This window comes from Calliphora vicina, chromosome 3, assembly GCF_958450345.1.
Source record: "Calliphora vicina chromosome 3, idCalVici1.1, whole genome shotgun sequence".
Lineage (NCBI taxonomy): Eukaryota > Metazoa > Arthropoda > Insecta > Diptera > Calliphoridae > Calliphora > Calliphora vicina.
The window spans coordinates 121,700,439-121,772,527 of record NC_088782.1 but is presented as its reverse complement, the minus strand read 5'-3'; the positions used below and the strand labels follow the sequence as shown (position 1 = coordinate 121,772,527).

Sequence of the window (72,089 nt, the reverse complement as noted above, 5' to 3'; positions counted from 1 at the left end):
AGACCTACGATTAAAGCTAATAATTAACTTTATGAAGATCTACGATTGAAGCTAGAATTTAAATAAATAAAGTCCTACAATTGAAGTTAAACTTGAACTACATAAATACTTGATATTGAAGCTAAAATTGGTCTTCAGTAAGACCTACGTTTGATGCCAAAATTGAACTTCATAAACATCTACAATTGAAGCTTAAATTCAAATTTATAAAGACCTATTATTGAAGCTGAAACTGAAAAACATAAAGACCTACGATTGAAGCTAAAAATTAACTATATATGAAGATCTACAATTGAAGCTAAAATTTAAATAAATAAAGTCCTATAATTGAAGTTAAAATTTAAGTATATAAATACACGTGATTAAAGATTAAATTGAACTTTATAAAGACCTCCTATTGAAGCTAAAATTAAACGACATAAACATCTACTATTGAGGCTAGTATTTAGCAACATATTGATCCACGATTAAAGCTTAAACAGAACTGCATAAAAACTTACGATTGAAGCTAAAGTTGAAATTCAAAAAGACCTATGATCGAAGATAAAACTGAACTGCATAAAGACCTATTATTGAAGCTAAAAATTGGCTATATTAAGACCTACAATTGAAGCTGATACTAAACTACATAAAGATCTTCGATTAGAGATAAAATACGACTGACGCTAAATGTGGACTATTATTATAAAGCACATCAAATACAAAATTTAAAATTTATGATGTAGTTGAGGTTTTTCTGATTTTACTCTTGTGCACACCCTTTGTCTTCTCAATTACAAATGCAATCATCTCAAAAAGGTTCTAAAATAAATTCTCAAATAAAAAACTCATTAAAAACATGAAATTTAATCTAAAGTTTAGACAATTATAATAAAAAAAATAAAGAACCAAGCAAGTAAACTAAAGGGTCTTCTCTAAAAGCAATACACAACTAAAGATTAAAACTTAAAAACTTGTTTCCCTTTATTGAGCACTTCAGTTTTAAACAAAAAAAGGGTTTAATGTTTTTTTCACTTTTTTATGATTCTTTTGTATATTGTTTAAGTCGTGTTGATTGATTAATCTGACTTTTTTATAATGTTTTTTTTAAGGTTCTTTATTTTGTTAAAGAGTTTTCCAAAACACAAGTGTTAAACTGGTTTCTTTATTTTGGTTTCTTTTTAGTTTTTTTTTATGGTTTAGAAAAAGATCTTTTCTTTGGTTTTATCTTTGTTTTTAAAAAAACAAACCCTTTGGATTTAAGACAAGCAATGATAATTCAGTTATAATTTGTTAAGATTTGAAATGGGGTTTGGTTTGTTCTTTTATAGAGCAGCTCAAATTACCTTTGATTTGTATTGAAACCCTCATAAAAAGCAAGAAAATTTGTTTAAATTATTGAAATTAATGTGCAGTAATTGTAGGTATAAATTAAGAAAGGGTTTTGTTTATAGAGATAAAGACAAAGTAATTTTATACTTTGTTTAATTATATCTAAACTAACTACAATAAGAGCTTATGAATAAAATTCTAAATGTTTGAATAAAATAGTTTTAAAGAAAAACAAGTAAGAAATTATGGTCGGTCAAGCCCGACCATATAATACCCTACACTAAGTAAAAGGCAAAAACGTTTTTCTTTTAAAATTTCAATAATTTATATTTTTGAGTGGTTTTCGGAAGTTGGTCTTATATGGGGGCTATGACCAATTATGGACCGATCACCATGAAATTAGGTCGTGTGATTTGTGTCTATATGAAAGTTTACTATGTTGAATTTTGTGAGTATACCAACATTTTTAAGCGATTTATGCACGTTAAAGTGATTTTCGGAAGCGGGTCTATATGGGAGCTATGACTAATTATGGACCGATCGTAACAAAATTTGATGACATGAATTTTGTATATATAAAACTTATTTGGAGCTCAATTTGTGGAGATACATATATAAATTAAACATTTATGACCGATAAAGTCCAATTTCGGAGGGACATTTGTATGGGGGCTAGGTGAAATAATGGACCGATTTCAGCCAGTTTCAATAAGCTTGGTCCTTGGGCCGAGAAAATAATATGTACTAAATTTGATCGAAATATCTTCAAAATTGCGACCTGTACTCTGCGCACAAGGTTTACATGGACAGCCAGCCAGCCGACCAGACGGACGGGCGGACGGACATCGTTTAATCGACTCAGAAAGTGATTCTAAGTCGATCGGTATAATTTAAGGTGGGCGTTAGACTAATATTTTTGGGCGTTACAAACATATGCACAAACGCATTATAACCTCCCCACTATGGTGGTGTAGGGTATAACAACGAGTAAATAATTGAAGGATTTAATTCTAGTTGTAGAACTCAGATTTCAAACAATCGTCTATACCTTAAATTGAACTTTAATTATATTAATACCATTTATTATTTGGCTCTATAAAGTTTTATTGCTTTTACTTAATTTATTATTTCAATAATATATCACTAACGCCATCTAGTGCTGCAGTTAAACCTTAAATTACAAATTCTTATTAGATTGATAATTCTTATTGAAAATTCCCATTGGAATAAGTCTGCAATAGTTCTAAATTAGAACTTCTAATAGCAAATATTGTGTGAGAAAATTCCTGTTAAACAATTTCAGTTTTTTATTTATTTAGGATTTCTTTCTTTCTATATTCTTAGTTTAATAGTTTAATTAACAAGTTTTATACAAAAAAATAATGTATTTAGTTAAACAAAATTCTTAAAGTGTTAATTAGTATTCTATATAGAAACTCTAAAGAGAGAAATGTTGTGGAAAATCCAAGTTTACATAAACATTTACCAAAATTGGGGAAAAAAGTTGACAGGAAAGGAAAGGTTCTTAAGAAAAGAAAATTACGTGACTAGATTATGTGACAACAATTTAACGGTTTTAATTAACAACATTTTGTTTGTTTTTTTTAATAACTAAATAAAATGTTTGTATGTATTATATGTAAAGCTAAATGCTAAAACTGTATTTTAGAAAAAGTAGTATTTTTACTGCTTTATTGTAAACCTGTTGGTAGTCATAGTTTAATAAATAAATAACTTAATTAAAACTTGTAAAAAAATGTTTGTTCATCTTAAGTGATTTTGTTAAATGACTGAAAATTATCAACAAATTTAGTACTTTGGTACTTTTTTGAAATATTTATTTGTTTAAAGTGACTTTTATCAGATATGACTTTAAAATTCTAAAAATTAATTTTTTGAAAAAGTTGTATTTTTGGTACTTTTTGGTAAATTTAAAAGAATTAATTAAATTTAATAATAAAATATTTTTTTATAAAAATATACTAAATTATTCTTTTTAATAAAAATGTCCTTGTTTTTATGACAAAAGTATACGAAGTGATTTAACAAAATAGTAGTATTTTTGCCACATTATCCAAAATAGTTTAAATTCATATTATGAATGTAATTTCTAACATCAGAAACATGGAAATCCTAAAAACAATTTTTTTGAAAAGAAGTAGCATTTTTGGTACTTTTAGGAAAATTTAAAAATTTACTAAATTATTCTTTTTAATAAAGTTTTCCATATTTTTATGTGAATTTAAAAAAAAAATTAATATGAAGTGCTTTAACAAAAAAAGGTACCTTTTCCAAAATTGATGAAATTCATATTTTGAATCCAATTTCTAACATCTGAGACTTGGAAATGCTAAAAATATATTTGTTTTAAAAAAGTAGAATTTTTGTGGTTTTTGTTATGACGAAAAAGTAGTATTTTTGGTACTTTTTTCCAAAATTGATCAAATTTATATTCTGAGTGTAATTTTTAACATCAGAGACTTGGAAATGCTAAAAATGCATTTTCTTTAATAGTTTTGGGTGTACGACTTAAAAACGTGGAATTTTTTTAATTTTTTAGCTTTGATTTTGAATAATATTTTTGACCTTTTTCCATCTATGACATTTTTCCATTTGGCATCATATGGAATCTGAGAAAAAAGAAGTCCAATTTTCAGCCAATGCTCGCTTCAAACGAATCTGTTTCGTTCGGTACAGGTTCCTGTGATGGTCTGGTCAGATTTCAGTAGATAATATTCCCTTTTGCCCCCTTAGCTCCATGAATATTTAGCTTTGGTGTTGTTGTTGTTGTAGCAGCAGTGTTTGCTGAGTTGACAGCCCTTGGCCGAGTGAACTCGGGTCATTCCGGTGCGTAGAACCGGCTGTCGTGGGAATGTAGCTTTGGTAGCTTTGTAGCTTTGGTGTCGATACGGCTGGTTGGCCAGGCTACATATACTATCTCTTACGCTTCGGGTTATTGTAAATGATCCATTCATCTTACAAGGTATCTCGGCTTCAATTCGTGTGGTACCCAGTTTTCCTGCTGATGGATGAATCATGCTGCTCGCAAACGTTTTGAAATTGATTTTGTTTTACAACCATCTTTATAGATTAATGCCTCCAATTCTTAGTCTTAAAATTTTTTTGGTTTGCTTGGCCGATCTGTGTCTTCCGTGTCAAAATCACCACTTCTGAACAGAAAAAAAAATCTCTCGCATGTTGAAACCGATGAAGCATATTCACCATAAGATTTGTTGAGCAGTCGCTGTACTTCAGCGGTGTACTGAAGCTAAACTTGAAACACATCAAGACCTACAATCGAAGCTACAACTGAACCATATAATGACAAAAGATTGGTGCTTAGATTTTACTAAATGAACCTACAATTGAAGCTAAAAATTAACTAAATAAAGACCTACTATTTAAGCTAAAATTTATCTACATAAAGAACTTCGATTAAAGCAACAATTGTTCTACAGAAAGACCTGAGATTGAAGCCAAAACTCAACTACACAAAGGGCTTCGATCGGAACTGAAATTGTTCCACAAAAAGACCTCTGTTTGGAGCTAAAATTTAAGTACATAAAGGCTTTCGATTGGAGCTAAAATTGTTCTATATAAAGACCATCGATCGATGCTAAAATCGATCTACATAAAGACCCGGTTGAAGCTAAAATTTGACTACATCACGACCTACGATTGATGCTAAAATTGAAATACATAAATACCTACAATTAAAGCTAAAATTGACCTACGTAAACACCTTCGACTGAAGCAAACATTTTTGTTTGATTGATGCTAAAATTTAATAACACAAAAACCTACGATTGAAGATAAAATGGGATAAAGACATGAGACTGAAATTAAAATTGAACTATATTAAGACCTGCCATTGAAGCTAAAATTGAACTAGATTGAAACTGAAATTTCGATTGAAGCTAAAATGAACTTCTTAAAAGCAATCGTAGGTCTTTAGGGAGCAAATTGAACTTAATAAACACCTAAAAGTGAACTATATTAAGACGTGCGATTAAAGCTAAAATTAAACTTGATAAAGGTTTTCCATTGAAGCTAAATTGAACTTTACAAAGACCTGCGACTGAGGCTAAAATTAAACTATATTAAAACCTGTTCTTTAAGCAACAATTAAGCTACAAAGAGAACTACGATTGAAGCTAAAATTAAATTAATTAAAACCTACAACTGAATCTAAAATTTAACTTCATAAAGACTTGCGAATAAAGCTAATTTTTAACTATATTTTGACCTGCAATTGAAGCTAAGATTAAACTTGATAAAGACCTACGATTGAAGCGAAAATTGAACTTGATAAAGACCAGCGACTGCAGCTAAAACTGGGCTTGATAAAGATCTGAGACTGCGGCTGAAATTGAACTATATTAAGATCGCGATTGAAACTAAAATTGAGCTATATTAGGACCAGCGATTGAAGCTTTATAAAAACCGGCGACTGAAGCTAAAATTGGTCTTGATGAAAACCTGCACTTCAAGCTAAAATTTAACTATATTAATACTTGTCATTGAAGCTTAAATTGAGCTTCATAATGACCTATGATTGAAGATAAAATTGAACTATATAAAATTCTACGATTGAAGATAAATTGAACTATAGAAAGACTTGCAATCGAAGCCAACATTGAACTAATAAAGACCTAAAATTGAACTATAGAAAGACCTATGATTGAAGCTTAAATTGAACTACTTAAAGACCTATGATTGAAGCTAAAAGTAAACTACTTAAAGACTTACGATTGAAGCTAAAATTTAACTTTATAAAGACCTATGATTGAAGCTAAAATTTAACTTTATAAAGACCTATGATTGAAGCTAAAATAGAACTTTATAAAGACCTATGATTGAAGCTAAAATTGAACTTTATAAAGACCTACGATTGAAGCTAAAATTGAACTTTATAAAGACCTAAGATTAAAGCTAAAATTGAACTTTATAAAGACCAAAGATTGAAGCTAAAATTGAACTTTATAAAGGCCTATGATTGAAGCTAAAATTGAACTATATAAAGACCTGAGATTGAAGCTAAAATTGAATTATAGAAAGACCTACGATTGAAGCTAAAATTGAAGTACATAAAGACCTACGATTGAAGCTAAAATTGAACTACATAAAGACCTACGATTGAAGCTAAAATTTAACTATATATAGACCTACGATTGAAGCTAAAATTTAACTATATAAAGACTACGATTGAAGCTAAAATTTAACTTTATAAAGACCTAAGATTGAAGCTAAAATTGAAATATATAAGGACCTAAGATTGAAGCTAAAATTTAACTATATAAGGACCTAAGTTTGAAGCTAAAATTTAACTATATGTAGACCTACGATTGAAGCTAAAATTTAACTATATAAGGACCTAAGATTGAAGCTAAAATTTAACTATATATAGACCTACGATTCAAGCTAAAATTTAACTATATAAAGACCTAAGATTGAAGCTAAAATTGAACTACATAAAGACCTACGATTGAAGCTAAAATTGAACTACATAAAGTCCTACGATTGAAGCTAAAATTTAACTATATAAAGACCTGAGATTGAAGCTAAAATTTAACTTTATTAAGACCTAAGATTGAAGCTAAAATTGAACTATATAAAGACCTTTATGAAAACCTACGATTGAAGCAAAAATTGAACTTTGTAATACCCTACGAACTTTATTAGTACTACGAGTGCACGGTGGTAAATTCCGGTCAAAAATGTTTTATTTTGTTTTTTTAATTTTTATAAAATTTTAGTTTTAAATTTTTCTTAACACTATATGGCTATAAAGTAGCTATATGGTTAGTTATAGTGCTGTAAAGTCAATGGGTTTTTTCTTGTCATTTTAATATTAGAAAAATGTGATTTTTATACTTTTGAATCGGAGTAGCCTGTGCTTTTTCTTTAAAGTTCTTTTTGCAAATTAGCACATGTTTTATAAAATAGTTAGCAGTTAACCATTCCACGTAGTTATTAAGGAGTTTTTGTATGTTCTTTTTATATAAAAGTGAGGTGATTAGAAACTGGTTTTAAATCTATAGAAACTAAATTAAAAAAAAGTTTGAAAGGCCAGAACAAATTAAAATGGGTTATTAGAGGGTAAGTGTAAATTGCATTGTAAATTGTTATTTTTAATTATAAAAATAATTGAAGGCATTTACAAAAATTACATACTTTTTTCGATACTTTTAAAACGTCCATGATTGTTTGACCAAACCCTGTATTTGTAAATTTTTTTAAAAAAAAAAGTACTATTTTTAATTCTATTTAGAAAAACCTATTTTATGTTTGTTTTTTTTTACATTTTTGGATAGTAGTATTAATTACTATTGTTTTGATTAAACCCAATATTATCTAGCCATTTTTATATTAAATGAGAAGAGAAGTATTTTTACTACTATTTTAAAATTCTAATAATAATAATGAATAAATACACAAAATATGTTTTTTTTTTGTAAAAATTGTTTTATTATTTTTCTAAATTTCTTAAAAAACTACAAAATGTTGGAAGACATTTTTGATTAAAGCTGTTGTTTAAATGAATTTTTTTGTTTGCTGCTGCTGCAATTACGGGTGTCACTTAAAACCCAGAGTCCGGTTTAAGGAGCTGCTACGGTTTAGCTCCTGGTCACAGTTTCAAAATGAATTAAAGCATTGGCTTAAGTTTTAGAGACTCCTAAAGCCATTGGTCACAAAGTGCTGAAGCACTTAAAGATGCTTAATCGCCCTAAGCGGGTGTTGTCTAGATGGCATTTTAAAATTATAGGCTTTGTTGAGCTTCTTTCAATTCATTTTCTTGATTTTCCAATTCTTCTTCGCTGGAGTAATCGGTTGCGACAGCATCATGAGCATAAATGGTTTCGTTGAGGAATTTCTGATGTTTGTTGGATTTCTTGAAGAGTTTGCGTACAGATTTCAAAGCCTTCTTGAATACCTTGGCTGGTGTGTATTGAGGTTTGTTGGCTGGCATGGTGATGGTAGAGTTGACTAAAGTTTCGTAGGCCATTTTAGTTGGATTTTTAAAAAATATTTAATGGATTTGAATGGAGATGTTGTTTACTTGACTGTTGAAGTGAGTATGATATTGTTTCCTCAATATTCTGGGCTATTTATACTGTTGAGTGCAAAACAACCCTTAAACGAACAACCAATCACAGCTCATTTCAAAGGCAGGTGACTTTAAATGTTAGTTAAAGATTTTTGTGTTGCATGCACACTCTTGAAAATATTCTCGTGCTCTGCACGATTTTGTTTAATTATTCGAGGCAGGTAAATTTTGGAAATTTTATGTTTAAAACTCTGCACGTGTGCAGGGAATTCTCTAAACCTTTAGTAATGTAAGGTTCTTTATATTCTACCTGTGTGTGTTGAGAGTAGAGGAATTAATCCTCAGAAAAAAATACAAAATTTCTTTAAAACCGTGGGAACGTTTGTGTAAAATAACATTTCAAATGTTATTTTATTATTGAATTATTTAAAAAGGATCGTTATATCAAACAAAGCCTAGCAAATACTACCAACAATTTTGAGTAATAGTTTTCAAATCCCTGTACTATTGTTTGTTTTATAATAATATAAAGAAATTTTTGCATTTTTTCTATACCCCGAGACCGTTAAAAATTTATTATCTTTTATGTTAAATCTATAATTTTGCTGTGGAAAGAAGTGTTAGACCCTTGTTAACCATATGTTGTCTGTTTTTGCTTGCAACTACTAAAATTTAATTTGATTTGTAAGCTATAATTTAACCTTGTCTGTTTAGTTTAGTTTTTACTTGGTTTTTCCTTTTTGACTTGTTTGAATTCTAAAGAACACAAGTGTTTTATGTTTTTTTTGCCGGCCAAAGAGACCTTGTAAATTGTATGGTTTATCAAATGAACATTAACACACAATAATTCGAAAATATTATGTTAATTATGGTGTTAATGTTTGCAAATAATTACATTAATGGCTAGAAAACTCAACTGGGGGGGCAGCCAAAACAAGGTCGTTTGTAGAAAATGACAAAAATTGGCGGGTAAATTGAAGGACATATTGAAAGACTATCTTAAATATTGAGCTGGAAATTTATTCATAAATGTTTTCTTTAAAGTTTCTATGCTTTCAATTAAATTAAAATGCACCGGTGCTAGATTTTAATTTAGTTATCCATTTCTCAGAAAGAATCGATTAGATTTGGACGCTAGACTAATTAGTTCAGTAGAACATTTGGTAGATTTCCGCTGAAATCTCCTTTACTATATAAAGCACGGCATATCCTTAACAGATTTGAGACAGGCTTTAGCTCTATATAGTTTAAGAATTTAAACAAATAAACCTTTTATTTATGTTGAAATTGCACAACAATTTAATTTCGAATTTTGTGACAAAAAAGCGTCATATGCGAGAAGTTTTGCTTTACTACTTTTATTTGAAAAAAGTCCCACTGAAGCACACCGATTGCTCACCGATGTTTATGGTGAATGTGTTTCATCGGTTTCAATGTCCTAGAGATGGTTTGTGCGGTTATGATTTTGACACCAAAGACAAAAATCATCAGGCCAGCGAAAAAGTTTGAAGACCAAGAATTGGAAACAGTACTCCATGAAGTTTGTTGTCAAACTCAATAAGAGCTTGCAAAATCATTAGGCGTTACTCAAACAGCAATTTCAAAACGTTTGTGAGCAGCAGGATTCATTAAAAATAAGGGAAGTTGGGTCCATACGAATTGGAGCTGAGGGACCTTGAAATACGAGTTTGCATGTCCGAAATGATGCTTGAACTCTATAAAAAGTTTGAATACCAAGAATTGGAGGCATTACTCCATGAAGATTGTTTTCAAACTCAAAAAGCTTGCAAGATTAATGGGAGCTACTCAAACAGCAATTTCAAAACGTTTGAGAGCAGCAGGATTCATTCAAAACAAAGGAAATTGGGTGCCATACGAATTAAAGATGAGGGACTCGAAATCATATTTTGCATGTCCCAAATGTTGCTTGAACTCTATAAAAAGTTTGAAGACCAAGATTTGGAGGCATTACTCCATGAAGTTTGTTGTCAAACTCAACAAGAGCTTGCAAGATCAATGGGAGCTACTCAAACAGCAATTTCAGAACGTTTGAGAGCAGCAGGATTCATTCAAAACAAAGGAAATTGTGTGCCATACGAATTGAAGAGAAGGGACTTGAAATCATATTTTGCATGTGGCAAATGGTGCTTGAACTTTATAAAATGTTTGAAGATCAAGAATTGGAGTCATTACTCCATGAAGATTGTTTTCAAACTCAAAGAGCTTGCAAGATTAATGGGAGCTACTCAAACAGCAATTTCAAAACGTTTGCAAGCAGCAGCATTCAACCAAAACAAGGGAAATTGGATACCATACAAATTGGAGCTGAAAGACCTTGAAATACGATTTTGCATGTCCGAAATGATGCTTGAACTCTATAAAAAGTTTGAAGATCAAGAATTAGAGCTTGCAAGATCAATGAGAGCAAGCAACAGGATTCATCCAAAAGCAGGGAAATTTCAGTACCACAAGAATTGAAGATCAAAGACCTTGAAAGAAGATTTTACATGTCCGAAATGAAGCTTGAACTCTATAAAAAGTTTGAAGATTAAAAATTGGAAGCAATATTCCATAAAGATTGTTGTCAAACTCAAAAAAAGTTGCAAAATAATTGGGAGCTACTCAAACGGCAATTTCAAAATGCTTGCAAGCAGCATCATTCATCCAAAACAAGGGAAATTGGGTAGCATACGAACTGGAGCTGAGAGTCCTTGAAATACGATTGAACTCTATAACAAGTTTGGAGATCAAGAATTGGAAGCAATACTCCATAAAGATTGTTGTCAATCTCAAAAACAACTTGCAAGATCAATGGGAGCTACTCAAGCAGCAATTTCAAAATGTTTTCAAGCAGCAGGATTCATCCAAAACAAGGGCAATTGGAGCTGAGAGACCGTGAAATTCTTAATAATATTTGAACGCTATAAAAGAAAATCTTGCGATGAAAAATGGATCCACTACGATACCTGAAGCGTAAGATATCATATGTGAAGCCCGGTCAACCAGACAAATTGACACCATAGACAAATATCCATGGTGTTAAGGTAATTCTCTGTATTTGGTGGGAGCAAAGGGGTACTATCTATTATGATCTGCTTAAATCTGGCCAGGCCATCATAGGGAACCTGTACCGAATGCAATTGATTCGTTTGAAGTGAGCATTGGCCAAAAACCCCTCAGAATATGTGATCAGACATGAAGTCGTAATATTCCATCATGACAACGCTCGGTCACATGTTGCAATACCCGGTAAAAACTATTTAGAAAGAGGTGGTTGGGAAGTTTTGCCTCAACCGCCTTATTGTCCAGAATTTGCCCCTTCCGGCTACTATTTGTATCGATCTATGCAGAAAACTGTCTCCGGGATTTGCATCACTGCAGAACAGAGTATCCAAAATTGACTTGATTCATGCTTGGCCGCAAAATATGATCAGTTATTTCGGATCGGAATCCATATTTTGCCAGAAAGATGGGAAAACATCATAGCTAACAATGGCCAATACTTTGGATAAATTTATGTATTGTTTTCTGGAAACATCATTGGTCTCTTCTTTCTTCCTACTTACAACATTTAGAAATCATCTTTATTCCAAAATTTATCAAATATTGTCATTTCCTTAGCCAAAAATTCTTTAATTTTTGTCTTAAATTTAGTTTTTTGCATCACATATATTAATTTAAATAAAATCCAAGTAAAAATCCCACTTGAATTTAGGAATTTTTACCAAAAATCAGCAGAAGCATTTCATTAATATTGAAATAAGCTAAGTGTCATGGACATTTTAGAATCTTTTTTCAAATTTAAATACAGCATAAATACAGTTTTTACATATTTTCCATTACTTAGCAAAAAATTATTTTAATTTATCTTTTAATATCCATTAATAAAGACATTGTCTCAATATCCATATTTCAAAAAGGACTTTTATAATACTCTTAAATAATTTTCTTTTTATTTAAATATTTGTCATCCTTCTTTGCAAAAAGAAATTATCTATTAATATTAATATTCATATTTTTTGACATTTATAATACTCTTAAATAATTTCTTCCTTTATTTAAATATTTGTCATTTTAAAATCATTATCCTTTTTCTAAAAAGAAATTTTCTATTAAATATTAATATTCATATTTTTTTGACATTAGTAATACTCTTAATAAGTTTCCTTTTATTTAAATATTATTGTCATTTTTAAATCTTTAATCCCTAATTTTTAGCCTGTTTTACATCTTGTAAGACATATTTAAAGAAGTAGGAGTTGTAAAAATATCTTACAAACTAAACAATTATGAAAATCCCTTACAATACAGCAGGCAAATTATGAAAATATGTATTAATATGCATAATAATCTTAGGTAGGAAATATTAAAAATAAAAAGTTGTAATTAGTTTTACATTTGTGAACATTTGAAAGCTGCTTAAAAAGTCATTAAAATTTTAGAGGAAAAAAGTAAATGGTTTTGGTGTAATAAATTAATTAAAAATCTAAAAATTTTGCAATAACAATAACACTAATTTTAGCTTCAATCATTGGCCTTTACGTAGTTAAATTTTAGCTTCAATCTTAGGTTTTTATGCAGTACAATTTTAACGATTGAACCTAAAATTGGACTCTTTGAAGACCTAAGATTGAAGCTAAAATTGAACTACATTAAGACCTAGGATTAAAACTAAAATTGAACTACATAAAACCCTAAGATTGAAGCTAAAATTGAACTACATAAAGACCTATGATTGAAGCTAAAATTGAACTAGAGAAAGACTTGCGATTGAAGATAAAATTGAATTACATAAAGACCAACGATTGGAGCTAAAATTTAACTATATAAAGACCTAAGATTGAAGCTAAAATTGAACTACATAAAGACCTACGATTGAAGCTAAAATTGAACTAGAGAAAGACTTGCGATTGAAGATAAAATTGAATTACATAAAGACCTAAGATTGAAGCTAAAATTTAACTATATAACGACCTAAGATTAAAGCTGAAATTTAACTATATAAAGACCTAAGATTGAAGCTAAAATTGAAGTATATAAAGGCCTACGATTGAAGCTAAAATTGAACCAGAGAAAGACTTGCGATTGAAGATAAAATTGAATTACATAAAGACCTAAGATTGAAGCTAAAATTGAACTACATAAAGACCAACGATTGAAGCTAAAATTTAACTATATAAAGACCTAAGATTGAAGCTAAAATTGAACTACATAAAGACCTACGATTAAAGCTAAAATTGAACTAGAGAAAGACTTGCGATTGAAGATAAAATTGAACTACATAAAGACCTACGATTGAGGCTCAAATTTAACTACATAAAGACCTACGATAGAAGCTAAAATTTAACTATATAAAGACCTAAGATTGAAGCTGAAATTGAAGTATATAAAGGCCTACGATTGAAGCTAAAATTGAACTAGAGAAAGACTTGCGATTGAAGATAAAATTTAATTACATAAAGGCCTACGATTGAGGCTGAAATTTAACTATATAAAGACCTAAGATTGAAGCTAAAATTGAAGTATATAAAGGCCTACGATTGAAGCTAAAATTGAACTAGAGAAAGTCTTGCGATTGAAGATAAAATTGAATTACATAAAGACCTAAGATTGAAGCTAAAATTTAACTATATAACGACCTAAGATTAAAGCTAAAATTTAACTATATAAAGACCTAAGATTGAAGCTAAAATTGAACTACATAAAGACCTAAGATTGAAGCTAAAATTGAACTACATTAAGACCTACGATTGAAGCTAAAATTTAACTATATAAAGACCTAAGATTGAAGCTAAAATTTAACCATATAAAGACCTAAGATTGAAGCTAAAATTGAACTACATAAAGACCAACGATTGAAGCTAAAATTTAACTATATAAAGACCTAAATTGAAGCTAAAATTGAACTGTATAAAGAATTACGATTGAGGCTAAAATTGAACTAGAGAAAGAATTACGATTAAAGATAAAATTGAATTACATAAAGACCTAAGATTGAAGCTAAACTTTAACTATATAAAGACCTAAGATTAAAGCTGCAACTGAACTATATAAAGACCTAAGATTGAAGCTAAAATTTAACTATATAAAGACCTAAGTTTGAAGCTAAAATTTAACTACATTAAGACCTAAGATTGAAGCTAAAATTTAACTATATAAAGACCTAAGATTGAAGCCACAATTTAACTATATAAAGACCTAAGATTGAAGCTAAAATTTAACTATATAAAGACCTAAGATTGAAGCCACAATTTAACTATATAAAGACCTAAGATTGAAGCTAAAATTGAACTAGAGAAAGACTTGCGATTGAAGATAAAATTAAATTACATAAAGACCTAAGATTGAAGCTAAAATTTAACTATATAAAGACCTAAGATTGAAGCTAAAATTGAACTAGAGAAAGACTTGCGATTGAAAATAAAATTGAACTACATAAAGACAAAAGATTGAAGCTAAAATTGAACTACATAAAGTCCAAAGATGGAAGCTAAAATTGAACTAAATAAAGACCTACGACTGGAGCTAAAATGGATCTACATAAAGACCTAAGATTGAAGCTAAAATTAAAGTTACATAAAACCCTACGATTGAAGCTAATATTTAACTACATAAAGACGAAAGATTGAAGCTAAAATTTAACTATATAAAGACCTACGATTGAAGCTAAAATTGAACTATATAAAGTCGAAAGATTGAAGCTAAAATTGAACTACAGCAAAAAGACCTACGACTGAAGCTAAAATTGATCTACATAAAGACCTACGACTGGAGCTAAATTTGAACTACAGAAAGAACTACAGAAAGACCTACGACTGAATTATTAAAATTTACTTTGAAAATCTGTTTAATCGCAAAATCGTGTTAAGTGATGAATCTCACTTTTTGCTTAACGGGTTTGTTAATAAACAAATGGATCGATTTATATCGTTACTGCACCATGATCAATATGATTTTGTTTGAAAATATGGATGACATTGATCCGGGCTAGATGTGGTTTCTACTGGATGAGGCTGAATGATTTTCTTTTGCACCATGCAAGCTGCATTTCAGACATGCAAACTCGTATTTCAAGGTATATCTATCTGCTTCAATTGGTATGGTAACCAATTTCTCTGCTTTTGGATGAATTCTGCGGCTTAATTGCAGGTTGAATAGCTCCCAATGATTGTTTAAGCGCTTGCTGAGTTTGACAACAAACTTCATGGAGTAATGCCTCCAATGAGGCATCCGAACTCTGTATTCTTTATCAAAATCACCACAAAGTTGATGGCCTTTTTTCCATTTGTACACTATTTGCCGGTTAAAAACCACGTAGATTTTCAGTTCATTTTCACACATGCATTATAACCTCCTCACTATGGTGGAGTTTGGTAAAAATTTAAAATTTTTATTAGCTTTTTTCTTATAAATCAACATATGAGCTGGAAAAAATTTAATTTTGCAAAAATTTCAATGAAAATTAGCTGATTGCAATATTAGTGTAATATGTGTTACCTTTTCCAAAAATTCCTAGAAAAATTTAAAATTTTTGCTAGGATTTTTATACCCTACACCACCATAGTGGGGAGAGTATTATGCGTTTGTGCAGATGTTTGTAACGCCCAAAAATATTAGTCTAACATCCATCTTAAAGTATACCGATCGACTTAGAATCACTTTCTGAGTCGATTAAACGATGTCCGTCCGTCCGTCTGGTTGGCTATCCATGTAAACCTTGTGCTCAGAGTACAGGTCGCAATTTTGAAGATATTTTGATAAAATTTGGTACATATTATTTTTTCCAAGGACCACGCCCATTAAAACTGGCTGAAATTGGTCCATTATTTCACCTAGCCCCCATACAAATGTCCTTCCGAAATTGGACTTTATCGGTCATAAATGTTTATTTTATGTTTATTTTATCTCCACAAATTGCGCTCCAAATAAGTTTTATATATACAACATTAATGTCACCAAAGTTCGTTACGATCGATCCATAATAAGTCATAGCTCCCATATAGACCCGCTTCCGAAAATCACTTTAACGTGCATAAATCGCTTAAAAATGTTGGTAAACACACAAAATTCAACATAGTTAACTTTAATATAGACATAAATCACACGACCTAATTTCATTGTGATCGGTCCATAATTGGTCATTGCCGCCATATAAGGCCCACTTCCGAAAATCACTCAAAAATATATATTATTGAAATTTTAAAAGAAAAATGTTTTTGTTCTGTTACTTAGTGTAGGGTATTATTTGGTCCGGCTTGGCCGACAATACTTTCTTACTTGTTTTTTTTAAATCAACATATGTGATGCAAAACTTTAATTTTGCAAAAATTTTCCAAAATTTCAAAGAAATTTAGCTTATTTCAATATTAATGAAATATGTGTTACGTTTGCCAAAAATTCCTATAAAAAAATTTAAAAATTTTACAAGGATTTTTTTAGAATCAACATATGTTATGGAAAACTTTTAGCATTCCCTGAAATTATAATTATTTTAGGAAAATTTCGAAACATTCTAGAAATATTTATCATTTGAAAATTATCACAAAATTTTAACCCAAATCAACATATGTTAATTTTGCTGATAGTCAAGTCTTTCTTTAGTTCGTGACAATTTAGCAAATAAGAAAATTTTATTTTCATAACGTGTTTAAAGAAGAAAATAAGAATTTTCTTTCAATTAGTTTACACATGGTGACCATAGTTATTTCCTAGAATTCAGACATAATGAAAAATTTTCCAATTTGCCATAATGTGACCATAACTTTAAACACATTCTTATAGTCAACTTCAAATTGCAATTTGGTTTTGAGTTTTGGGTTTTTTAGCCATTTTAACATATGTAAACCACATTGACTTATAACTACAAAACTGTTGGTAAATGTTTGTTTATTTGCTGAGTACGTGAGGCATTTATGGCCTGGCGCTTAAAATCAGAAAACCAATAATGAAAAGTTCAACTCTAGTACTTGAAACCTCAGCAGACATGCTGGGTTTTCAAAACAATTTTTCTAATTGTTTGTTCTGGTTTTTGGCAAAAAAAAAAAAATGCTGTATGTTTAGCGGCATATTGAGCGAGTGCCAGTCAGCCAGCCAACAAACACATTGTTTACATAATGTGTTGAGCGGATGGGTTGGCAGCGATAATTAAAATCTGGCACATGTGTTGGCCATACTTGGTATCCATGTGGCATGATGATGTATGCACTTCAACACGTACCAATGTTATAAAATTTTTGTTGTGTTTTTGAATAATTTAAAAATATGTATTATTTAAACATATGATTAACATATTTATAATGTAAAAAAGGTTTGTTTTAGATAAAATTTTTACAAAATTCTTGGTATTTTCAAAACCTAAAAATTTAAATTTCCTTTGCCTTAAGTAGATCCTTCTTTTTAATCTTGCGACATTTTTCTTGCGAATTTTTCTTAACATTTATGTTAGTTTTACTTCCTTTTATGGTTTGTTTTCCAAATATTTAGGGTTTGTTTTCGTTTCACCATAGAGCCTTTATATCGCCCTCATTTGTCAGGAAAACAAACATTGTTCACAATTTGTCGCAGTTTTTTGTAAGTAAGTGTTTGATGTGTTGTAATAAGAGACTCTTTGCAGTTTCTTTAAGAAATTGGAGAGATTTTGTTTAAAATTTTTTTTATAAATTCTGCGAAAATTTTCGGCATTTTTGTTAAATACCTTTTAAGGTTTTTTGTTTAATATTTTTTTTTTGATGAGAAAGTGCCAGATCATAATTACATGTCATTTAGAGAGTCATGATTCTAAGGAATTTGCGGGCAGTTTAAAGAGCTCAAAGGAACCTATTGGCAAACTAGTCAAATGTTAGCAAAACAATTTCAAAGAAACACAAGATAAAAGAAGATAAAATTAGACTACATAATGATCTACGATTGAAGCTAAACTTGATCTACATAAAGACCTACGATCGAAGCTAAACTTGAACTACATAAAGACCTAAGATTGAAGCTAAAATGGAACTAAATAAAGACCTATGATTGAAGCTAAAATTGAACTACATAAAGTCCTATGATTAAAGAAAAAAATTAACTACATGCAGCCCTAAAATTGAAGCTAAAATTTATCTAACTAACCTAAGATTGAAGCTAAAATTGAACTACATAAAGAAATATGATTGAAGCTAAAATGGAACTATATAAAGACCTAAGATTATAGCTGCAACTGAACTATATAAAGACCTAAGATTGAAGCTAAAATTTAACTATATAAAGACCTAAGATTGAAGCTAAAATTGTACTACATAAAAACCTAAGATTAAAGCTAAAATTGAACTACATATGGACCTACGATCCAAGCTAAACTTGAACTACATAAAGACCTATGATGGAAGCTAAATTTAACTACATAAAGACCTATGATGGAAGCTAAAATTGAACTATATAAAGACCTAAGATTCAAGCTAAACTTGAACTACGTAAAGGCCTATGATTGAAGCTAAAATGGAACTACATAAGGACCCATGATTGAAGCTAAAATTGAACAAGATAAAGACCTATGATTGAAGCTAAAATTTATCTACATAAAGACCTATAATTGAAGCTAAAATTGAACTACATAGAGACTTTCGATCGACGCTAAAATTGATCTACATAAAGACTTTCCAACGAAGCTAAAATTGGTATAACTAAAGACCTTCGATCGAAGCTAAAATTGAACTACATAAAGACCTATGATTGAAGCTAAAATTGAACTACATGAAGACCTAAGATTGAAGCTAAAATTTATGTAACTAAGACCTAAGATTGAAGCTAAAATGGAACTACATAAGGACCTATGAATGAAGATAAGATTGATCTATATAAAGACCTAAGATCCAAGCTAAACTTGAACTACATAAAGACCTAAGATTAAAGCTAAAATTGAACCACATAAGGACCTACGATCCAAGCTAAACTTGAACTACATAAAGACCTATGATGGAAGCTAAAATTTAAGTACATAAAGAACTATGATGGAAGCTAAAATTGAACTATATAAAGACCTAAGATTCAAGCTAAACTCGAACTACGTAAAGGCCTATGATTGAAGCTAAAATGGAACTACATAAGGACCTATGATTGAAGCTAAAATTGAACAAGATAAAGACCTATGATTGAAGCTAAAATTTATCTACATAAAGACCTATAATTGAAGCTAAAATTGAACTACATAGAGACTTTCGATCGACGCTAAAAATGATCTACATAAAGACTTTCCAACGAAGCTAAAATTGGTATAACTAAAGACCTTCGATCGAAGCTAAAATTGAACTACATAAAGGCCTATGATTGAAGCTAAAATTGAACTACATGAAGACCTAAGATTGAAGCTAAAATTTATGTAACTATGACCTAAGATTGAAGCTAAAATGGAACTACATAAGGACATATGATTGAAGCTAAAATTCAACTACAAAAAGATCCATGATTGAAACTAAACTTGAACTACATAAAGACCTATGATTGAATCTAAAATGGAACTACATAAGGACCTATGATTGAAGCTAAAATTGAACTACATAAAGACCTATGATTCAAGCTAAAATAGAACGACATAAATTCCCATGATTGAAGCTAAACTTGAACCATATTAACACTTAAGATTGAAGCTAAAATTGATCTAACTAAGACCTTTGATCGAAGCTAAAATTGATCTACATAAAGACCTATGATTCAAGCTAAAATGGAACTACATAACGACCTATGATTGAAGCTAAAATTTAACTATATAAAGATCCATGACTGAAGCTAAACTTGAACTACATAAATACCTATGATTGAAGCTAAAATGGAACTACATAAGGACATATGATTGAAGCTAAAATTGAGCTACATCAAAACCTATGATTGAAGCTAAAATGGAGCTACATAAAGACCTATGATTCAAGCTAAAATGGAACTACATAAGGACCTATGATTCAAGCTAAAATTTAACTACATAAGGATCTATGGTTGAAGCTAAAATTGAACGACATAAATACCTATGATTGAAGCTAAAAGTGATCTACGTAAAGACCTTCGATCGAAGCTAAAATTGATCTACATAAACCCTTCGATCGAAGCTAAGATTTAACTACATAAAGTCCTACGATTGAACCTGATATTTAACCACATAAAGACCTAAAAATTAATCTGAAATTTAACTAAATAAAGACCTACGATTGATGCTAAAATTTAACTACATAAGGACCTACGATGAAAGCTAAAATCAAGCTACATAGTTGATCTCTTGAAGATCATTCGTTTTCTCGTCAGCACTAGTTAGTATCACATGAATTTTAATGACCCTCATTGCTTTCATTTTACTTCAAAAACTCCCTTAAGTTATACAACATGACTGGGCTTGTAGTGTTAAACATTACACCCCTAGCAATTGTCATAAAATTTTGTTACTACTGACCATTATATAAACAAATCTTATTGTTTTTATCTCAAAGAAAAAAACTATATAAATCAGATATAATCTCTACATTGTTTTAAAATATTTAGTTTTCTACAAAAGTAAAAATTCGCAGAATTTTGTTATTTTGTGTGCACGTGTGACATTTTCCTACTTTTTTATTAAAAGAAGTTGACAAATAGATTTTTTACTGTTTTGTTTTTAAAATAATTAAAAAAATAAAACAAGTAAATGAATCAAATGAACCGAACAATTTTGGGAAAAAATTACTATGAATAGATGGAAGTAATATAATTAGATGGTCATAGAGCACGTACTATTTTTGAAGGTACAGTTTTTAAGCAACGAAAGATACAAAGGATTTTTCTGTGGACAATACTATGGTAAATTTAGCAATAATTAAAACAAAAACCGACCAAGCTAATATAATATCTTTCAATACTGCTTTCTATATGAAAACTGTCTTTTCAAGACGGTTTTCTATATGAAAACTGTCTTTGCAAGACGGTTTTCTATCTAAAAACTGTCTTTGCAAGACGGTTTTCTATATGAAAACTGTCTTTTCAAGACGGTTTTCTATATGAAAACTGTCTTTTCAAGACGGTTTTCTATATGAAAACTGTCTTTTCAAGACGGTTTTCTATATGAAAACTGTCTTTTCAAGACGGTTTTCTATATGAAAACTGTCTTTTCAAGACGGTTTTCTATATGAAAACTGTCTTTTCAAGACGGTTTTCTATATGAAAACTGTCTTTTCAAGACGGTTTTCTATATGAAAACTGTCTTTTCAAGACGGTTTTCTATATGAAAACTGTCTTTTCAAGACGGTTTTCTATATGAAAACTGTCTTTTCAAGACGGTTTTCTATATGAAAACTGTCTTTTCAAGACGGTTTTCTATATGAAAACTGTCTTTTCAAGACGGTTTTCTATATGAAAACTGTCTTTTCAAGACGGTTTTCTATATGAAAACTGTCTTTTCAAGACGGTTTTCTATATGAAAACTGTCTTTTCAAGACGGTTTTCTATATGAAAACTGTCTTTTCAAGACGGTTTTCTATATGAAAACTGTCTTTTCAAGACGGTTTTCTATATGAAAACTGTCTTTTCAAGACGGTTTTCTATATGAAAACTGTCTTTTCAAGACGGTTTTCTATATGAAAACTGTCTTTTCAAGACGGTTTTCTATATGAAAACTGTCTTTTCAAGACGGTTTTCTATATGAAAACTGTCTTTTCAAGACGGTTTTCTATATGAAAACTGTCTTTTCAAGACGGTTTTCTATATGAAAACTGTCTTTTCAAGACGGTTTTCTATATGAAAACTGTCTTTTCAAGACGGTTATCTATATGAAAACTGTCTTTTCAAGACGGTTTTCTATATGAAAACTGTCTTTTCAAGACGGTTATCTATATGAAAACTGTCTTTTCAAGACGGTTTTCTATATGAAAACTGTCTTTTCAAGACGGTTTTCTATATGAAAACTGTCTTTTCAAGACGGTTTTCTATATGAAAACTGTCTTTTCAAGACGGTTTTCTATATGAAAACTGTCTTTTCAAGACGGTTTTCTATATGAAAACTGTCTTTTCAAGACGGTTTTCTATATGAAAACTGTCTTTTCAAGACGGTTTTCTATATGAAAACTGTCTTTTCAAGACGGTTTTCTATATGAAAACTGTCTTTTCAAGACGGTTTTCTATATGAAAACTGTCTTTTCAAGACGGTTTTCTATATGAAAACTGTCTTTTCAAGACGGTTTTCTATATGAAAACTGTCTTTTCAAGACGGTTTTCTATATGAAAACTGTCTTTTCAAGACGGTTTTCTATATGAAAACTGTCTTTTCAAGACGGTTTTCTATATGAAAACTGTCTTTTCAAGACGGTTTTCTATATGAAAACTGTCTTTTCTAAGACGGTTTTCTATATGAAAACTGTCTTTTCCAGACGGTTTTCTATATGAAAACTGTCTTTTCAAGACGGTTTTCTATATGAAAACTGTCTTTTCGAGACGGTTTTCTATATGAAAACTGTCTTTTCGAGACGGTTTTCTATATGAAAACTGTCTTTTCAAGACGGTTTTCTATATGAAAACTGTCTTTTCAAGACGGTTTTCTATATGAAAACTGTCTTTTCAAGACGGTTTTCTATATGAAAACTGTCTTTTCCAGACGGTTTTCTATATGAAAACTGTCTTTTCCAGACGGTTTTCTATATGAAAACTGTCTTTTCCAGACGGTTTTCTATATGAAAACTGTCTTTTCCAGATGGTTTTCTATATGAAAACTGTCTTTTCGAGACGGTTTTCTATATGAAAACTGTCTTTTCAAGACGGTTTTCTATATGAAAACTGTCTTTTCGAGACGGTTTTCTATATGAAAACTGTCTTTTCGAGACGGTTTTCTATATGAAAACTGTCTTTTCAAGACGGTTTTCTATATGAAAACTGTCTTTTCAAGACGGTTTTCTATATGAAAACTGTCTTTTCCAGACGGTTTTCTATATGAAAACTGTCTTTTCGAGACGGTTTTCTATATGAAAACTGTCTTTTCGAGACGGTTTTCTATATGAAAACTGTCTTTTCAAGACGGTTTTCTATATGAAAACTGTCTTTTCGAGACGGTTTTCTATATGAAAACTGTCTTTTCGAGACGGTTTTCTATATGAAAACTGTCTTTTCAAGACGGTTTTCTATATGAAAACTGTCTTTTCCAGACGGTTTTCTATATGAAAACTGTCTTTTCGAGACGGTTTTCTATATGAAAACTGTCTTTTCAAGACGGTTTTCTATATGAAAACTGTCTTTTCCAGACGGTTTTCTATATGAAAACTGTCTTTTCCAGACGGTTTTCTATATGAAAACTGTCTTTTCTAGACGGTTTTCTATATGAAAACTGTCTTTTCCAGATGGTTTTCTATATGAAAACTGTCTTTTCAAGACGGTTTTCTATATGAAAACTGTCTTTTCAAGACGGTTTTCTATATGAAAACTGTCTTTTCAAGGCGGTTTTCTATATGAAAACTGTCTTTTCAAGACGGTTTTCTATATGAAAACTGTCTTTTCAAGACGGTTTTCTGTATGAAAACTGTCTTTTCAAGACGGTTTTCTATATGAAAACTGTCTTTTCAAGACGGTTTTCTATATGAAAACTGTCTTTTCAAGACGGTTTTCTATATGAAAACTGTCTTTTCAAGACGGTTTTCTATATGAAAACTGTCTTTTCAAGACGGTTTTCTATATGAAAACTGTCTTTTCAAGACGGTTTTCTATATGAAAACTGTCTTTTCAAGACGGTTTTCTATATGAAAACTGTCTTTTCCAGACGGTTTTCTATATGAAAATTGTCTTTTCAAGACGGTTTTCTATATGAAAACTGTCTTTTCCAGACTGTTTTCTATATGAAAACTGTCTTTTCCAGATGGTTTTCTATATGAAAACTGTCTTTTCAAGACGGTTTTCTATATGAAAACTGTCTTTTCCAGATGGTTTTCTATATGAAAACTGTCTTTTCAAGACGGTTTTCTATATGAAAACTGTCTTTTCAAGACGGTTTTCTATATGAAAACTGTCTTTTCCAGACGGTTTTCTATATGAAAACTGTCTTTTCCAGACGGTTTTCTATATGAAAACTGTCTTTTCCAGACGGTTTTCTATATGAAAACTGTCTTTTCCAGACGGTTTTCTATATGAAAACTGTCTTTTCCAAGACGGTTTTCTATATGAAAACTGTCTTTTCCAGACGGTTTTCTATATGAAAACTGTCTTTTCAAGACGGTTTTCTATATGAAAACTGTCTTTTCAAGACGGTTTTCTATATGAAAACTGTCTTTTCGAGACGGTTTTCTATATGAAAACTGTCTTTTCAAGACGGTTTTCTATATGAAAACTGTCTTTTCAAGACGGTTTTCTATATGAAAACTGTCTTTTCCAGACGGTTTTCTATATGAAAACTGTCTTTTCCAGACGGTTTTCTATATGAAAACTGTCTTTTCCAGACGGTTTTCTATATGAAAACTGTCTTTTCAAGACGGTTTTCTATATGAAAACTGTCTTTTCAAGACGGTTTTCTATATGAAAACTGTCTTTTCCAGACGGTTTTCTATATGAAAACTGTCTTTTCCAGATGGTTTTCTATATGAAAACTGTCTTTTCCAGACGGTTTTCTATATGAAAACTGTCTTTTCCAGACGGTTTTCTATATGAAAACTGTCTTTTCCAAGACGGTTTTCTATATGAAAACTGTCTTTTCCAGACGGTTTTCTATATGAAAACTGTCTTTTCAAGACGGTTTTCTATATGAAAACTGTCTTTTCAAGACGGTTTTCTATATGAAAACTGTCTTTTCGAGACGGTTTTCTATATGAAAACTGTCTTTTCGAGACGGTTTTCTATATGAAAACTGTCTTTTCCAGACGGTTTTCTATATGAAAACTGTCTTTTCCAGACGGTTTTCTATATGAAAACTGTCTTTTCCAGACGGTTTTCTATATGAAAACTGTCTTTTCAAGACGGTTTTCTATATGAAAACTGTCTTTTCCAGACGGTTTTCTATATGAAAACTGTCTTTTCCAGACGGTTTTCTATATGAAAACTGTCTTTTCCAGATGGTTTTCTATATGAAAACTGTCTTTTCCAGACGGTTTTCTATATGAAAACTGTCTTTTCCAGACGGTTTTCTATATGAAAACTGTCTTTTCCAGACGGTTTTCTATATGAAAACTGTCTTTTCCAGACGGTTTTCTATATGAAAACTGTCTTTTCCAGACGGTTTTCTATATGAAAACTGTCTTTTCCAGACGGTTTTCTATATGAAAACTGTCTTTTCCAGACGGTTTTCTATATGAAAACTGTCTTTTCCAGACGGTTTTCTATATGAAAACTGTCTTTTCCAGACGGTTTTCTATATGAAAACTGTCTTTTCCAGACGGTTTTCTATATGAAAACTGTCTTTTCAAGACGGTTTTCTATATGAAAACTGTCTTTTCAAGACGGTTTTCTATATGAAAACTGTCTTTTCAAGACGGTTTTCTATATGAAAACTGTCTTTTCAAGACGGTTTTCTATATGAAAACTGTCTTTTCAAGACGGTTTTCTATATGAAAACTGTCTTTTCTAAGACGGTTTTCTATATGAAAACTGTCTTTTCCAGACGGTTTTCTATATGAAAACTGTCTTTTCAAGACGGTTTTCTATATGAAAACTGTCTTTTCGAGACGGTTTTCTATATGAAAACTGTCTTTTCGAGACGGTTTTCTATATGAAAACTGTCTTTTCAAGACGGTTTTCTATATGAAAACTGTCTTTTCCAGACGGTTTTCTATATGAAAACTGTCTTTTCCAGACGGTTTTCTATATGAAAACTGTCTTTTCCAGACGGTTTTCTATATGAAAACTGTCTTTTCCAGACGGTTTTCTATATGAAAACTGTCTTTTCCAGACGGTTTTCTATATGAAAACTGTCTTTTCGAGACGGTTTTCTATATGAAAACTGTCTTTTCAAGACGGTTTTCTATATGAAAACTGTCTTTTCCAGACGGTTTTCTATATGAAAACTGTCTTTTCCAGACGGTTTTCTATATGAAAACTGTCTTTTCTAGACGGTTTTCTATATGAAAACTGTCTTTTCCAGATGGTTTTCTATATGAAAACTGTCTTTTCAAGACGGTTTTCTATATGAAAACTGTCTTTTCAAGACGGTTTTCTATATGAAAACTGTCTTTTCAAGGCGGTTTTCTATATGAAAACTGTCTTTTCAAGACGGTTTTCTATATGAAAACTGTCTTTTCAAGACGGTTTTCTATATGAAAACTGTCTTTTCAAGACGGTTTTCTATATGAAAACTGTCTTTTCAAGACGGTTTTCTATATGAAAACTGTCTTTTCAAGACGGTTTTCTATATGAAAACTGTCTTTTCAAGACGGTTTTCTATATGAAAACTGTCTTTTCAAGACGGTTTTCTATATGAAAACTGTCTTTTCAAGACGGTTTTCTATATGAAAACTGTCTTTTCAAGACGGTTTTCTATATGAAAACTGTCTTTTCAAGACGGTTTTCTATATGAAAACTGTCTTTTCCAGACGGTTTTCTATATGAAAACTGTCTTTTCCAGACGGTTTTCTATATGAAAATTGTCTTTTCAAGACGGTTTTCTATATGAAAACTGTCTTTTCCAGACGGTTTTCTATATGAAAACTGTCTTTTCCAGATGGTTTTCTATATGAAAACTGTCTTTTCAAGACGGTTTTCTATATGAAAACTGTCTTTTCCAGATGGTTTTCTATATGAAAACTGTCTTTTCAAGACGGTTTTCTATATGAAAACTGTCTTTTCAAGACGGTTTTCTATATGAAAACTGTCTTTTCCAGACGGTTTTCTATACGAAAACTGTCTTTTCCAGACGGTTTTCTATATGAAAACTGTCTTTTCCAGACGGTTTTCTATATGAAAACTGTCTTTTCCAGACGGTTTTCTATATGAAAACTGTCTTTTCCAAGACGGTTTTCTATATGAAAACTGTCTTTTCAAGACGGTTTTCTATATGAAAACTGTCTTTTCAAGACGGTTTTCTATATGAAAACTGTCTTTTCGAGACGGTTTTCTATATGAAAACTGTCTTTTCAAGACGGTTTTCTATATGAAAACTGTCTTTTCAAGACGGTTTTCTATATGAAAACTGTCTTTTCCAGACGGTTTTCTATATGAAAACTGTCTTTTCCAGACGGTTTTCTATATGAAAACTGTCTTTTCAAGACGGTTTTCTATATGAAAACTGTCTTTTCAAGACGGTTTTCTATATGAAAACTGTCTTTTCAAGACGGTTTTCTATATGAAAACTGTCTTTTCAAGACGGTTTTCTATATGAAAACTGTCTTTTCAAGACGGTTTTCTATATGAAAACTGTCTTTTCAAGACGGTTTTCTATATGAAAACTGTCTTTTCAAGACGGTTTTCTATATGAAAACTGTCTTTTCAAGACGGTTTTCTATATGAAAACTGTCTTTTCAAGACGGTTTTCTATATGAAAACTGTCTTTTCCAGACGGTTTTCTATATGAAAACTGTCTTTTCCAGACGGTTTTCTATATGAAAACTGTCTTTTCCAGACGGTTTTCTATATGAAAACTGTCTTTTCGAGACGGTTTTCTATATGAAAACTGTCTTTTCAAGACGGTTTTCTATATGAAAACTGTCTTTTCAAGACGGTTTTCTATATGAAAACTGTCTTTTCAAGACGGTTTTCTATATGAAAACTGTCTTTTCAAGACGGTTTTCTATATGAAAACTGTCTTTTCAAGACGGTTTTCTATATGAAAACTGTCTTTTCAAGACGGTTTTCTATATGAAAACTGTCTTTTCAAGACGGTTTTCTATATGAAAACTGTCTTTTCAAGACGGTTTTCTATATGAAAACTGTCTTTTCAAGACGGTTTTCTATATGAAAACTGTCTTTTCAAGACGGTTTTCTATATGAAAACTGTCTTTTCAAGACGGTTTTCTATATGAAAACTGTCTTTTCCAGACGGTTTTCTATATGAAAACTGTCTTTTCCAGACGGTTTTCTATATGAAAACTGTCTTTTCAAGACGGTTTTCTATATGAAAACTGTCTTTTCAAGACGGTTTTCTATATGAAAACTGTCTTTTCAAGACGGTTTTCTATATGAAAACTGTCTTTTCAAGACGGTTTTCTATATGAAAACTGTCTTTTCAAGACGGTTTTCTATATGAAAACTGTCTTTTCCAGACGGTTTTCTATATGAAAACTGTCTTTTCCAGACGGTTTTCTATATGAAAACTGTCTTTTCCAGACGGTTTTCTATATGAAAACTGTCTTTTCCAGACGGTTTTCTATATGAAAACTGTCTTTTCCAGACGGTTTTCTATATGAAAACTGTCTTTTCAAGACGGTTTTCTATATGAAAACTGTCTTTTCAAGACGGTTTTCTATATGAAAACTGTCTTTATAGGTTATAGTTTAAAACAAAGTTATAGGCATTTAAAAATTGAAGTTTTAAAATTTGGCCTAGCCGAGCGCTTTCCAAAAATGTAAAAATCTTTGAAATCGGATAGGAAACAAACAAATTGCACGTGTTTAAAAATTTTACATGTCGAAGGTACCCTAATTTGAGCACACATAGCGCCGCCCTTAGATTATTTGTATAGCCCATTTTAATATCTTAAACTCGAATACTCCTTGGCTACGCCCACGTCAAATTTTATCCCGATCGAACTATCCGTTTAGAAATGCCAGATTTATTTCCAAAAATTTTTGATTCTGCCCCACTGTGCGCTGGGCTAAACACATTTTTCAAGTGTCGAAAGAAAACTGTCTTTTCGAGACGGTTTTCTATATGAAAACTGTCTTTTCGAGACGGTTTTCTATATGAAAACTGTCTTTTCAAGACGGTTTTCTATATGAAAACTGTCTTTTCCAGACGGTTTTCTATATGAAAACTGTCTTTTCCAGACGGTTTTCTATATGAAAACTGTCTTTTCCAGACGGTTTTCTATATGAAAACTGTCTTTTCCAGACGGTTTTCTATATGAAAACTGTCTTTTCCAGACGGTTTTCTATATGAAAACTGTCTTTTCCAGACGGTTTTCTATATGAAAACTGTCTTTTCGAGACGGTTTTCTATATGAAAACTGTCTTTTCAAGACGGTTTTCTATATGAAAACTGTCTTTTCCAGACGGTTTTCTATATGAAAACTGTCTTTTCCAGACGGTTTTCTATATGAAAACTGTCTTTTCTAGACGGTTTTCTATATGAAAACTGTCTTTTCCAGACGGTTTTCTATATGAAAACTGTCTTTTCCAGACGGTTTTCTATATGAAAACTGTCTTTTCCAGACGGTTTTCTATATGAAAACTGTCTTTTCCAGACGGTTTTCTATATGAAAACTGTCTTTTCGAGACGGTTTTCTATATGAAAACTGTCTTTTCAAGACGGTTTTCTATATGAAAACTGTCTTTTCAAGACGGTTTTCTATATGAAAACTGTCTTTTCAAGACGGTTTTCTATATGAAAACTGTCTTTTCAAGACGGTTTTCTATATGAAAACTGTCTTTTCAAGACGGTTTTCTATATGAAAACTGTCTTTTCAAGACGGTTTTCTATATGAAAACTGTCTTTTCAAGACGGTTTTCTATATGAAAACTGTCTTTTCAAGACGGTTTTCTATATGAAAACTGTCTTTTCAAGACGGTTTTCTATATGAAAACTGTCTTTTCAAGACGGTTTTCTATATGAAAACTGTCTTTTCCAGACGGTTTTCTATATGAAAACTGTCTTTTCCAGACGGTTTTCTATATGAAAATTGTCTTTTCAAGACGGTTTTCTATATGAAAACTGTCTTTTCCAGACGGTTTTCTATATGAAAACTGTCTTTTCCAGATGGTTTTCTATATGAAAACTGTCTTTTCAAGACGGTTTTCTATATGAAAACTGTCTTTTCCAGATGGTTTTCTATATGAAAACTGTCTTTTCAAGACGGTTTTCTATATGAAAACTGTCTTTTCAAGACGGTTTTCTATATGAAAACTGTCTTTTCCAGACGGTTTTCTATACGAAAACTGTCTTTTCCAGACGGTTTTCTATATGAAAACTGTCTTTTCCAGACGGTTTTCTATATGAAAACTGTCTTTTCCAGACGGTTTTCTATATGAAAACTGTCTTTTCCAAGACGGTTTTCTATATGAAAACTGTCTTTTCAAGACGGTTTTCTATATGAAAACTGTCTTTTCAAGACGGTTTTCTATATGAAAACTGTCTTTTCGAGACGGTTTTCTATATGAAAACTGTCTTTTCAAGACGGTTTTCTATATGAAAACTGTCTTTTCAAGACGGTTTTCTATATGAAAACTGTCTTTTCCAGACGGTTTTCTATATGAAAACTGTCTTTTCCAGACGGTTTTCTATATGAAAACTGTCTTTTCAAGACGGTTTTCTATATGAAAACTGTCTTTTCAAGACGGTTTTCTATATGAAAACTGTCTTTTCAAGACGGTTTTCTATATGAAAACTGTCTTTTCAAGACGGTTTTCTATATGAAAACTGTCTTTTCAAGACGGTTTTCTATATGAAAACTGTCTTTTCAAGACGGTTTTCTATATGAAAACTGTCTTTTCAAGACGGTTTTCTATATGAAAACTGTCTTTTCAAGACGGTTTTCTATATGAAAACTGTCTTTTCAAGACGGTTTTCTATATGAAAACTGTCTTTTCCAGACGGTTTTCTATATGAAAACTGTCTTTTCCAGACGGTTTTCTATATGAAAACTGTCTTTTCGAGACGGTTTTCTATATGAAAACTGTCTTTTCAAGACGGTTTTCTATATGAAAACTGTCTTTTCAAGACGGTTTTCTATATGAAAACTGTCTTTTCAAGACGGTTTTCTATATGAAAACTGTCTTTTCAAGACGGTTTTCTATATGAAAACTGTCTTTTCAAGACGGTTTTCTATATGAAAACTGTCTTTTCAAGACGGTTTTCTATATGAAAACTGTCTTTTCAAGACGGTTTTCTATATGAAAACTGTCTTTTCAAGACGGTTTTCTATATGAAAACTGTCTTTTCAAGACGGTTTTCTATATGAAAACTGTCTTTTCCAGACGGTTTTCTATATGAAAACTGTCTTTTCCAGACGGTTTTCTATATGAAAACTGTCTTTTCCAGACGGTTTTCTATATGAAAACTGTCTTTTCGAGACGGTTTTCTATATGAAAACTGTCTTTTCAAGACGGTTTTCTATATGAAAACTGTCTTTTCAAGACGGTTTTCTATATGAAAACTGTCTTTTCAAGACGGTTTTCTATATGAAAACTGTCTTTTCAAGACGGTTTTCTATATGAAAACTGTCTTTTCAAGACGGTTTTCTATATGAAAACTGTCTTTTCAAGACGGTTTTCTATATGAAAACTGTCTTTTCAAGACGGTTTTCTATATGAAAACTGTCTTTTCAAGACGGTTTTCTATATGAAAACTGTCTTTTCAAGACGGTTTTCTATATGAAAACTGTCTTTTCAAGACGGTTTTCTATATGAAAACTGTCTTTTCAAGACGGTTTTCTATATGAAAACTGTCTTTTCAAGACGGTTTTCTATATGAAAACTGTCTTTTCCAGACGGTTTTCTATATGAAAACTGTCTTTTCCAGACGGTTTTCTATATGAAAACTGTCTTTTCCAGACGGTTTTCTATATGAAAACTGTCTTTTCAAGACGGTTTTCTATATGAAAACTGTCTTTTCAAGACGGTTTTCTATATGAAAACTGTCTTTTCAAGACGGTTTTCTATATGAAAACTGTCTTTTCAAGACGGTTTTCTATATGAAAACTGTCTTTTCAAGACGGTTTTCTATATGAAAACTGTCTTTTCAAGACGGTTTTCTATATGAAAACTGTCTTTTCAAGACGGTTTTCTATATGAAAACTGTCTTTTCAAGACGGTTTTCTATATGAAAACTGTCTTTTCAAGACGGTTTTCTATATGAAAACTGTCTTTTCAAGACGGTTTTCTATATGAAAACTGTCTTTTCAAGACGGTTTTCTATATGAAAACTGTCTTTTCAAGACGGTTTTCTATATGAAAACTGTCTTTTCAAGACGGTTTTCTATATGAAAACTGTCTTTTCCAGACGGTTTTCTATATGAAAACTGTCTTTTCAAGACGGTTTTCTATATGAAAACTGTCTTTTCAAGACGGTTTTCTATATGAAAACTGTCTTTTCAAGACGGTTTTCTATATGAAAACTGTCTTTTCAAGACGGTTTTCTATATGAAAACTGTCTTTTCCAGACGGTTTTCTATATGAAAACTGTCTTTTCCAGACGGTTTTCTATATGAAAACTGTCTTTTCCAGACGGTTTTCTATATGAAAACTGTCTTTTCCAGACGGTTTTCTATATGAAAACTGTCTTTTCCAGACGGTTTTCTATATGAAAACTGTCTTTTCAAGACGGTTTTCTATATGAAAACTGTCTTTTCAAGACGGTTTTCTATATGAAAACTGTCTTTTCAAGACGGTTTTCTATATGAAAACTGTCTTTTCAAGACGGTTTTCTATATGAAAACTGTCTTTTCAAGACGGTTTTCTATATGAAAACTGTCTTTTCAAGACGGTTTTCTATATGAAAACTGTCTTTTCAAGACGGTTTTCTATATGAAAACTGTCTTTTCAAGACGGTTTTCTATATGAAAACTGTCTTTTCAAGACGGTTTTCTATATGAAAACTGTCTTTTCCAGACGGTTTTCTATATGAAAACTGTCTTTTCCAGACGGTTTTCTATATGAAAACTGTCTTTTCCAGACGGTTTTCTATATGAAAACTGTCTTTTCCAGACGGTTTTCTATATGAAAACTGTCTTTTCGAGACGGTTTTCTATATGAAAACTGTCTTTTCAAGACGGTTTTCTATATGAAAACTGTCTTTTCAAGACGGTTTTCTATATGAAAACTGTCTTTTCAAGACGGTTTTCTATATGAAAACTGTCTTTTCAAGACGGTTTTCTATATGAAAACTGTCTTTTCAAGACGGTTTTCTATATGAAAACTGTCTTTTCAAGACGGTTTTCTATATGAAAACTGTCTTTTCAAGACGGTTTTCTATATGAAAACTGTCTTTTCAAGACGGTTTTCTATATGAAAACTGTCTTTTCAAAACGGTTTTCTATATGAAAACTGTCTTTTCAAGACGGTTTTCTATATGAAAACTGTCTTTTCAAGACGGTTTTCTATATGAAAACTGTCTTTTCAAGACGGTTTTCTATATGAAAACTGTCTTTTCAAGACGGTTTTCTATATGAAAACTGTCTTTTCAAGACGGTTTTCTATATGAAAACTGTCTTTTCAAGACGGTTTTCTATATGAAAACTGTCTTTTCAAGACGGTTTTCTATATGAAAACTGTCTTTTCAAGACGGTTTTCTATATGAAAACTGTCTTTTCAAGACGGTTTTCTATATGAAAACTGTCTTTTCAAGACGGTTTTCTATATGAAAACTGTCTTTTCAAGACGGTTTTCTATATGAAAACTGTCTTTTCAAGACGGTTTTCTATATGAAAACTGTCTTTTCAAGACGGTTTTCTATATGAAAACTGTCTTTATAGGTTATAGTTTAAAACAAAGTTATAGGCATTTAAAAATTGAAGTTTTAAAATTTGGCCTAGCCGAGCGCTTTCCAAAAATGTAAAAATCTTTGAAATCGGATAGGAAACAAACAAATTGCACGTGTTTAAAAATTTTACATGTCGAAGGTACCCTAATTTGAGCACACATAGCGCCGCCCTTAGATTATTTGTATAGCCCATTTTAATATCTTAAACTCGAATACTCCTTGGCTACGCCCACGTCAAATTTTATCCCGATCGAACTATCCGTTTAGAAATGCCAGATTTATTTCCAAAAATTTTTGATTCTGCCCCACTGTGCGCTGGGCTAAACACATTTTTCAAGTGTCGAAAGAAACATTCAAGTGTCTCGTATTTCTGAAACGGTGTAGGAATTACTTCACTTCATCTGATCTCCTCACTTTTTGCACCACTTTTATCCGACGGAAAATGGAATTCAAGGGAGTGTGCGATTCGCTGGAGCACCGTCGAAATGTGAGCTGCGTTTCACTGTTCTATCGGTACTACAATGGAATGTGTTCTGATGAAATTAGGGAACTCGTGCCTGATATCCGCTGTACTATACGTATGTGGAAAAACTTCCCGCTGAAATGTTTCCTGTCATTTTCAATGTAGGAAAGTTCAAATCGAATATCCTCAAACATTACTCACTCTTTCCTCCCTCCCGTAATCTATTTTCCTAGATCCAATACAATGCTTTGCATGAGTAGGGATAATATCCTGAGTGCTGGTCCAAGAAGAAAACAAAATGTTATAATGTTTAAAATCTATTAAACACTCATTACTTTCTCCATTACCAAATATCGACCATATATTTTTTAAAGCATAAGTTTGGGCGCATGTATTATTTTATTACTGGTTATAACTCTGAAATTTTGTTTTTATACAAGGATTTTGTTATTGATTAAAAACATTCTTGTATCTAATAAGTATGCTACATTATTTTTACATGTAAAGGATTTTAAACATTGGTGATCTGCAGTGGGAATTCCAAGCAGATTTATTTGCTTATTTTTATTCCATTTGGAAAATTGTTAAGACATTATTGCAAAAAGAAGATAATCTAATAGTTCTAACCAGATTTATGCACAAATATTTACATTTTCAGTAGTTTTTAATGCAGTTTTAACCTAAAAGTATGCTACAGATTATATTTCTAAAAAAAGCAAATAAAGGATTTTCTTTCTTGTAATAAGTTTAAAGCCTAAAGTATGCTATACTTTATATAAACTGCAAAATATATTTAAAGGCAATTAAAATCATAACAGGAATTTAAAGGAGTTTTTTCCCGGGAGAGAAATTCTGTTAAGTCCTTTTAAGAAATTGTGAAAGACTAGCTATTTTCCTAATTTGTTTGTAAAAATTTAAATAAAAATCATTTGTATTTTTCAGTTTTAATAGTGTTTTATTGTATTTTTTTTTAAATTTTGTTTATAATTCTTTAAATTGTTTAAGCCTGCTAAGATTTTCCCTCTTTATAATGCTGCCTTAGAGTTTGCTGCTGCTGATGACCCATTTTTCTTTTGAGTATGAAAGATCCGGTTTACCAAGATCCTCATTACAGAGAGCTGCTTTCAAAAAACCCTGTTTTTTTGTTGTGTGCTGATTTACCCTTTAAAGCCTTGAAGGCTGTTGGTTTGCTAAAATCACGTTCACAGTCTTTAATTTAGAATTGTATGGCAGTCACTTCAAATTGTTCATTTAACCAATTTTGATGTTCTTCTTCAGTCATGCAAGTGGAGATGACTACAGGACCCGAAATCATTTGTTTGGTGATGATGTTGGATTTTTTGGTGTTGCTGCTGCTGTTGAAGATCTTGCGTACAGTTTTCAAGAGTTTGAAAACGCTCAAGGCAGGAGACAAGGAGGATTTATCAATGCTCTTGTTGATGAAAGTAGAGTTGATGATGGTGGAGTTGTTGTAGATGCAAGCCATTTTGAGAGTTGTGGAGTTGAGTTGATGTTGCTTTGCTTAAGGAAGACAAATGAATGATACTGTCTAGAGCCAAAGGACTGCTATTTATACTCGTCCTGTGCTTAGCAGGTCCTGAGCAGGGGGTCTTTTTTCAGTTTAGGTCTCTCTTTCTCTCTTTTGGCATTTAGTGTGCAGTGTCATGTTTAAACTACCTGCTTGACTACATTTTAAGGGTTTCAAATTCCTTTAGTTATTTTTTTGGAGTTCGATCCTTTTTTCTGTTGTTGTATTTGTTTAAAAAAAAGATTTATCTTTGCATTGTTCCACATATCGAGTTTTTAGTTTTTTTTCTCTACCTGCTTGTGTTATGTATTGTATAGCTTCTTTTTTGTTTTGGATTCTTTTTATTAGTTTTGGGGTTAAAGTATTTTTTTTTTTGCTTTTTTTCTCTTAAATTTATTATGAAATATTTTTCAATGACACTTTAATCCAGTCATGCCCAAGCCCTATACTCTTGGTACTCTTTTGTTATTGTAATTGCTCTTAGCTATAGGCTGTGTGTTTTGTATACTCACTAGAGCACTCAGCATTAGCAATACAAAATACACAAACAACTTTGTCTTATTATTTTTTTGTCGTTCTTCACTGAATACACGCATGTTGAAAGCAACAACACTTTCGTATGCTTGCTGGTAAACATTGACGACTGCGATCATCCATGTAGATTTTGTTTTTCTTTATCGTATGATATTTTAAAAATGTGTGTGTTGAAAGTGAGTTTTTTTTTCTTTTTTCTTTGTATGAATTGGTTTTAGCAACAACAAATATTGAATAAAAAGTAGCTTTTCTTTAACTGTATTGGTGTTTACTCTTCCATAAGGAACTTGTGGGCACCCCTGCTTTAATCTCTTGTGATTTTTTGTGCAAAAACATTTTAGGGTACAGTTTTTTTTTTAGCGTTAAAATATTTGATCAATTCATTTCGGTTGTTGTTTATTTTTTTTACATTAGAAGTTTGTTTTTTTATCATGATTTGTCTGCTAAATTCCTTAAGTTGTGTTGTTTAACTCTTTAATTTGATTTTTCTTAAGATCTTTTTGCAGAGTTCACAAGTTTTTGGTAGTAATTTGTGTGCGTTTTAGGGATTGTTGTATTTTTTTATAATTTAACAAGTGTTAAATTATGTAATAGGATTTAATAATGTGTTATTGATTGTTGGTTTGAACAACAAGACAATGTTTTCTTAAAGGAGAGCATTTAAAGAATGGATGATTCAAAGGGGTTAATTAATCTTGTTTGTTAATTAAACACAAGGATTCAAGACAAATAATTCACCCACTAAGTAGAACAAAAGGGTATAATTGAGCGATTGTCCAAAAAAATTACATATATACATATTTCAAAATAAGCTAGAACTACTCAAGATTTGAAGATCAATTTAGATCACATCAAGACTTACGATTAATGTTCAACATAAAGGCCTACAAATGCAGCTCAACTTAGTGAAAATAAATAGCAATGATCAAATCTCTTGAACGATGCCACAAAACTCCACTTAGAGCAATTAAAAATCCAAGATTGAAGCTCATGAAAAGAATAAAAAGAGGCTACGATTGAAGCTCAATTTAGGCTAAACAAAGGCCTACAATTTAAACCTATAAAAGAAACCAATAAGCTCAACTCAAATTACATAAAGACATACGATTGAAGCTAAATTGTAACTACATAAGGACCTACTGTAAAAGACAAAATTGAGCTACATAAAGATCCACAATTGAAGCTGTAACTAAACTACTTTAAGTCCTTCAAATGAAGCTAAAAGTGAACTGCAGAAGGAAGCTGTAATCGTTGGATATAAAGTGCTACGATTGAAACTATATTTGTTAGATATAAAGGCCTTTGATTGAAGCTATAATTGTTCCACATAAAGTCCTCCGACTCAAGCTAAAATTGAACTACATAAAGACCTGCGATTGGTGCTAAAATTGAGCTACATAAAGACCTACGATTTTATATAAAATTGTGCCACATAAAGTCCTCCAACTGAAGCCAAAATTGACCTACATAAAGAACTGCCATTGAAGCTAAAATTAAACTATATACAGACCTGCGATTGATGCTAAAATTGTTCTTAATAAAGGACTGCGATTAAAGCAAAAATTGAATTACCTAAATACTTTTAATCTAAGCTAAAAATGATCTATATAAAGACCCACGATTGAAGCTAAGATTGACCCACCTAAAGACCTTCGATCGAATCTAAAATTGAGCTGCATAAGTACCCTCTATTGGAGTTAAAATTGCTCTACATAAAGACCTTTGATCGAAGCTAGAATTGAGCTGCATAATGGCCTGCGATTAAAGCTAAAATTGATCTACATAAAGACCCACGATTGAAGCTAAAACTGATCCAACTATGACCTTTGATCGAAGCTAAAATTGATCTACATAAAGCCCTTCGATCGAAGCTAAAATTGATCTACATAAAGTCCTTTGATCGAAGTTAAAATTGATCTACATAAAGACCCACGATTGAAGCTAAAATTGATCTACATAAAGCCCTTCGATCGAAGCTAAAATTAAATAAATAAAGACCCTCAATTGAAGCTAAAATTTATATATATAAAGGCCGTCAACTGTAGCTAAAATTTAACTACATAAAAGCCTATAATTGAATGTAATATTGAACTACATAAATACCTACGATTGAAGCTAAAATTTAACTATATTAAGTCAATCGATTGAAACTAAAATTGAACTATATAACGACGCTCGATTGAAGCTAAAATTGTTCTACATAAAGACCATCAATTGAAATTGAATTTGTTGTACATAAAGACACTTGATTGAAGCTAAAATTCAACTACAGAAAGTCCTTCGATTGAAACTAAAATTAAATTACAAAAAGGCCTTCGATTGAAGATAAAATTGAACTACAGAAAGACCCGCGATAGAAGCCAAAATTTAACTACATAAGGATCTTCGATTGGAGCTTAAATTGAAACAATTGAAGCTAAAATTTATCAATATAAAGACCCTCAACTGTAGCTAAAATTGAACTACATAAAGCCCTATAATTGAAAGTAAAACTGAACTACATAAAGACCTACGATTGAAGCTAAAATTAAACTATATTAAGTATCTCGATTGAAACTAAAATTGAACTATATAACGACTCTCGACTGAAGCTAAAATTGTTCTACATAAAGACCTTCACTTGAAATTGAATTTGTTGTACATAAAGACACTTGATTGAAGCTAAAATTCAACTACAGAAAGTCCTTCGATTGAAACTAAAATTAAATAACATAAAGACCTTCGATTGAAGATAAAATTGAACTACAGAAAGACATGCGATAGAAGCTAAAATTTAACTACATAAGGATCTTTGATTGGAGCATAAATTGAAATAAGTAAAGACCCTCAATAGAAGCTAAAATTTGTCTATATAAAGACCCTCAACTGTAGCTAAAATTTAACTACATAAAGACTTACGCCTGAAGCTAAAATTAAACTATATTAAGTCTCTCGATTGAAACTAAAATTGAACTACATAACGACTCTAGATTGAAGCTAAAATTGTTCTATATAAAGACCATCAGTTGAAGCTGAATTTGTTCTACATAAAGACACTCGATTGAAGCTAAAATTGAACTACAGAAAGACCTTCGATTGCAGCTAAAATTTAACTACATATGGACCTTCGATTGGAGCTTAAATTGAAATAAATAAAGACCTTCAATTGAAGCTAATATTTATCTATATAAAGACCCTCAACTGTAGTTAACATTGAACTACATACATAAAGACCTACGATTGATGATAAAATTGAACTCCATGAAGATCTTCGATTGAAGCCATAATTGAACTACATAAAGACCAATAATTGAAGCCAAAATTCAACTACATCTAGACCTACGATTGGAGCCAATATTGAACTACATAAAGACCTTTTATTGAGTGCAAAATTGAACTACATAAAGTTTCTCAATTGAAACTAAAATTTAACTACATAAAGATCTACGATTGAAGCTAAAGTAGAACTACATAAATTTCTGCAATTAAAGCTAAAATTTAAATAAATAATGACCTGCGGTTAAAGCTAAAATTTAGTTACATAAAGAGCTTCGATAGGAAATATAATTGAACAATATAAAGACCCTCGATTGAAGTTAAAATTGAACTACATATATATCCTCAATTGAAGCTAAGATTGATATTGAAGCTTTAATCTAAATTACTCACATCTTTACAGCACCACTCTCAAACTCCATATCCCATCTTTCTACTATCCACTGTCTGTTTTTATATGTTTTGTTTTGATTATAGATATTCTTCATCTAAGATCATAAAAAAACACCACAAACCACAACAATAATGAATAAAAAGCGTCATGTACAACTTGTATGTAAATTTAAAAAAGATGAAAAAAAAATAAATATTGAAAATTAATTTAAAATTCTGTTAACGTTTTTTACAAACTTTTAATTTGAATAAATTAGCATATATCAGCATACACGCAACATATGTTAACAAACCTGTATAGAGAATAAATAATATTGTTTGATTTGATAAACAAAAAAAATTTTTCTTAAAAAAAATTCGGTATTTGTTTAATTTAGATATGATATTTAGTTTTAAAGGCATCTGAAAAATCATTTATGTTAATTTAGATTTAATATGTTTTTTTCGAACAAATAAAAGTGATTAAATTTTAGGTTGATTATTATAATATCTTGTTTTTTTTTTGTTAAATCAAGTGTTTAACAGGTTGAAATGTTTGTTTAATTATTATTAAAATCTGCATTTTTATGGAGCTTTCGATGCATTCAAAATTGTGGGAAAATTTGAGATACAATGCGGTTAAATTTCGGCATAGAAAAGTGCAACAATGCACTTTAGGATATGATAACTTTCAATTTCTGTAGCTCATTTGAAAGTCTTTCTTTAAAATTAGTAAAAATATTCAAAAGATTTTAGACTATTCAAACTGTGGGAATATTTTGCAGACAATAGCTAAACTAGCTATAAGAAAATTAAACAAAGCTACTAAAATATGGACTAAATTAAACAATATTTTCTATTAAATAATGTTTTTCTAAATCAATACAGCTAATTTTAAATATTTAAAATAAAAACTCGTTACAGTTTCTTAAGTTTTTTCTATTAAAGAAACATTTTATTTGTCTCTTTATTTAAATGTTTTCAATTTTAAATTCTATCTCCATCATTGATGTTTCTTTCTCTCTAGTCCTCTCTTTAGAATATTGTATAAGTACAGCCCTTCAAATTATTTTTCCTACTTAAGTTTTAATTAACATTTTTCTCGTTTTTTTCTGATTGTGATTCCTTGGGGGGTTTAAAACATAAACAAATCTTTGCTTAAAAAAAACACTTAAAAATCTTTCTGTCTTGCAGTAAATGTAAACAATGAACAAACTATTTTCAATAATTAAATATGTGTAACATAAGGGTCCCTCTTTCCCCTAAAACAGGCATGAATAATGCATGCATGTCATTCATTTCAAAAGGGCAATAGCTGTTTACAACTCAAATGACACTATCAGAAACACTGACAGAAATGTAGTGATCAATTAAAAAATATCATTATGGAAGATTTCAGATCTTTTGTTCAATTAAAGCTTTAATCGAAGGTCTTTATGAAGTCCGATTTTAGGTTCAATCGTAGGTCTTTATGTAGTTCAATTTGGCTTTCAGGTGTTTAATTTTGGCTTCAATCGAGAGTTTTTAATCAGTTCAATTTTAGCATCAATTCGAGGTCTTTCTGCACTTCAGTTTTAGCTTCAATAGTAGGTCTATATGTAGTTAAATTTTGGCTTCAATCATTGATCTTTGTGTACTTCAGTTTTAGCTTCAATCGGAGGTATTTATGTACTTCAGATTTAGCTTGAATCGGAGGTCTTTCTGTACTTCAATTTTAGCTTCAATCGGAGGTCTTTCTGTACTTAAATTTTAGCCTGGATTGAAGGTCTTTATGTAGTTTAATTTTAGATTCAATCGGAGGTCTTTCTGTACTTCAGTTTTAGCTTCAATAGTAGGTATATATGTAGTTAAATTTTGGCTTCAATCATTGGTCTTTGTGTACTTCAGTTTTAGCTTCAATCGGAGGTCTTTATGTACTTCAGATTTAGCTTGAATCGGAGGTCTTTCTGTACTTCAATTTTAGCTTCAATCGGTATTTAAATTTTCAATTTTGGCTTCAATCATTGGTCTTTGTGTACTTCAGTTTTAGCTTCAATCGGAGGTCTTTATGTACTTCAGATTTAGCTTGAATCGGAGGTCTTTCTGTACTTCAATTTTAGCTTCAATCGGTATTTAAATTTTCAATTTTGGCTTCAATCATTGGTCTTTGTGTACTTCAGTTTTAGCTTCAATCGGAGGTCTTTATGTACTTCAGATTTAGCTTGAATCGGAGGTCTTTCTGTACTTCAATTTTAGCTTCAATCGGTATTTAAATTTTCAATTTTGGCTTCAATCATTGGTCTTTGTGTACTTCAGTTTTAGCTTCAATCGGAGGTCTTTATGTACTTCAGATTTAGCTTGAATCGGAGGTCTTTCTGTACTTCAATTTTAGCTTCAATCGGTATTTAAATTTTCAATTTTGGCTTCAATCATTGGTCTTTGTGTACTTCAGTTTTAGCTTCAATCGGAGGTCTTTATATACTTCAGATTTAGCTTGAATCGGAGGTCTTTCTGTACTTCAATTTTAGCTTCAATCGGTATTTAAATTTTCAATTTTGGCTTCAATCATTGGTCTTTGTGTACTTCAGTTTTAGCTTCAATCGGAGGTCTTTATGTACTTCAGATTTAGCTTGAATCGGAGGTCTTTCTGTACTTAAATTTTAGCCTCGATTGAAGGTCTTTATGTAGTTTAATTTTAGATTCAATCGGAGGTCTTTCTGTACTTCAGTTTTAGCTTCAATCGGAGGTCTTTCTGTACTTCAATTTTAGCTTCAATCGGAGGTCTTTCTGTACTTAAATTTTAGCTTCGATTGAAGGTCTTTATGTAGTTTAATTTTAGATTCAATCGGAGGTCTTTCTGTACTTCAGTTTTGGCTTCAATCGGAGGTCTTTTTGTACTTAAATTTTAACTTCGATCGAAGGTCTTTGTGTAGTTTAATTTTAGATTCAATCGGAGATCTTTCTGTACTTCAATTTTAGCTTCAATCGTAGGTCTTTCTGTACTTAAATTTTAGCCTCGATTGAAGGTCTTTATGTAGTTTAATTTTATGTTTAATCGTAGGTCTTTCTGTACTTCAACTTCAGCTTCAATCGGAGGTCTTTCTGTACTTCAATTTTAGCTTCAATCGGAGGTCTTTCTGCACTTAAATTTTAGCCTCGATTGAAGGTCTTTATGTAGTTTAATTTTATACTCAATCGGAGGTCTTTCTGCTGTTCAATTTTAGCTTCAATCGGAGGTCTTTCCGTACTTAAATTTTTGCTCCAATCTGAGGTCTTTCTGTGCTTCAATTTTAGCTTCCAGCTGAGGTCTTTCTGTACTTCAAGTTTAGCTTCAATGGGAGGTCTTTCTGTACTTCAGTTTTAGCTTCAATCGGAGGGCTTTAGTGATTCAATTTTAGCTTCAAGCGGAGGTCTTTATGTACTTCAGATTTAGCTTGAATCGGAGGTCTTTTTGTACTTCAATTTTAGCTTCAATCGGTATTTAAATTTTCAATTTTGGCTTCAATCATTGGTCTTTGTGTACTTCAGTTTTAGCTTCAATCGGAGGTCTTTATGTACTTCAGATTTAGCTTGAATCGGAGGTCTTTCTGTACTTCAATTTTAGCTTCAATCGGTATTTAAATTTTCAATTTTGGCTTCAATCATTGGTCTTTGTGTACTTCAGTTTTAGCTTCAATCGGAGGTCTTTATATACTTCAGATTTAGCTTGAATCGGAGGTCTTTCTGTACTTCAATTTTAGCTTCAATCGGTATTTAAATTTTCAATTTTGGCTTCAATCATTGGTCTTTGTGTACTTCAGTTTTAGCTTCAATCGGAGGTCTTTATGCACTTCAGATTTAGCTTGAATCGGAGGTCTTTCTGTAGTTTAATTTTAGATTCAATCGGAGGTCTTTCTGTACTTCAGTTTTAGCTTCAATCGGAGGTCTTTCTGTACTTCAATTTTAGCTTCAATCGGAGGTCTTTCTGTGCTTAAATTTTAGCTTCGATTGAAGGTCTTTATGTAGTTTAATTTTAGACTCAATCGGAGGTCTTTCTGTACTTCAATTTTGGCTTCAATCGGAGGTCTTTCTGTACTTAAATTTTAACTTCGATCGAAGGTCTTTGTGTAGTTTAATTTTAGATTCAATCGGAGATCTTTCTGTACTTCAATTTTAGCTTCAATCGTAGGTCTTTCTGTACTTAAATTTTAGCCTCGATTGAAGGTCTTTATGTAGTTTAATTTTATGTTCAATCGTAGGTCTTTCTGTACTTCAACTTCAGCTTCAATCGGAGGTCTTTCTGTACTTCAATTTTAGCTTCAATCGGAGGTCTTTCTGCACTTAAATTTTAGCCTCGATTGAAGGTCTTTATGTAGTTTAATTTTATACTCAATCGGAGGTCTTTCTGCTGTTCAATTTTAGCTTCAATTGGAGGTCTTTCCGTACTTAAATTTTTGCTCCAATCTGAGGTCTTTCTGTGCTTCAATTTTAGCTTCCAGCTGAGGTCTTTCTGTACTTCAAGTTTAGCTTCAATGGGAGGTCTTTCTGTACTTCAGTTTTAGCTTCAATCGGAGGGCTTTAGTGATTCAATTTTAGCTTCAAGCGGAGGTCTTTATGTGGATCAATTTTAGCTTTAGTCGAAGATCTTTATGTAGTTTAGTTTTATCTTCATTCGAAGGTATTTCTATAGTTAATTTTTAGCTTCAATCAATTTTAGCTTCAGGCGGATGTCTATCTGTGGTTAGATTTTACGTCCAATCGGATGTCTTTCTGTACTTCAATTTTAGCTTCAGTCGGATGTCTTTCTATACTTCAATTTTAGCATCTATCGGAGGTCTTTCTGAACTTCTGTTTTAGCTTCAAGCGGCGATCTTTCTGTACCTCAATTTTAGCTCTAATCGGAGGTCTTTCTGTACTTCAATTTTAGCCTCAATTGTAGGCCTTTCTGCAGATGAATTTTAGCTTCAATCGGAGGTCGTTCGGAACTTCAATTTGAGCTTGAATCGTAGGTATTTCTGTAGTTGAATTTAAGCTTCAATCGGATGTCTTTCTGCACTTCGATTTTAGTCTCAATCGTAGGTCTTTCTATAGCTAAAATTTAGCTCAATCGGAGGTCTTTGTGTATCTCAAATTCAGCTTCAATCGTAGGCCTATATGTAGCTCAATTTCAGCTTCAATCGAAGGTCTTTATATAGTTTAATTTTAGCTTCAATCGGAGGCCTATGTGGACCTCAATTTCAGCTGCAATCGGAGGTATTTCTGTACCGCAATTTTGCTTTAAATCGGAGATGTTTCTGTGCTTAAATTTAAGCTTCGATCATAGGTCTTTATGAAGTTCAATTTTTGCTTCAGCTTCTTGTCTCTATGTAGTTCAGTTTTAACTTCAATGTCAGTTCTTTATAATAGTCTAAGTTAAGGTGCAATTGTTGGTCTTTAAGTAGTCTTAGTTTAGCTTGAATCGTTAAGCTTAAATCCTAAGTTTTTAAGTGGTCTGGGCTTTAATCATAAGTTTTATCTTGCCTAAGTTGAGCTGGGATCGTAGATCTTTATGTCGTTTAAGGGTAGTTTTAATCATAGGTCTACTGGGGACTATTTTGAAATATCTCTAATTTTGTCTTTAATTTCTTTTAGTGTACTCATGGTTTCAGTAGTCATTGTCATAGCATTTACAAATACTCATGCATAGCTTCACTTCATTGCCATTTAGCTCCCCTATTACATTATTCAAACACTTTTTTTCAAAACAGTTTTCTATTCTTTACAAATCTCTTTTATGAACCACCACAACTTACAATCTATACAAAACAAAAAAATAGTCGTTAGGTATGATTGAACTAGAGAAAGAGAGAGGGGCTCAAAATATTCAATAAATACTTGACTATTCATGCACTTTAAAAGAATGAAAATTAATTCACTGCACATAAAAATCTACACAATATTTTACAATGCTTAACAAATAAATTTACAGAACTAAAAACATAAAAAAAATTTCAATGCATATGATTTTTTCTGCTTGGCTTTGTGTTTTATTTATTCTTTTTTGAGTTTTCTAAACAATTTTACATAAAAACAAATAAATTGTAAAGCAAGAGGGGGAATTATAATGATATTTCAAAGTTAAAGGTTCATTAGGGGGTCTCTGCTTATTTATATGATAGTTTGGCTGTTAAGATATTTTATATTACAAAAAATGTTATGTAGAGATTTTTAGAGGAAAAAAAAACTCATAATGACTTTAAAATTATGCCTCAAATGTTTACAATTTTGATATTGTATTTTAATGTTTAGAATAATTTTGTAATCTTGTGTATAAAATAACATTATGAATGTTTTATAGTTTGTAATATTGTGGAAACGTATGATGGATTTATGGGTTTATGAGGTTGTTGTATTAATTATTTTTTATAGATTTCTTAAAAATTATCTAGTAAAATAAGCAATGAAATAAAATTATTAATGTTTAAAGCGTGTTGATTTGTAAAGTTGTAAGTTGTTAAATTTTGAAAATGGAATCATGAAAAGCAAGTGTGTTAAAGTTTAGTTCAAGAAGGAAAGGAACAGAATTATATATAAAATGCCTCTTAACATAATAACGCTTGTAACATAATAAAAACTTCGTAAATTCAACTACAAAATACCAATGATTGAAGCTGAATTTAAAATCCTTAAAAACCAACGATTGAAGCTGAAATAAAACTCTTCAAAATAAGAACCAACGATTGCAGATAAAATAGATCTAGATAAAGATCGTAGGATTGAAGAATTAAACTCAATATAGACCTATGAGAGAAGCTCAAAGGTTAGAATAAAAATACTTAAGATTGAAGATAAAATTAAACTATATAAAGCTAAAATATAACTTTATAATTACCTACGGTTGCAGCTAAATTTAACTATATAAACACCTACAATATAAACAAGCCAAAATTAAACTTTTTAAAGACCTACGATTGAAGATAAAATTGAACTTTAGAAATACCTACATTTGAAGCTAAAATTTAACTATAATAATACCCACGATTGAAGCTAACAATGAATTACAGAAAGTCCTACGACTGGTGCTAGAACTGCACTACTTAGAAGCATTGAAGCTAAAGCTAAACTACGGAAGGACCAACCATAGAAGCTAAAATTGAACTGCAAATGACATGCTTAAAAAACTACGATTGAAGCTAAGAATGAACTCCATAAAGCCCACTAAAGATCGATTGAATGTAAAATTAAATTATATAAAAGCAACTGATTGAAGATAAAATTGAACTACATAATGACCCACAATTGCGGCTAATTTTGAAATAAATAATGAATATGTTTATATCTTAACTACATAAAGGCCTGCGATGTAAACTAAATTTCAACTACATAAATACTTGAGGCTGCTAATGAGTTAAAGTCTAAGCTCAACTTTGACTTCAAGAAGATGAATTTTAACAAAACTACGATTGGAACTCATCTTAGACTGTAAATACCTAAAATTTAAGATCAAAATAGTCTACTAGTGAATTTGAATATAGATTACAAAGACTAACGATTGAAGCTCAACTTACGATCGAAGTTTTACTTAATGACCTACGATTGAAACTCAACTACGACTACTTATAGATCTAAGATCGAAATTATACTTAGACTACTTAAAAGATCCACGATTGAAGCTCAACTTAGTCAACTTAAAGTTCTGCTCAACCAAGATTGAAACTCAACTAAGAATACTTATAGATCTAAGATCCAAGTTTTACTTTGACTTAAATTTCTACGCAGACCTGCGATTGAAGCTAAATTTCGACTACATAAAGACTTCAAAAAGATCTACGGTTGAAGTATAACAAAACTACAAAAAGCTTACGATTGAATCTATTTTTATAATGCAAAGACCTGTAACTGAAGCTCAACATAGACTATATAGACCTGTGATTGAGACAAATCCAAGTCTTCATAAATACCTACAGTATTAGCTAAAATTGAACTCAATAACGAACTATGATTGAATCTAAGATTTTATATCATAAAGAGCAAATACTGAATCCTACATGAAGAGCTACGATTGAAGCCAATTTTAGAATAAAAGTTCTTCACAAAGTCTGAGACTTCACAAAGTCCTACGATTAAACCTATACTTTGACTACATGAAGACTTGTATTTAAAACTCATCTTAGACTTCATAAAGATGTACGACTGAAGCTACCTCGGATTAAATCTAAAAATTAACATAAATACCAAAGATTGAAGCTAAAATTGAACTCCATAACGACCTATGATTGAAGCTAAGATTGAACATAAATACCAACGATTGAAGTGAAAATTGAACCACGGAAGGTCCAGCAAAAAGATTTAGCAATTTGATAATTGAAGCTAAAATTTAAAATTTATAAAGTCCTGCGACAGAAAAATAAAATTGTGACACATAAAGATCAAAATGTGGTCGAGCTATTTTCGATTAATAGGTAAAATTGGACTATTCAAATTATTGAAGCTCGAGTTAAACTACAATGATAGCTCTGATAGAGTTGAGATATAAATTTGAGAAAGATTTATACCCTACACTACCATAGTGGGGAGGGTATAATGCGTTTATGCAGATCTATCTTGTAAAGATCTTGTAACGCCCAAAAATATTAGTCTATTGCCCACCTTAAATTATACAGATCGACTCAAAATCACTTTCTGAGTCGATTAAACGATGTCCGTCCGTCCGTCTGGTCGGCTGGCTGACTGTCCATGTAAACCTTGTGCACAGAGTACAGGTCGCAATTTTGAAGATATTTCGATGAAATTTGGTATATATTATTTTTATGTTGATCGGTCCATAATTGGTCATAGCTCCCATGTTAGGCCCACTTCCGAAAATCACTCAGAAATATAAATTATTGAAATTTTAAAAGAAAAATGTTTTTACTCATTTACTTGGTGTAGGGTATTATATGGTCGGCCTTGACCGAAATAACAAAATATCTCTGAAAAAGAAGACAATAGCTGTCATATAGTGTGTACAGTTGCACATGCTGTTGAAAACACGTGTACTACTGCTATAATTTTTTTATTTGTTTGAAACATTTTAATTTTCTTTTAAATGTTCGATGTTTAATATTCTTTCAAAACCTTTTAGTTTTTGTTTTAATCTGAAATTTCTTTTAAAAAAATATTTTTTTTTCTTTAAATAAATAAAAAGTCATGATAAAATTTTGTTTTTTCAATAAATTGTTATATTATTTTCTTAACAATTTTGTTATTTATTTTCTGGTGCTTAAATAATAAAAACCCCTTAATTTTCTATGTATATAAATCTATTTTTATATGGAAGACAATTGATTTTAAATTAAAACTAAAAAAAGGCCCTAAAAACTACAGGAAGACAATGATCATTATTAAAATACAATCACAATAAATTACACATACAAAAATATGCGGTGTTATAAAACTAATATTTAACTAATAAATTGAATATCAATTATTATTGTTACAAACATAATTTCAATAATTTTCTATTAATTTTTTTTTCCTAAAAGTAATTTTTTTCTTTAAACGAAAAAATCAACCCTAAAAAAACTAATATCACTGATTTTTGCTTACACACAAAATTATTTTTATAAAAAAAAAACTAAAGCAAAGTTTTCCCTGAATGTCAGGGAAAATATTGTTTAATTAAAGCTGCTACCAACAGGATTCTTTTGTTTAAATTTGTGGATGATGAAGTAGACAAACTTAAGCTTGAGCCCATCTATCCAATTGATTTCTCATTTGGAGTTCTTGCTGTTTGGCCGAGTCTATGGAGGTCCAGAAGAAGGTGCCACCATTGGTGCGGGCAAAGTGTACAGGAATAAAATTTTGTTGTTGTTGAACGGCTACCACTTGCTGTTGCTGGCCGTGTTGAACAATTACAGCGGCATTGGAGGGACACTGTCTAATTTCACTAAAGATTCTTTGCTCCAAAGCCTCGTTGGCTACATTATCTTCTACAGCATTGAGGGAAACGGGATCTTTGCGCATATCTTCCAAGCTGGAGTTGTAGGTGTTTTGTTGTATTTCAGCCAGAGTTTTCTTCAGCAATTGTTTCTTTTTCACCAACCGCAATAATGGTTTGACCAGCTTTTTCAGGCTGCGCATGGCCATGGTGTGTTGATCTTTCTTGTGCATGGTAATGGTGGTTTCGAATTTATATTCACGAGACATAAAAGCCATTTTTATTGGAAATATATTTTAGTTTTTTTTAAGTAAATTTAAAGACTTGTTAGTTGTTTAACGATAGTTTACAAACTGTGCTCTTTGCTGGAGTTTTACAGCCTTATATACTGCCAGCTCTCCCTAAGTAGTGCTTAGAATTTGCTCTCAGTTTTTAAGTGATCCCTCTCTTTGTTTAAGAGCCACCACCAATAGCAATTGGTTTTCAGGCAGGTGTTTTTCTAAAACTTAGTTTAAAACTCTCTGTTATGCTCTTTCTGTCTCTTTTTGAGTTTCCATTTGTTTGCTGTAGTTTAAACAAAAATTCTACCTGCTTTAAGGTTTTAAAACAAAATTTTAAATTAAAACTCTGCAGGGGAGATTTTTTTTAGTTTCTTTTACTGGTAATTTGATCTTTAAGTAGAGATTTAATAGTTTTTTTTTTGGGTATTTTTTGTTGAAACTGATAAAATTCCACTTAGAATTAAGAAAAAATATAAAAATTTTAAGGGTTTCTTTAAATTAATGTTTAATTTAAGATATTAAGGCCTTAAAGGCTAAAAAGAGGTTTTTAGTGGTGTCTTAGTAATATAAAAACAGTCTCATAAGAATATTTTGTCTTTAGAAAATCCAGAATTTTCTTTTAAATGTAAAGGGGGTTTGTTGTATTATTGTATTTACTCTAAACTCCCTTTAGAATTTATAAGATCAATGATCTTTTTTAGTTCCCAATACTTGTTTTGGTCATTGCTTAAATATTGTTTTGGTTTGTTAGTCATTCATTAATAGTTTTTAGTTTCTGTTGTTTTGGAAAAACATAAACAATTCAAAACTAAACCGCCATATGAACAAGTGATTTAAGTTGCTTTTTAATGGTTATTAAATGAGTCTACGCTAGATCGCTAATCCAACTCTCTACAGAGAGTCAACGCATGGCTATGAATTTGATTGCCAAAGAGTAATGATAGCAGGCTTTCAATATCTCTGCTCTATTAAAATAAACTTAAGTGAGACATTTTAAAACTTAATTATTTTTGTATGAAATTTAATCGGATTTTCTATCAGAAATGATAAAGGCTTGGTTTTCGGCCTTCAATTTACTACAGACAATTTTCGTTACCAAGTTTGTTTATTGAAAAGTTTCCATACAAATATTTTCTACTGAGAAAAGTTCCAAAAACAATGTTTTTGATTAGAAACTTTTCTACAGTGAAAAATTACGATAACAAAATTTTCTTAACAGAGAATTATCATTAACATTCATTTACACAAAGATAATTTTCGATAAAACACTTTTCTCAACAAAAAATTATCGATAACAAACTTTTCTTTACAGAACAGTTTTGATAACAATATTTCCATACAGAAAAATTTCAATAACAATAATTCCATAGAGAAAAGTTTTGATGGAAAGTGTTTCTATGGAGACAAGCTTCAATACAAACTATTTTATGAGCAGAGTTTCATTAGAAAAACAGTTTAAATATTTTTCGATAATAATCCTTTCTTTAGAGAAATATTTCGATAACAAAATTTCTTTAGAGAACAGTTTCCATAACAGATTTTTCCATAACAAACTTTTCTAAAGAGAACATTTTCGATAATAAACTTTTCAACAGAAAACATTTCCGAAAACAAAATCTTATGTAAAAGTGTTTCGAAAACAAATTTTTCTATAGAGCAAAGTTCCGATTACAAACTTGTCTAAAGGGAAAAGTTTCGATAACAAACTTTTCTATAGAGAAAAGTTTGGATAACCGATAACAAATGTTTCTATAAAAAGATTCGATAACAAACTTTTCTATAAAGAAAAGCTTCGATAACAAATTTTTCTATAGAGTAAAGTTTCGATAACCAAATTCTATAGAAAACAATTCCGATAACAAATTTTTCTAAAGACAACAGTTCCGATAACAAACTTTTCTGTAAAAAAAGTTTCGATAACAAACTTTTTTATAGAGACAAATTCCGATAACAAACTTCTATAGAAAAAAGTTCCGATAACAAATTTTTCTATAGAGAAAAGTTTCGATAACAAACTTTTCTATAAAGAAAAGCTTCGATAACAACGTTTTCTATAGAGTAAAGTTTCGATAACAAACATTTCCATAAAGAAAAGTTTCGATAACAACATTTTCTAAAGAGCGAAGTTTGGAAAACAAACTTTTCTATAAAGAAAAGTTTCGATAATAAATTTTTATAAAAAGAAAAGTTTCGATAGCAAACTTTTCTATAAAGAAAAGATTCGATAACAAACTTTTCTTTTGAGAAAAGTTACAATGATAAACTTCTATAGAAAAAAGTTCCGATAACTAATTTTTCTATAGAAAAAAAGCTTCAATAACAATATTTTCTATAGAGAAAAGTTTCGATAACAATCATTTCTAAAGAGAAAAGTTCCGATAACAAAGTTTTCTATTGAGAAATTTGCAGTAACTAACTTTTCTATAGTGAAAAGTTTCGATAGAAAACTGTTCTATACAGAAATGTTTCGACAACAATATTTTATATGGAAAATTTTGGTTTTATGACTTAAGAATGTGAGATTTTTCCACATTTTTAAAATATAAATTTATTTAAGTATTGGCCACTGTTAGTTATGACCTTTACCTATCTTTCTGGCAGTATTTGGATTCCAAACCAAAAGAACTGCTCATCTTTTGAGACCGCGGACGAATCAAGCCAATTCCGGATACTCTATTCCGAAGTGTAGCGCATCCCAGAGAGAGCGTTCTAGATCGATCAAAACAAATGGTCTGGACGACGGTCTAGACTATTAAGTGGGTGAGGCAAAACTACCCAACCCCTACATTCTAAATACTTTTTAACAGGCATTGCAACATGTGACCGAGAGTTGCCATAATTGAATATTACGATTCATGTCTGGCCTCATATTCTGGGAGTTTTTCGGCCAATGTTCGCTTCAAACAAATCATTTGCATTCGGTACAGGTTCCCTGTGCTGGTATAGTCAGATTTCAGAAGCTAACCCTTTTACTCCCACCAAATACAGAGAATAAACTTACCGCCATGGATATTTGGCTTTGGTGTTGATTCGGCTGATTGACCGGTCTTCATATACGATCTCTTATGCTTCGGGTTATTGTAATGGGTCCTCTTTTCATCGCAAGCAATGATTCAGTGCAAAAATTGTTTTATTTTATGGCTTTCAAGCAACATTTCAGACATAAAAAATCGTCTTTCAAGGTCTTTCAGCTTCAATTCGTATGGTGCTCAATTTACCAGCTTTTGAATGTAAGTTTTTTATCGAAAATTTTCTCTATAGAAAATTTAGTTCTGGAAAATTTTCCCGAACTTTTCCTTTTAAAAAATTTGCTGTTGAAACATTTCTCTTTAAATATGTTTATTATTTTAACGTGTTCCTATAGAAAAATATTTTATTGTTACAGATCTCTACATAAGCTCTTGCTACTGAATATTTTCTTTATATGATATGACGTTTGGTTGAGGATACCTTATACAATTTTCTTATTTTCTTACTGTACTGTACACTACTGTACTTTTTTCTATTGAGCACAATTCAAATCTATTAATGACAACAGAAATACACTTTACCAAATCCTAACTATACAAAAATATATTATGCATTTCACTTTTAAATTATTCCACAATTTGCATTGAATTGTCATAGATTTCAGTCAATGAAAACTGTACCTCGTTTTGGCAAACAACTCCGCACAAACTCTTTTGTCATTACAAACAATGACTCACAACAATTAATAACTCCAACAAAATGATACAATCTTAACTACAAAAACGCAAAATATATATTAAAAATCTAACTTGCTACAAGATTATACAAAAAATTATACTACCTGCTCGAACTCAAATTAAAATAAAAACAAAATCCTGAGTCATGTCTCGACATGCACAGACAAAACTCTACATACATAACAACAACTCATAAATAATTCGTTACACATACAAAGCGAAAATGAAAAAAGGATCAGGATTTTAAACAACAAAAGAAAAAAGGATCTAAAAGGTTGGTTGGCAGTTTCAGTTTATTATTATTTTTTTTTGTTTTTTTCTCTACAAACTCAAAATCCCTAATTGTTGAACACTTGTACGAGCAAAATTTAAAAAGGTACAGGACTAAAATAATAAATTGCACTGTTGTTGTACAATTTTTGTAACGTATTTTGCTTTTGTCTAACTAGTCTCCTTGAAGGTTACTTAATTTCTATTAATGTTGCATTTTCAAGAATGAATTTTAAATTTTTCTTTAACGCAGGTAGATTTGTTCTAAGCATTTGAGTAAATGTTATTTTAATGGTTTATGGGAAAAACGTCTAAGCGACCTGTAACCACTGGGGTTTTTCTAGAGAATTTTATAAAATTCAGTTAGATTTTGTTGGCTAAAAATTATCACGTGCATGGGTAAGTTTTTCGTACTTGTCTGTGAGTTTTTGGGAAAACTTTATGGGACAGTTAGTGGTGTTAAATTGTGTCCTGTAGTGTTTATTTTTGTTTGGAAAAAGATTTATTGTCGTTGCTAGGGTAGGGGGTAGGCTATAGCTATGTTGTCCATGGGCTTTGGTAGAATAGTTGTTGTTTTGTTTAGTTTTTCCTTAGGAAGAAGAAGTAGGTTTAAGGAAGTTTTTAAAAATTAACACCAAATAATTTCTTGCGAGGAAACAGGTTGTTAGTGAGAAGGAATGGTATATATCGATAATAATTCATAATAAATTTAAGGAAAACACATTCTTGGAATTTAGATTTTAACCGAAATGAGCCTTTTCCGAGAAAGTGTCTTTAAGAAACACAGAATAGAAAACTATATTGAAAAGTCTGTTTTCATATAGAAAACTGTCTTTAAGAAAACTGTGTCTAGAAAACTGTCTTGAAAAAAGACTGTTTTCATATAGAAAACTGTCTTGAAAAAATACTGTTTTCATATAGAAAACTGTCTTGAAAAAAGACTGTTTTCATATAGAAAACTGTCTTGAAAAAAGACTGTTTTCATATAGAAAACTGTCTTGAAAAAAGACTGTTTTCATATAGAAAACTGTCTTGAAAAAATACTGTTTTCATATAGAAAACTGTCTTGAAAAAATACTGTTTTCATATAGAAAACTGTCTTGAAAAAAGACTGTTTTCATATAGAAAACTGTCTTGAAAAAAGACTGTTTTCATATAGAAAACTGTCTTGAAAAAATACTGTTTTCATATAGAAAACTGTCTTGAAAAAATACTGTTTTCATATAGAAAACTGTCTTGAAAAAATACTGTTTTCATATAGAAAACTGTCTTGAAAAAAGACTGTTTTCATATAGAAAACTGTCTTGAAAAAAGACTGTTTTCATATAGAAAACTGTCTTGAAAAAAGACTGTTTTCATATAGAAAACTGTCTTGAAAAAAGACTGTTTTCATATAGAAAACTGTCTTGAAAAAAGACTGTTTTCATATAGAAAACTGTCTTGAAAAAAGACTGTTTTCATATAGAAAACTGTCTTGAAAAAAGACTGTTTTCATATAGAAAACTGTCTTGAAAAAATACTGTTTTCATATAGAAAACTGTCTTGAAAAAATACTGTTTTCATATAGAAAACTGTCTTGAAAAAAGACTGTTTTCATATAGAAAACTGTCTTGAAAAAAGACTGTTTTCATATAGAAAACTGTCTTGAAAATAGACTGTTTTCATATAGAAAACTGTCTTGAAAAAAGACTGTTTTCATATAGAAAACTGTCTTGAAAAAATACTGTTTTCATATAGAAAACTGTCTTGAAAAAAGACTGTTTTCATATAGAAAACTGTCTTGAAAAAATACTGTTTTCATATAAAAAACTGTCTTGAAAAAAGACTGTTTTCATATAGAAAACTGTCTTGAAAAAAGACTGTTTTCATATAGAAAACTGTCTTGAAAAAAGACTGTTTTCATATAGAAAACTGTCTTGAAAAAAGACTGTTTTCATATAGAACGCTGTCTTGAAAAAATACTGTTTTCATATAGAAAACTGTCTTGAAAAAAGACTGTTTTCATATAGAAAACTGTCTTGAAAAAAGACTATTTTCATATAGAAAACTGTCTTGAAAAGACTCTTTTCATATATCTTTCAAAGACAACTATAGAAAACTATCTTTTAAAGACTATTTTTCCATAGGAAACTGTCTTTCAAAGACTATTTTGCTATAGAAAACTGTATTCAAAGGCTTTATCCTATAGAAAACTGTGTCTTAAAGACTGGTTTCGTATAGAAAAGGAAAATACATTCTTGGAATTTAGATTTTAACCGAAATGATACTTTTCTGAGAAAGTGTCTTTAAGAATAGAGAATTGAAAATTTTCCATGTAGAGAATTATAGAAAACTCTCTCTCAAAAATTGCCTTCATATAGAAAACTGCCTTCAGAGACTGTTTTCATATGTATTTCAAAGACTGTTTTCATATAGAAAACTGTATTTCAAATACTGTTTTCATACAGAAAAGACTGTTTTAATATAGACAACTGTCTTGAAGAGACTGTTTTCATATATCTTTCAAAGACAACTATATAAAACTGTCTTTTAAAGACTATTTCTCCATAGAAAACTGTTTTTCAATAACTATTTTGCTATAGAAAACTGTATTGAAAGGCTTTATCCTATAGAAAACTGTCTCTTAAAGACAGTTTTCGTATACTGTCTTTAGAAAAGTTTATTCAAAGACAGTTCCTTAGTAATAAGTAATAAAAACTGTCAGTTTGCCTCATAATACTCTTGTTTGCTAACGATTTGTTTAGACATACGGTTTTGTCAAAAATTTTAATTTTAAGTAAATTTGAATATTTTTGTAACTTAAGTCTTTCGTTTTATCAAATACCCTAGCAGACTTTGCAAGTTTGTAGCTCAACTCTTTTGTTTTTTACGAATTATTTAAACATTTGTAGGTTGTGATACACCAAAAATTAATCTGATTAATTTAATAATTTTTTATATTAAACTAAATTTATGTTTTTAAGCTTTAATGCCTTTAGATTTATAGTTTGTTTTTATAATTTAATTTCATTTAGTTTAGAGGAATCGTTGTAAACTTAAAGTAAACACTAAAAACCGGTTACCGGCTTTAAAAGTTGTTACAACTAAAAAAAAGAACCTTTCTAAAGATTGCTGGCTTTAAATCTTTTTTCCAAGTTGATAAACCACTTTTTTTCACTATTAAATTGTAGTTGTTTTTTGCTTTTATAAAAAACACCATAAAAAAACAGTCATGTTCAGGCTTTAAAAGTGTCTAAAGCCAGTTAGGGTTTCAACAAGAAAAAAAATGCATTTTATATTTTGTTATACAAAAACCAAGAAAAGACCCTTTTTTTGTGTGTTTGAACCACTACTGCTTTTTTGATTTTAAAACTTTAGTTTGCTCGTTTCAGTTAAACTGACGCCTTTATGCTGTTGGTAGCTTCTTTTTCATTTTATGTTTAAGATTATAGGTAAGTCAGTGTATGTTTGTTGGCTTTTGTGGTGTTTTTATGCTTATTTTATTTTAAGGCCATATTTGTTTGGCTTTATAACTCTCTGACTGTCCGTCCATCAGTCTGTCTTTCTGTTTGTTTGTCTACTGCTGCGTATTTCTTATAACCATATAGACAAACATACAAGTTTAAATGACAAAGCACGCTTCATTGGAAATTGTTTACAATGGAGTTGAAGACACTAAAGAAAATGTACACAGAAAAATTAAAAAAAAATAAACATAAAAATAAAGTTCTTGCTGTGGTTTTATAACATGACTGGCACAAGTTTGAAAACATAACAAATGAACCAACAACACAACAACAAGCCACAAAAAAAACTTGAAATCTTTACCAGTGTTCAAACAATAGAAGTTTCTTGGAATACACTACAGCCCAGCACATTAGACACAGGTTAAAAATAAAAACTATTTGTCTTATAAAGACAAATTTCTTGTCTTGTCTTGACAAGACAGTTTTCTATATGAAAATTATGTTGACAAGACAGTTTTCTATATGAAAATTGTCTTGACAAGACAGTTTTCTATATGAAAATTGTCTTGACAAGACAGTTTTCTATATGAAAATTGTCTTGACAAGACAGTTTTCTATATGAAAATTGTCTTGACAAGACAGTTTTCTATATGAAAATTGTCTTGACAAGACAGTTTTCTATATGAAAATTGTCTTGACAAGACAGTTTTCTATATGAAAATTGTCTTGACAAGACAGTTTTCTATATGAAAATTGTCTTGACAAGACAGTTTTCTATATGAAAATTGTCTTGACAAGACAGTTTTCTATATGAAAATTGTCTTGACAAGACAGTTTTCTATATGAAAATTGTCTTGACAAGACAGTTTTCTATATGAAAATTGTCTTGACAAGACAGTTTTCTATATGAAAATTGTCTTGACAAGACAGTCATATAGAAAACTGCCTTGTCAAGACAATTTTCATATAGAAAACTGTCTTGTGAAGACAATTTTCATATAGAAAACTGTCTTGTGAAGACAATTTTCATATAGAAAACTATCTTGTGAAGACAATTTTCATATAGAAAACTGTCTTGTGAAGACAATTTTCATATAGAAAACTATCTTGTGAAGACAATTTTCATATAGAAAACTATCTTGGGAAGACAATTTTCATATAGAAAACTGTCTTGTGAAGACAATTTTCATATAGAAAACTGTCTTGTGAAGACAATTTTCATATAGAAAACTGTCTTGTGAAGACAATTTTCATATAGAAAACTGTCTTGTGAAGACAATTTTCATATAGAAAACTATCTTGTGAAGACAATTTTCATATAGAAAACTGTCTTGTGAAGACAATTTTTATATAGAAAACTGTCTTGTGAAGACAATTTTCATATAGAAAACTGTCTTGTGAAGACAATTTTCATATAGAAAACTGTCTTGTGAAGACAATTTTCATATAGAAAACTGTCTTGTGAAGACAATTTTCATATAGAAAACTGTCTTGTGAAGACAATTTTCATATAGAAAACTGTCTTGTGAAGACAATTTTCATATGGAAAACTGTTTTGTGAAGGCAATTTTCATATAGAAAACTGTCTTGTGAAGACAATTTTCATATAGAAAACTGTCTTGTGAAGACAATTTTCATATAGAAAACTGTCTTGTGAAGACAATTTTCATATAGAAAACTGTCTTGTCAAGACAATTTAATATAGAAAACTGTCTTGTCAAGACAATTTTCATATAGAAAACTGTCTTGTCAAGACAATTTAATATAGAAAACTGTCTTGTCAAGACAATTTTCATATAGAAAACAGTCTTGTCAAGACAATTTTCATATAGAAAACTGTCTTGTCAAGACAATTTTCATATAGAAAAATGTCTTGAAAAGACATTTGTATTGTCAAATTTGTTTTCCCACATCCTTAGTATAGTAGTAGCCTATTCAACCAGTCTGAACTACTGCACTGTTTCAGTTTTTTTTGTTGTAAATTCCCTGGTCTCCGTAGAGCTTTGCAACGAAAAACAGACAAACTGGCTTTAGTATTAAAGACAAGAAAATAAAAATAATATATATTAAAGAAATAACAATTTTTGGCGTGTTTTCATGTTAAAGAAACTTTTAATATAAAGCAGACACTAAAGAGTCTTGTAATAAAAAAAAAACAATCTTCTAAGGAAAAAATAACAACAAAAGTGAAATAAAATATAGGTGTGGTAAACGGGTTTACTGTAAGTCAAAAAAAAAAACACAAAAAACATTTAAGAAAATATTATTTCATTAAAAGAAAATATTATTTTATTAAAAATCAAATAAATTTTCTTAAACACTTGACTCTTTTTTTTTGAAAATACAAGTGTTTTTTCATTACTAAACAATTTCCTAAATTTCTTCAATTAAATAAATAAATATTTCAAATTTTAAACACAACTCCAAAAACGTACAGGTACCTTGGAACCTGTACCTTTTTTCCCTATCTTATCATTAAAATAATATTTTTTATTTATTTTCACTACGTTTTTCTTATGATAAATATTGTTGTTTATGTACAATTTTGTTGTCTTTCTTTATTTGTTTCCCTAATACACAAATAGCTGATATATTCTTAAAGCAAATAACTCTGTTGTTTGCGGCTACAAAAACTCTCCATTTAAATCCCCCCACACCAACTTTTAGACACGTTTAGATATTAAAATATCCTGTTTTGTTTGTGCATGAAAGGTAAATAATGTTTATTTATGTTTGTTTTTCTTCATTTATCATTAAACGTGTTTAGAATTTCAAAATTGTAAATACATATAAAAAAAATGTAGAAGGAAAAAATATTATTAGAAAACTGCCTTACAAATACACTTTTAATAGAGAAAACTGATTTAAAAATATAATTTTCATATAGATTTCATATAGAAAACTTCTTATATAGATACACTGTCTTCAGAAGACTGTTTTCATATAGAAAACTGTCTTCAGAAGACTGTTTTCATATAGAAAACTGTCTTCAGAAGACTGTTTTCATATAGAAAACTGTCTTCAGAAGACTGTTTTCATATAGAAAACTGTCTTCAGAAGACTGTTTTCATATAGAAAACTGTCTTCAGAAGACTGTTTTCATATAGAAAACTGTCTTCAGAAGACTGTTTTCATATAGAAAACTGTCTTCAGAAGACTGTTTTCATATAGAAAACTGTCTTCAGAAGACTGTTTTCATATAGAAAACTGTCTTCAGAAGACTGTTTTCATATAGAAAACTGTCTTCAGAAGACTGTTTTCATATAGAAAACTGTCTTCAGAAGACTGTTTTCATATAGAAAACTGTCTTCAGAAGACTGTTTTCATATAGAAAACTGTCTTCAGAAGACTGTTTTCATATAGAAAACTGTCTTCAGAAGACTGTTTTCATATAGAAAACTGTCTTCAGAAGACTGTTTTCATATAGAAAACTGTCTTCAGAAGACTGTTTTCATATAGAAAACTGTCTTCAGAAGACTGTTTTCATATAGAAAACTGTCTTCAGAAGACTGTTTTCATATAGAAAACTGTCTTCAGAAGACTGTTTTCATATAGAAAACTGTCTTCAGAAGACTGTTTTCATATAGAAAACTGTCTTCAGAAGACTGTTTTCATATAGAAAACTGTCTTCAGAAGACTGTTTTCATATAGAAAACTGTCTTCAGAAGACTGTTTTCATATAGAAAACTGTCTTCAGAAGACTGTTTTCATATAGAAAACTGTCTTCAGAAGACTGTTTTCATATAGAAAACTGTCTTCAGAAGACTGTTTTCATATAGAAAACTGTCTTCAGAAGACTGTTTTCATATAGAAAACTGTCTTCAGAAGACTGTTTTCATATAGAAAACTGTCTTCAGAAGACTGTTTTCATATAGAAAACTGTCTTCAGAAGACTGTTTTCATATAGAAAACTGTCTTCAGAAGACTGTTTTCATATAGAAAACTGTCTTCAGAAGACTGTTTTCATATAGAAAACTGTCTTCAGAACTGTCTTCGGAAGTTTGTATTTATATAGAAAACTGTCTGTAGAAGACTGTCTTCAGAAGACTGTTTTCATATAGAAAACTGTCTTCAGTAGACTGTTTTTATATAGAAAACTGTCTTTGGTAGACCGTTTCCTATAGAAAACTGTATTTTAAAGACTGTTTTCCTATAGAAAACTGTATTTTCAAGACTGTTTTTATATAGAAAACTGTCTTCGGTAGACTGTTTTCATGTAGAGAACTGTCTTCGGTAGACTGTTTTCATATAGAGAACTGTCTTCGATAGACTGTTTTCATATAGAAAATGTATTTTCAAGACTATTTTCCTATAGAGATGTGTCTCTAGTAAAGATTTTTCTCTTATGGAAAACTGTCTTACAAAAACAATTTGCAGGCTGTGATAAATATGATAAATTCTGATAACAATTATTTTTTTGAACTTAAAAAGTTTTTGTCTTAACTCTTTCGTTTGTGATATAAGAAAAGTTTTTATGTGAAAATCATTAAAACAAGTCCTGAAAACTTGTATTTTATTTTGCATCCCTTTTTACTGTTTTCAAGTTTATTTCTAAAGATTTCTTCTTTTAGAGCATTAAACAGTACTTAAATTTTTGTTACACTTTCTTTAAATCTGACATGCTTGGACATGCATTGAAACAACAGCTGCAAAAATAAAATTGCAATCTTGTGAAATACTTTTTTTTAACTTAAAGTTGAAAACAATCTCAAGTATTAAATACCTGTACCTTCAACAGAAGCTCCCCCTTTTTGGATGCCACTTGGGTGTGGAGTAGAGTACATCCAACAAGATGCTGTGATGCTGTGGCAAGCAATGTCATGCTATTAAAGTACCATGAAGTGTATTTGATTTTATATGTAGAGATTTGCACCTGTTGTGCAAAAATGCAAGTCAAATCATGATTTAAACTTGTGGTAATAAACCAGAAACAAGGTAATGCTATTGCAAATGAGAAAAAAAATGTTGTATGGTAGATGTTAAGTAAATCGTTTGCTGCAATAGAAGTTCAAGGTTGTTTTCAATGTGATGAAATATTTAATTACTAGAAGGGGGAAATAGTGTATGGCAAAATAATACCAGCAGGTTATATGCGCAAAATGGAGCGGGCATTAGAATGAAGGGAAGTTTCAAATAATATTAGTTTATATATTGAAATGTTTCCATAAGTTTTAAGAAACCTAGATTCTATAATTTTAATATTTCTACAAATCTTGGACTAAATTTTATTTATTGATTGAAAGTAATTGTTTTGTTTTCGTTAAATTAAAATTTTCCCATAAATTATATCAACCACATATTCTTTTTACAAACTAATTGATGAAACACAGAAACAAAACTGTGTATTATAGTTGCTCAATTCCTTTGGCAGTTGATTCTCCCAATTGATTTAAATAACCCAATATCCATAATTATCAAAAGCTGTCGATTTGTGAAAATCACTAGCAAAAACCACACAATTCAAATAAACCACAATAATTCTCTAAAGGCGTAAAACAGCATAAAGAGAAATGCTTTAGTTTTGATTTTATTTCATTAAACTTTGTTGGAGACTCATTTAAACTGGTTTAATGTTGTGCGGTTAGCACAAAAAAACATTATAAACTTATGCAAAAACGAAACTTGCAACAGAGCAACAACAGCGAAGACAACCTTTTGTGGTCAATTTCAAATGGACCACGCCAAGATTTAATGATAATTGCTTGTAAGCCAAAATGTAATATAAAGATGCAGCAACTAAAACGAGTTTAAATTGTGACAATAAACAAGGAGTTAGTGACAATTTTACTTTTGGTTAGTTTACTCAGTAGAAAATATGAGAAGAGGGAGATTATGAAAAATTTTACAAGTTTTTTTTGGTAAAAGAAGTTAAAGAAGTAATAAACATAAATTATTTTAAACGCAACCTTCATATAGAAAACTGTCTTCAAAACTGTCTTTGAAAGACTCTTCTCATATAGAAAAATACCTAACAAAACACTCTTCATATAGAAAACTGTTTCCCAAAATCACTTTTCTCGTAGAAAGCTGTACTACGAACACAATTTTCATATAGGAAACTATCTACCATAGATACTACTGTCTTACAATGCAATTTTCTATATAGAAACTGCCTTGGAAAGACATTGCCTCAGTACAACACATATTGTAAGTAGAAGCAATTTACATAATACATTATTATTTATGCCTTTTAAACTCGATGTCTTTAAGGTCAAATATAGTAGAGAAATACTTTGAAAAACATTTCTTTACTTGTTTAGATTTATTTCCTAAAAAACTCATTAAAAAGAGCACCAAATTTGGAGAAAAACTTTAAATAATATTGATTATTAAAAATAGTAATTCGAGTTTTTTAAACTGTTTTTTTAACAGTTCTATATTAGTGCGTTAATGTCAGTTTTTCATTATGAAACTTACCAGTGCAACAAAGATATTTTTTTTAGATAAATATATTATTTAAGAGTGTATGCTTTTAATTCTCTTAACACTAGTTTACTATTTACTCCATTCCACATTAAAGCCCTCTTTTTATTCATAGCAAAAAGCTATATTTTTGCCTCTCCTACTCTCACACAAAAGTAACCAAGAAGTAGACATACTCTTAAATAGAGCTTTAGCTAATTTTTAGTTTAGTTTAATATTAAGTTTAGCATGTGTTTTCTATGCAAAGTGGCATTCCAAGACAGTTTTCTTTATGAAAGACAGTTTGCTATATGAAAGACAATTTTTCATATCGAAAATTGTCTTTATGAAAGACAATTTTTCATATATAAAACAGTCTTCTGAAGACAGTTTTTCATATAGAAAATTGTCTTTATGAAAGACAATTTTTCATATAGAAAATTGTCTTTATGAAAGACAATTTTTCATATAGAAAATTGTCTTTATGAAAGACAATTTTTCATATAGAAAATTGTCTTTATGAAAGACAATTTTTCATATAGAAAATTGTCTTTATGAAAGACAATTTTTCATATAGAAAATTGTCTTTATGAAAGACAATTTTTCATATAGAAAATTGTCTTTATGAAAGACAATTTTTCATATAGAAAATTGTCTTTATGAAAGACAATTTTTCATATAGAAAATTGTCTTTATGAAAGACAATTTTTCATATAGGAAATTGTCTTTATGAAAGACAATTTTTCATATAGGAAATTGTCTTTATGAAAGACAATTTTTCATATAGGAAATTGTCTTTATGAAAGACAATTTTTCATATAGGAAATTGTCTTTATGAAAGACAATTTTTCATATAGGAAATTGTCTTTATGAAAGACAATTTTTCATATAGGAAATTGTCTTTATGAAAGACAATTTTTCATATAGGAAATTGTCTTTATGAAAGACAATTTTTCATATAGGAAATTGTCTTTATGAAAGACAATTTTTCATATAGAAAATTGTCTTTATGAAAGACAATTTTTCATATAGAAAATTGTCTTTATGAAAGACAATTTTTCATATAGAAAATTGTCTTTATGAAAGACAATTTTTCATATAGAAAATTGTCTTTATGAAAGACAATTTTTCATATAGAAAATTGTCTTTATGAAAGACAATTTTTCATATAGAAAATTGTCTTTATGAAAGACAATTTTTCATATAGAAAATTGTCTTTATGAAAGACAATTTTTCATATAGAAAATTGTCTTTATGAAAGACAATTTTTCATATAGAAAATTGTCTTTATGAAAGACAATTTTTCATATAGAAAATTGTCTTTATGAAAGACAATTTTTCATATAGAAAATTGTCTTTCATAAAGACAATTTTTCATATAGAAAATTGTCTTTATGAAAGACAATTTTTCATATAGAAAATTGTCTTTCATAAAGACAATTTTTCATATAGAAAATTGTCTTTCATAAAGACAATTTTTCATATAGAAAATTGTCTTTCATAAAGACAATTTTTCATATAGAAAATTGTCTTTCATAAAGACAATTTTTCATATAGAAAATTGTCTTTCATAAAGACAATTTTTCATATAGAAAATTGTCTTTCATAAAGACAATTTTTCATATAGAAAATTGTCTTTCATAAAGACAATTTTTCATATAGAAAATTGTCTTTCATAAAGACAATTTTTCATATAGAAAATTGTCTTTCATAAAGACAATTTTTCATATAGAAAATTGTCTTTCATAAAGACAATTTTTCATATAGAAAATTGTCTTTATTGAAGACAATTTTTCATACAGAAAATTGTCTTTATTGAAGACAATTTTTCATATAGAAAATTGTCTTTATTGAAGACAATTTTTCATATAGAAAATTGTCTTTATTGAAGACAATTTTTCATATAGAAAATTGTCTTTATTGAAGACAATTTTTCATATAGAAAATTGTCTTTATTGAAGACAATTTTTCTTATAGAAAATTGTCTTTATTGAAGACAATTTTTCATATAGAAAATTGTCTTTATTGAAGACAATTTTTCATATAGAAAATTGTCTTTATTGAAGACAATTTTTCATATAGAAAATTGTCTTTATTGAAGAAAATTTTTCATATAGAAAATTGTCTTTATTGAAGAAAATTTTTCATATAGAAAATTGTCTTTATTGAAGACAATTTTTCATATAGAAAATTGTCTTTCATAAAGACAATTTTTCATATAGAAAATTGTCTTTCATAAAGACAATTTTTCATATAGAAAATTGTCTTTCATAAAGACAATTTTTCATATAGAAAATTGTCTTTCATAAAGACAATTTTTCATATAGAAAATTGTCTTTCATAAAGACAATTTTTCATATAGAAAATTGTCTTTCATAAAGACAATTTTTCATATAGAAAATTGTCTTTCATAAAGACAATTTTTCATATAGAAAATTGTCTTTCATAAAGACAATTTTTCATATAGAAAATTGTCTTTCATAAAGACAATTTTTCATATAGAAAATTGTCTTTCATAAAGACAATTTTTCATATAGAAAATTGTCTTTCATAAAGACAATTTTTCATATAGAAAATTGTCTTTATTGAAGACAATTTTTCATACAGAAAATTGTCTTTATTGAAGACAATTTTTCATATAGAAAATTGTCTTTATTGAAGACAATTTTTCATATAGAAAATTGTCTTTATTGAAGACAATTTTTCATATAGAAAATTGTCTTTATTGAAGACAATTTTTCATATAGAAAATTGTCTTTATTGAAGACAATTTTTCTTATAGAAAATTGTCTTTATTGAAGACAATTTTTCATATAGAAAATTGTCTTTATTGAAGACAATTTTTCATATAGAAAATTGTCTTTATTGAAGACAATTTTTCATATAGAAAATTGTCTTTATTGAAGACAATTTTTCTTATAGAAAATTGTCTTTATTGAAGACAATTTTTCATATAGAAAATTGTCTTTATTGAAGACAATTTTTCATATAGAAAATTGTCTTTCATAAAGACAATTTTTCATATAGAAAATTGTCTTTATGAAAGACAATTTTTCATATAGAAAATTGTCTTTCATAAAGACAATTTTTCATATAGAAAATTGTCTTTCATAAAGACAATTTTTCATATAGAAAATTGTCTTTCATAAAGACAATTTTTCATATAGAAAATTGTCTTTCATAAAGACAATTTTTCATATAGAAAATTGTCTTTCATAAAGACAATTTTTCATATAGAAAATTGTCTTTCATAAAGACAATTTTTCATATAGAAAATTGTCTTTCATAAAGACAATTTTTCATATAGAAAATTGTCTTTCATAAAGACAATTTTTCATATAGAAAATTGTCTTTCATAAAGACAATTTTTCATATAGAAAATTGTCTTTCATAAAGACAATTTTTCATATAGAAAATTGTCTTTATTGAAGACAATTTTTCATACAGAAAATTGTCTTTATTGAAGACAATTTTTCATATAGAAAATTGTCTTTATTGAAGACAATTTTTCATATAGAAAATTGTCTTTATTGAAGACAATTTTTCATATAGAAAATTGTCTTTATTGAAGACAATTTTTCATATAGAAAATTGTCTTTATTGAAGACAATTTTTCTTATAGAAAATTGTCTTTATTGAAGACAATTTTTCATATAGAAAATTGTCTTTATTGAAGACAATTTTTCATATAGAAAATTGTCTTTATTGAAGACAATTTTTCATATAGAAAATTGTCTTTATTGAAGAAAATTTTTCATATAGAAAATTGTCTTTATTGAAGAAAATTTTTCATATAGAAAATTGTCTTTATTGAAGACAATTTTTCATATAGAAAATTGTCTTTCATAAAGACAATTTTTCATATAGAAAATTGTCTTTCATAAAGACAATTTTTCATATAGAAAATTGTCTTTCATAAAGACAATTTTTCATATAGAAAATTGTCTTTCATAAAGACAATTTTTCATATAGAAAATTGTCTTTCATAAAGACAATTTTTCATATAGAAAATTGTCTTTCATAAAGACAATTTTTCATATAGAAAATTGTCTTTCATAAAGACAATTTTTCATATAGAAAATTGTCTTTCATAAAGACAATTTTTCATATAGAAAATTGTCTTTCATAAAGACAATTTTTCATATAGAAAATTGTCTTTCATAAAGACAATTTTTCATATAGAAAATTGTCTTTCATAAAGACAATTTTTCATATAGAAAATTGTCTTTATTGAAGACAATTTTTCATACAGAAAATTGTCTTTATTGAAGACAATTTTTCATATAGAAAATTGTCTTTATTGAAGACAATTTTTCATATAGAAAATTGTCTTTATTGAAGACAATTTTTCATATAGAAAATTGTCTTTATTGAAGACAATTTTTCATATAGAAAATTGTCTTTATTGAAGACAATTTTTCTTATAGAAAATTGTCTTTATTGAAGACAATTTTTCATATAGAAAATTGTCTTTATTGAAGACAATTTTTCATATAGAAAATTGTCTTTATTGAAGACAATTTTTCATATAGAAAATTGTCTTTATTGAAGAAAATTTTTCATATAGAAAATTGTCTTTATTGAAGAAAATTTTTCATATAGAAAATTGTCTTTATTGAAGACAATTTTTCATATAGAAAATTGTCTTTCATAAAGACAATTTTTCATATAGAAAATTGTCTTTCATAAAGACAATTTTTCATATAGAAAATTGTCTTTCATAAAGACAATTTTTCATATAGAAAATTGTCTTTCATAAAGACAATTTTTCATATAGAAAATTGTCTTTCATAAAGACAATTTTTCATATAGAAAATTGTCTTTCATAAAGACAATTTTTCATATAGAAAATTGTCTTTATTGAAGACAATTTTTCATATAGAAAATTGTCTTTATTGAAGACAATTTTTCATATAGAAAATTGTCTTTATTGAAGACAATTTTTCATACAGAAAATTGTCTTTATTGAAGACAATTTTTCATATAGAAAATTGTCTTTATTGAAGACAATTTTTCATATAGAAAATTGTCTTTATTGAAGACAATTTTTCATATAGAAAATTGTCTTTATTGAAGACAATTTTTCATATAGAAAATTGTCTTTATTGAAGACAATTTTTCATATAGAAAATTGTCTTTATTGAAGACAATTTTTCATATAGAAAATTGTCTTTCAAAGACATTTGTAAGACATGTGTGTGGCCTGTAATCTTCGATTTCATGGTTTATTTAAAAAGTCAACTTATCTTTAATGATAAAGAAAATTGTGTCATTTATTTTAAGAGTAGCATCTTCTTAAATAATTTTATTTGCTTTTATCTGTTTTCTTGGATTGGATTAGATAATATTTGACATTATTACTCAATGAACTCAAGCTGCCTATAAATAGACAAATAGTGCTAATTACTTCCTTGATAATATTGCTTTAAGAAAAAGGTTATGCATTCACAGTGTCTGTGTGGTCATGAGTTTGAGTATCTTATCAGGAAGCGACATGATATCAACTACAGCCAGGTTAGGTTTATCAATGAAAGAAATTGTTAAGAAAATTTTAGAAATATTTCTTTCAAACTAATCTAATCGTTAGGCTAAATTAAGATATAATATTTTCAAGAATTTTTATAAATTTCTGTTAAAGATCTTTAACTGAGAGTTTTAATTGAGTTTTAAAATTTCATTTAAAAAATGTTTCAAAATTAAAGCTAACTTTCTTTTTTATCTCTTATATGTATCAGTTTTCTTTGTATTATTAGTTGTTCTCCAAAATTGTTTTATTCATTATTCATTGACTAAAGTCCTGGGAAAAGGATTTTTTTTAATAAAAGGCGTTGATTTCAAATACATTTAATTTCAATTCTTTTATTTTTAGAAGCAGATCTAATAAGATAAAACAATAAACCAGGAAATATACATTTTATTTTCTCATACTAAAACCTTGGAGGTCAGTTGATATAGCAAATTACTTGCACGTGCATTTTGGATGGAAAATTAAAACTTGTTGTTCAAGTCACGTTTAGCAACTTGTCTTCTAAAAATCCTTTGGAATTTCCTTTCTAACAAAATCAGTTAATAAAATCAATAATAACATGTTGGTCACCAAAAGTCTATTGTTGAACCAACAGACTAAAACGAAATTTTGACAAAAATATCACGTACTATTTAGGAAAAATTATGGTTGAAAAAAGAAAAGGATCTGGGTGAGATAATAACATGTGTTTGGTGGGGAAAACACAATAAAATGTTTAGACGTATTTTCCCTTTAAGAATGAAAATAATGAATGTTTTAATGAAAATCCAAAACATATGTGGTACATTAAACACACCAGCAACTAAATTTTCCCACATACTAGCAGGTTATTGAATTGGGAAATTGGAATTTATTTTTTGAAGCAACATGTTTTAACATGTTTCTTGTTTAATTAAAGAAACATTTTGAAAAATTCCATTAGTTTGGAATGCCAGGAAGTCAGAACGTGTGGAAAACAATAGAAAGTTGTTAGATATTGCAAATAGTTTATAATGTTTACATTAATAAAGGTTAAAGGACAATGAGGTCCTTTGATAATAGAAATCTTTGAAGCTACTAGAATTTAGAGCATAATTGTTAAGACGTAAAGCTAAAACGTGAGTAATTTGCTGTTAGACAAATTAGGAAGAATGTCTTTTGTTTTAAGAAATTATAGAGCAAATATTGATTTCTTAAGATCTTAAAAAGCAAGGATTCAAAGGACATTTTTTTAAATAAAATAAACCAGGAACTAAGTAATTTAATCATTCATATACGTGGGCATTACAAACATTTGTAATGCCCATGTATGTGACTGATTAAATTATTTATTTTCTGGTTCATTTTGTTTTGACAAATTTCCTTTGAATCCTTGCTTTAAGGATTATTAAGTCCATTATGAGAGTCAATTCTTGAATGATTGTAATATTTTATTGTTACTACTGTTTTTTCATGAAGTCGTGCTACTTTTTTTTATTAAAACAAAAGGAATATTTTGCTTGTGGATAAATTAGAAAAAATGCAAAAAATCCTTAAGAATCAAACTCTAGTGAACCAGATGGTTTTGTTAAAAAAACTTGTCAAAAGTTTGAAATGGTTATAGTAAACATGTAGAACTATATTTTAAACATAGTCCAATCCAATGCTCATTTGTAATCAGTGAAGATCTTCTTTAACTAATTCCTTAATAACTATTTGTATTTTTACAAATCCTTTGCTGACTTATTTTCCTATAATCTAAAATATTGATGTTTATTATAAATTGGTAATATTACACACTCTGTTGTTATGAACCCATTTTTCCCTACTAAACAAACCTTTTACAATTTCATATGTGTATTTCTTACAAAATCATAATCTCTTCCTATTTATATCTAATATTTCCAATATAATATTAAACGATTTCTAACCATACATACAGTTTCCTTGAGAAGGAAATTCTTTTGTGTTAAATTCTTTGTTTGATCTTAAAATAAACATTATAAAATATGAGTCAATGTTAAGAGTTAAAGGAAGGCTTAAGCTGTAAATGACACCATATTAGCAGGAAAAGGAAAATATACAACAGTAGCAATAGTAATTGGGAAAATCATTAAATTCTTAAGAATATTAAAGAATTTGTATTATTTGTAGAGAAGAAGTTTACAGGAAATAAAGATTTATTTATACAAGGTGTTAAATAAAGTTAAACCATAAATCAGCTAACCCATAAATCTAATGTAAACAAATATAATATATAAACGATTAAAGTAGTTGAAATATATTTGTCATAAAATAATAAATATTTACAATTGCTCCAAAAGTATTCTGGGGGAAAATTTGTGTGGAGACTTGATGAAATCGTGGACTGATATTGCCCATTTCAACAGACAGACAAACGGATGGACATAGCTAAATCGTTTTAGCATCGTATGAGTTCTTATTTAAATAGGGAATTTGTAAAATAATCTCAAACATTTTCATAATCGAAACTTTTATTATACATTTTTTATAGAAATTTGTGAAAAACTCTCAAAATATCCTTTGTTTAAAATATAATAAATAATAGAAATTTTGTTCCTATAAACCTTTTTATCATTTTTATAT

The 72,089-nt window shown here is 29.5% G+C and overlaps 1 protein-coding gene across 1 annotated transcript; it reads right to left on the bottom strand.

Annotated features, from left to right (window-relative positions):
- Positions 1-49,170: 49,170 nt before the first annotated feature.
- Tom (Twin of m4) lies at positions 49,171-50,212 on the bottom strand. Its single transcript, XM_065504439.1, has one exon. It carries the CDS (start codon positions 50,167-50,169, stop codon positions 49,693-49,695), a length of 477 nt encoding a protein of 158 aa, XP_065360511.1. The 5' UTR covers positions 50,170-50,212; the 3' UTR covers positions 49,171-49,692.
- Between the last annotated feature and the right edge of the window lie 21,877 nt (positions 50,213-72,089).

Coding starts and splice junctions, on each gene's coding strand:
- Tom (XM_065504439.1), bottom strand. CDS start 50,169: ATGGCTTTTATGTCTCGTGAATATAAATTCGAAACCACCATTACCATG.